Source organism: Lactuca saligna, chromosome 3, assembly GCF_052625555.1.
Source record: "Lactuca saligna cultivar CGN05327 chromosome 3, ASM5262555v1, whole genome shotgun sequence".
NCBI classification, from domain to species: domain Eukaryota; kingdom Viridiplantae; phylum Streptophyta; class Magnoliopsida; order Asterales; family Asteraceae; genus Lactuca; species Lactuca saligna.
This window is the reverse complement of record NC_136419.1, coordinates 113,443,789-113,515,877: the sequence shown is the minus strand read 5'-3', so window position 1 is coordinate 113,515,877 and position 72,089 is coordinate 113,443,789. Positions and strand designations below refer to the sequence as shown.

At 38.3% G+C, this 72,089-nt stretch overlaps 1 protein-coding gene across 1 annotated transcript; it reads right to left on the bottom strand.

Moving 5' to 3' along the window:
• Nucleotides 1-51,406: 51,406 nt before the first annotated feature.
• LOC145037142 (uncharacterized) lies at nucleotides 51,407-53,156 on the bottom strand. The gene has a single exon (XM_078985728.1). It carries the CDS (start codon nucleotides 52,872-52,874, stop codon nucleotides 51,477-51,479), a length of 1,398 nt encoding a protein of 465 aa, XP_078841854.1. The 5' UTR covers nucleotides 52,875-53,156; the 3' UTR covers nucleotides 51,407-51,476.
• Between the last annotated feature and the right edge of the window lie 18,933 nt (nucleotides 53,157-72,089).

Here is a 72,089-nt window from a genome sequence, read left to right as displayed (position 1 = left end):
AAAAGCCATTAAGGACCCCTTAAATATGAAATTGAGTCTTAGAAGGCCCAATAACATTTATATTTATATCTTGGGCCCAAAAATCATGTTAATGGGTCACAAAGACCCAATAAGCATGTTTGGAACTTTCAAGCCCAAAGGATTTAATGTTTATTTGTTTTAGCTATAGTATAGATGTCGGAAATGTTTAATTGAACAATTGTTAAATTTGTATCGATACAAGATTGGACGGTCGTTTATAACGATATTTGGAAATTTATATTTATTCATTTTGTCATTTTTCATAAGTTGTGGTTTGGTAATTTTGACCCAAATATTTTAATAATAAAATAGTTGACTCAAAATATTGGTTTGACCTTTTCAGCCCGTCTTTAATAAAACGACAATTTTAGTCTCTTATATATATATATATATATATATATATATATATATATATATATATATATATATATATATATATATATATATAAGACACTTTATGCCCTAAAAATCATTTTCTTGTCATTTTTGACCCATAAACTTTGTTTAAGTGATGGTTTCAGCTCAAAATTTACTTTTATCATATTCAGCCCTTCTAGAAAAGTGTTTTTTCGGTTTAAGCCCAAACTTTTTGCAATTTTTACAATTTTGGTCCAAAATCCAAAAAGTTTACATTTTTTATCCTTGTTTGGAAAATACATCATTTTGACCCCTGAATTAGTTTCATTTACCCTTTTTACCCCTTGTTTGATAATTTTATCATTTCACCCCCTTCAAAATTGGGATTTTCATAAATTAGGGCTTAATGGGCCGAAAAGCCCAAAATTTAGCCCATTAAACTACAATTTATACTTCTAGCCCTTAAAAGAGTATGATATCCATAAAAAAAATTATTTTTACTGATTTGACTATTTTAGCCCTTAAGAAAACCGTAAATGGCAATTTTCAACCCAACTTTTGTTTGTTTGACAATTCTAGCCCAAAAATGGGTTTTATGTTGCAATATGTATATTTTAAATCTTAAAGGATAATTTTTCTTGACTTCTTTTAGTGTGATACTTATTAGATCATGTTTATCTTCCACTTAGAGCCATAGATCTAGAATTTCTATTCTTTTTGTTACACTTTTACCACATAAACACATGAAATCACACATAACATACACATACACATAGATCTACACATTTTACTTGTATTCTCCCCCCATAAAACACATGAAAAATTGAAAATAGAGGGTTATGAACTCACCTTGAGTTTGTGGGTTCGGTTAAGAAGAAGAATGGAAGGAGTTTGATGGTATTCTCGGCCTAGCAAGCTTCTTGAAGGATCCATGGCTTAAATGTGCTCTAAGAGGCAAGATCATGCATTTGAATAGATTAAGAGAAGATTTTTGATGAAATGAAGAAATTAGATCATGGATTTAAGCATCAACTTACCAAAGATGATGACTCTTATTGAAAATCCTACTTGAAAAGCTCTTAAATCTTGAAAATTTTGAAGGAGAAGTGAATGAGTTGTAGTGTGTTCTTGAGAGTGTTTAAGTGAAATAATTGTGTGTGTGTGTGATACTCTCGGCCAAGAGTAATAGAATAAGTAGAGAGAGAGAGAAAAGTGAAAAGGATGTTCATGGAAACATGTGAAATTGCTTGGATATCCCATAGGTATTAAGGAGGTGGCTAGTCCTCCTTAATCCTCTAATTCCTCTTTTTTTTTTATTACTTGGGCCGAGAAATAGAGAAGAGAGGAGAGAGTTTGGGCCTTGAGTGCTTAAGTCCAATATATAGTCCCAATACACATCAAAGTATGAGTTTTATGGCCCTTTAGAGCTAATTAAGTTTGTTATGGCCCATTAGGGTATTTTATTTCATTCTAGGCCAATTATGGCCTAAAATGTCAAAGTAAATGAAAGTGGGTCCAATTAGAGCCCATTTAAGAGTTTTAAGCCCAAAATAGTCAAATTGGAAGCTTATTGGCCCATTAGGCCCAATAAGGAAATCCTAGTCCACAATGGACTTAAACCGGAGTTTCTAGGGTTTCCAATTCTTGGTTGACTATTTGAAGTGCTTGCATAGAGGGTTGGATGGAAAATTTGTTGTTATTGAATAAGCATCATCCATGTTTTTACATGTTTTGCTCACAATGTTATCATTGTTGTTGTTACATGTCATAGAATTCCTAGTTGTGACACATTACATATGACAACCAACATTGCTTACATCAAGTACATTGTTTACTTTACATAATCCAAATCATAAATGGTTTGATGACTGACATCTCATAAAAGAAATTTTGAAAACATACTTGATGATTCTTCATTCTAACGATTACCTGAGAATACAAGTTATTTTGAAACCGGTCAACATATATAATGTTGGTGAGTCATAAGCATGTTTTATATAAACATAGTTTGTATTGTTTGTAAAACCCAGAAAATCCGATATTTTCTGTAACAAAAACTGTTTACCAAAAAGATGTGATGATCCCATATGTGTATATGTATGTGTGGTATCAAACATGTATAAATGAATGACTTTCATAAGTTCTCCTTAAATGCTATTTGATGTATAAAAAAAATGAATAATGTTGTTCCCCAGAAAATCCGATATTTTCCGATCTAAAAGAGTATGATTGTTTTTGTATCATCACATGAATCACTTTGTATTCCCACTAGGTATGAATTTGAATTCCCATGAATGATGATATGGTAATGGATCTCCATGTGAGTCGTTATAACCATGCATAATAATGACTATTTCGCCTGTCTTAGCATTTTTACAAATGCCGGTTTCGATAAAGATTCTGTTACCCTAGACTGGTCAATTTTAACTGTAGTGAACAACTTAGGTGTGGGGGATTCACCCCCGTATAGATCTATACACAAACTCTCTCCCTCCCTCCAGGAGAATCTGGTTATAATTACAGGCTACGACCGACACTTATTGGTGCCGACCGATAATTCTCACTAAATCCCTATTATTACCTCATGAATTTGAATAACATTGATTACATCCCGTTTGATGTTTACATGAATATGAATAAAGCGTAACAAACAAGAAAAAGGACAACTGTGACCCACTAATCATGTATGTTATTACAGACTGTCGAGTATGCGACGAACACGTTAGCACATCAAGCATATGATAATTGATTTGGACCATATTGGCAATGCAAATGGGCCAAGAAGGCCCAATATCATATAAAAGCTAATGAGGGTCCATTATGCATGTAATTGGGTCACCGGAAGCCTAATAAACATGCGTTGATTATATTGGGCCAAATAATCGTGTAACTGGGTCATCGGAAGCCCAATAAGCACGAATAGGAAACATTGGGCCCAACCATCGTATTATTTATGGGTTTATTGATAAAAGTTGTAGTATGGGATTTGGTTTACACTTAGTGTTTACTTTCGATGTTAAAATACTAAATGCTGGTTTATAACGATATTCTTAGCTTTTATAAAAATACCATTTTTAAACCTTCATGTTGTAAAAATTTATATCTTTGGTCAAATTGTTTAGAAACTTAAATGCTTGGCCCAAAATGTTTATTAGACCATTTTGGTCCCATTTTCATACAAAGTTGACGTTTTCACCCCTTAATGGTGCAAAATGACACTTTTAGTCCCTTTTGATGAAAAATGACATTTTAGTCCATTAGATTATTTAACTTGGCAATTTCGGTCCAAATAAAATCTTAAATTATAATTCCAGCCCAAAATACAACTTTTGACATTTTCAGCCCCTATTTGGTAAAAGTTTTCATTTTTGGATCGATCTTTGTAAAATTTCACATTTTCTGGTTTTTGACTTTTTCGACTCAGTTGTTGGAAAATCTGTAGAAAAATCGTCGTAAGTCGAAATTTCGATCCGTAAACTCTTGATGTTTGGAAATTTTGTCTACTTTGTTCAAAAAATTTCTCATAATTTTTAATTGCCTCAAACAAGTGTGAAATTTCTCACCTTCACAGGCTGATCCGAAATTATTTCAAATCTGATAGGTAGTTTTATAATATTCGCCAAAAAATGCAGAAAAATCGTATGAAAATGTGAGAGTAGTCATTTTAAAGGTATAACCCTAAATTTTTGCATGTAAAACAGTTTTGAAAAATATTATCAATAAGGTGATCAAAATAGTCCAAGATTGGACCAAAACATTTCTGTCAAGGGCTAATTTGTGAGTTAGTTTATAGATCTTTGAATCGCATACTCATTTTTTTTTTTGCTATTTTAGGTGTATAAATCCCAGATCTACAAGTTTTCATGTATTATATGTTACAACACATACTTTTCTCAAGGTTTTCTTGTAGATCCAAGTGATAAACTTCATGTTCTTAACATATTTTTAGACTTATGAAGAAAACAACACATAATCACAAAATCAACTAAGAAATCACACCAGACATGCATATAACACATAGATCTACATATTTTATTTGTATTCTCCCGCAAAATCATGTAAAAACCGAAAAAAGGGGTATGAACTCACCTTTGGGGTTTGGTTTTGATTAAGAGATTGAAGGAGATCTCAACTTTAGCAAGCCTCTTGAAGAGGTTTTCGAACTTGGATGGTTCTAAGAATGATGATCCATGAAAATATGGTGTAAGAGGAGTGATTTGATTTTAAAGATGTAGCAAATCAACTTAGTTTGTGAGATCTTACCAAGGATGATGATCTTTGATGAAAACTCCTCTTGAAACCACACCAAAACTCGAAAATTTAGAGGGAAAATGTTGGAGAGTTCTTAAGAGACTTCTTGTGAGAGTTTGAGAAAGTAAAAAAATAGTGAGGAGGCCTTATGGCCGTGAGTTTTGAAGATGGGAGAGGCAGAGATAACATTTTCCTAGATACATGAGATCTTACCTTGTTGTATGTGGGGTTTTGATGCATGGGTGACCACCATGCAATATTGAGGTGGCACTTGCACATAATTTCTCATTTCTTTCTTTTTTTTTTTTGTCTAATAAACACCTTAGGTCGAGAATTTGGGCTAGGAGAAAGGAGTTGAAGTGATTTGGGCTCAATCTTGTCTTTGCTCAAGTTTTATGAAGTTTAAGACTATTTTTCGGCCCATTGGGCCCCTTGTTAAGTTTCTCGGCTCAATGAAGCCCAATTAAAGAGTTTACGGTCCATTAGGGCAAATGAAATCTTTTGTGGTCCAACAAGGCCCATTAGAGATAAGATGGATTATTTTAGGCCTACATGGCCCAAAATGCTAAAGTTTTATGATTGTGGTCTCTTTAGAGCCCAATTAGGGTTCCTAGGCCCAAAGTGATCAAGTTGAAAGTTTATTGGTCAATTAGGCCCAATAAGAGAATCCTAGTTCATAATAAACTTGAACCGGGATTTCTATGGTTTTCAACCCATAGTTGAACATATGAGGTGTTGTGTATTAGGTCTTGAACCTCTTGAGTGAGTTTAATTTCAAATGGATGATGTTTACATGAGAGTAGAATTTCCTAGTAAAGTGCTAGTTGTGACAATAGTCTTTTTAGTTTGGACAGAGATCAAAACTACAAGTAAACTAGCGTAAAAGGACCACCAAAAAATCGAGGTTTGGACTAAACCTCTGAAAAAATGCATATTACAATGACCATTTTTTGCAATTTTATCAAAAAAATATAACTCCAACATAATATTTTTGTGATAAAATTTTTGGTACTTTATATTATTTTCATTGCATTTTTCTCATTTGGATTTCATGTACTAGAAGTTCATTTTTCTATGTTTTTTTAGTTTTTAAAACTTTAAACGAAATTTAATAGTTAAAATTGTTTGGTATTAATCGATGTAACTTCTATGTAGACCAAAAAAATTATTAAAATTTTCTTCCAAATTCAAAGAATATTAGATTATTTGTATACAAAATACATTTTAATATATATCTTATTATGATGTAAGCCTATTCATTTAAATCCTGACACCACTCGTGTGGAAGATTGAGCTATGAGGGGATGTTGGCAAGAAAGCTTGGCCAATTGAACATTGCTAAATTTTGCAAAAAAATCCTAATATGTTTATCTCCCTCGATGAACTACAACAAATTTCTCTCTCTCTCTCTCTCTCTCTCTATATATATATATATATATATATATATATATATATATATATATATATATATATATAATACATGAATTAATTACTATTTCATAGCAATTCTCATCTACTCCTATCTTATCACGCGGTATTGTTATTACTTCGTTCGATTCCCAGGCCTAAGAGATTTTGATGACTAAGGATTATAGAACATGTGTCTTCTTAATCCGTTAATCATGAGTCATGCATGGTTCCTTAGCAACCTAATTTTTCATTAAGAGGCTTCACTGATTTGGAAACGGATAGAACTCGACACCATTCCCCCAGAAACCCCCTTTGGGAGATAACAACATCATCCTTAGTAACCCAATTTCCCCTTAAGGGGCTTCACTATTTTAGACACGGATAAAACTTGACACCATTTACAGAAACCTCTGAGAGGGGGAAACTGGAGTGTGCCTCTGTGTAGTTGAATCGGACTTCATTGGCGCTCACTTTTTAATTAGTAGTTACCAATGATTTTTAAGAGAAGACAAAATTGCAAAAATGGTCCCTGTGGTTATAAAAATTCTGTGACTTTAGTCCAAAAAAGTTTGGTGGTGCATCGGTGGTCCAATTTTGAATACCTTGTGTGATTTCGGTCCATATGGTTCATATTTTTTGTGGTTTTGGTCCATACCCTACCTGAAATGATGAATATTCCTTTAAATTATTCTTTTTAATTTCTTTTAACTATTTTATTATTATTCTACTTAAAAATAAATAAAACATAAAAATCCCACCCACCCACCCCTCTTATCTCTTCCCCTATACCTTTATCTAATGTAAAAAAACCACTGTGCATTCCAAGAGCCAATAATAGTTCGAAAACCACAAATCGTCCCCCTCAAGATCCACCACCGTCTAACCCACTTTTTGGACACCACCACCGTCATTGTTAGACCACCACCGTTCCCTTTGCTTTCTCCAACGGTTGTACCAACAAAACAATGAGATATAGAGGCAAATAAAACCTTAGGATTTCCTTTCTTCGATGAAGATATCTTCTTTTTGGAATCTAGATGTAGGGTGTACCCTTCTTGATCCAGATTGTAAATTCTTGGAGTTCAGATGTAGGTAGTGGTGGCGGCTGAAAACCCTAATCGCTGAAAGGAGGCCTAATAACGACAACATATGGTGAATAAGGAAGCCTGATGAGGTGTTGCACTGTGGTGGTTTTCGACTGAGGCGATACTTGACGGTTCAAGGGTGCTTTTGGTGGGATGGTGAAGGTTTATGCTCATGCGTAAGGCTGTAAAAGATGGAGATGGAGGTTGTGGAGGTGATAAAGGTCATTGAATAACAATGAAGGTGATTTGGGTAGCTTACAATGCCGATCAATGGTAATGACGACTTCGCAGGTTTTCTATGATGGTTCCCCAACAATAATGGTGACATTGATGGTGGTTGTTAGTGGTTTCTACTGAGATATGGTAGAGAGGACGTTGGAAGTGGGGTTTAATTTCTAGGTTTATGTAACGTCCCGCAATTTCAAGGTAAAATTTCATTTTAATTCAACTATAAAACACCATTTAGTATTATCAATCATTAATAATTATATTAATATAAAAACAATTATTAGAGTACAATCCTAAAATCATCATAATGCGAAAACATAGGTAGATGTGCTGCGATCAAACCATGCCATTCCCTTCCGAACTGAAAGTACCTAAAAACATAACCATAAAACCGTAAGCACAAAGCATAGTTAGTTCTCTAAAATATCATATATCATACATGCCATTAGGCCTAGCTCTCACATTGGGCCCAACCCACATATTGGGCCCATCCCACCATAATAGGCCTAGCCCTATCAAACCAATAGGGCCTAGCCTAACATACAAATGCAAGAGTCACAAAGACATCTAGCATACTTAATGACATACAATTGTCCAAGACCTTCGTGATCTATGGGCCTAGCCCAACATACTAATGGGCCTAGCATAACATACAAATAAGCCTAGCCCGTCATACCATGCAAGTGTCACAAAGACAACGAGCATAATATATCCTAGTGGGCCAACATTGGTGTCTTCGACCCATGGATACAGTGAGGAGGCTTACCTCGAGCTGCTGAATCTCTCAGATAAAATCTCGATCTACTGATCCGGAAAATCCATGCGCTAGCAACATCAAATAATATCCTATGAACAATTGGATCTCGACCCATAATCAAGAATCTAAATGTGACATCCCTAAATTCATGTTCATTTTAAAAAATTTATTTATGCTTATTTGAAAATCAGAGTATCCATTTTAAAGAATAGTATTGCAGAATTTGTTCCCAGAAAACATGATAAATATATTATCAAAGCTTTTGCGAAGAAATGTATTTTTTTTTATATTAAAACTTTGGTATGTCATTGTCAAAAAATATACATAATCATAAACAGACCTTACATTCATTTATACTAATGATTTATATCTCTCTTTAATCTCTCAATGTAATGTGTCTTTGTATCGATACCTGTGATAAAAATAAACTCAGTGAGTCAGGTTAGGAAACCTAGTTAGTACATAGGGTTTTCAACCCACAATAATAAATTTATTATGTTTCATCATCAAAAAATTATCCCAATTACTCATCCCCTTTATCTTCTTTATTCTTAAGTATCTTCCCTTAGAACCATTTACTCCTCAATATTTATTCCTAAGGATTGTCCTAATGAATAGGCACGAAGTCCATTGCTGCCAGGGTTTATATAACGGGCACTAAGTCCATAGATTCCGATGTTATCTATTAGGCACTAAGTCCATATCTGTCAGGGTTTTTAGAGTACATCTGGTGAACACATAGTTCAAAAACACCTACAGGTTGCGAGCCTGCTAGCGTTCCACTGGACTGTCTAGAATAGTTCAAGGTTGTCGTCTATACTCTGCTAGATGACTAGGTCATCGCTTTGGTCAAGGATTCTCATCATTTTCACCTCTCATCATCTATATCTTTCATCTACCCATCTTTACCCATCATATTTATAGGTATAACAATATGTATACAATTTAAATCAAATAAAACATGTATATTTTGTTCATCCAGTATAGATATCAAGAACACAGATAATATGCACACATAATGCATAATTTGTATTAAATACTTCATATCTATGTGTAAGATGAAAGTAACTATGTACTCACTTGTTAAAGTGATGACTTCAAACTTGGACAACGCTTTGTTTCTAACAATCTTATTTTCCTTCGACGATACCTAGTATCATTATCACTAGATCTTAGTCTAATTATTCAGTGCGACTAATTATTAGTCTAGGTAATATTGTTTTTCTAGTATTATATAAGTGTTAAACAATACTTTTCAACGACTATGTATAGAAAGGGCCATACATGAAACACCGGAGGGCACGACCATTTTGGCATTTAAGTTGTTCCGAAATCCAACAACCCTATGCGACCCTTCAAACTAGATTCCCCGTACCGAGAGCAGTTAAAAGGTATTATAATAACACTTTGTATATTTTATAATTATATATATATATATATATATATATATATATAATTTATAGGTTCATAATAACAATAATGAATTAAACATAAGCTATACTTAAAGCAGAGTAAACATAACTCACTTACAAGGGGGTTTAGCAAAGAACTAGACTCTGCACGGGCAGAACTTCTGAGCCGGAAGCTCTTTTTCTTGGATCCTTCTAGTACTCGGGGACTCAAATCTAACACTTAGGAAGTGCTAGGGAGTGGGAAGGGTTAAGAAGGATGTTTGAGAGAGAAAGAATGGGAAAGGTGTGAAGAGAATGGAGAAACCTCGCATCTATTTATAGGCAGCCTCCTCGGACTACGCTAGGCGTAACCTCGGTGTACACTGCATACTCAGTATGCTGCGAGTGTGAGGCTCTACGCAACGCGTGTGAGGGCCAGGTGTCACCATCTGAATCGAATCCGTGGAGGGAAAGCAAGGGTTCAGATCTAGCCACATGTCAGTCTCACATCAATCATAATTTAACAAACTTCTAAATCACGTAACTTTCGCATAAGAGCTCCATTTTCGACGTTATTTATATCCACGCTTAGGTAGCGACATGATCTATAACTTTTTTTAGACTCGGTCGGCTAGTTTTGATTTATTTTTGAAAGTTATATTTTAACAGGCTTAGATAGATAAAGTCCGTTAAAAATTCATAACGTTGTCATCCGACGTCCGTTTTCGTCTGTCTTAATATCGTTGAGTCCCTATTAATGAGATTTTCAAATTCTCATTTAGGTTGTGTCAGCTACAAATTGATCGATCTAAAATTCGATTTCCGTGTTGTGCACTGCCATACAAAAACCTTAGAAAAATCATAACATCCTGATACGAAATTAGATTCCGACGTTCTTTGTATGCACGATTTTGGTTTAAACGTCTACTACGACTTTCTTTTAGATCGCTAAAGCTAAAAAGCAATTTATCAAAAATTCACTTTTTATGTTAAGTGGTACCGTGCCAGTTTAGCCGTAAAGTTCAACGGGTCATAACTTCTTCATTATATATCGGATTTTAGAGTTCTTTATATATCTACGGAACCAAAGTGACATATACTATAACTTGGTTAAATAATCTTCCATCAAAAAGTTGTTTTTGACTCTTATAGTCGCTACATTGACTAGCCCGAATCTACAGGCATTACAATTATCTCCCCCTTAGGATGATTACATCCCGGAATCATCAACAAAGTATGGCTTGTATAATGACTCCATATATTATATTTTCATCCTAGGTAATAACCGTAACTCTTGTGTCCTTTCAAATGAGTTCTTGACTGTTGGTGGTGCTCAATTTCACACCTGCTCTTCGTACTATGATGGACTTTTAATTATAACCTTCGAGTTACAAACGTGATCCTTATTGGAGACTCCTGCTCCTTTTTAAACGGACTTAACTTAAGATGAGCTCTTTACTTTGATTATCATAACAAACCAACGGATCATGTTATAATACCTCTCATTGTATGATGCAATGCTTACACTCAGGTCTTATAGATCCAAATTCTATAATGGAATATACCTTCCTTCATGTTAGTCGGACTCGATTTGATATGACCACTAGGGTCGGAATAACAATCATCTTCTTAGTCATTACCGAAACGATGGTAACGACAGACATGAATCAAACAAAATCAATTACTAGTACCTTGATAACCTTGTAACTTTTCTTGATCCAAGTGTGAGTCTTATGCTTCTGGTAGTATAGACCTCTACTACCTTTCACACATACTCGTACTCGTGCCAAGTTTTGTCTCCCAGTTCTCCAAGTCACCATAAAAGAATTTCACATAGTCATTTAACACATCGGATAACATAACTAAGGTTTATAGTACTTCTTGAAACGATTACATAGATGTTCAGGTTCACCCTACACTAGACCTCTTATAATAGGCTACACCACATATTACTATCTATATGGCTACTTCATATCCCGATCCTTGGATATATATATATATATATATATATATATATATATATATATATATATATATATATATATATATATATATATATCCTCACTCATGATCCCTTGCATTGTCACCTGCTTCGTCAAGGATCGTCTGTGATGCTCTTGCCTTTGGCTTTGGAGGCGCATTCGCTCTTGCTGCTTCATTTTTCTTGGGGCATTCCCTAGAAATATGCCCTTCTACATTACACCTGTAACACACCCTCTTCTTAAATGTACATTGATTGGCGTAATGCCCAGTCTTCCTACACTTTAAACAAGTCACCTTCCTGACACATTTTCCAAAGTGTTTCGTTTTGCACTTCTCACACCATTTTTCTTAATCTCCTCCTCCCCCTCCAGAATTTGAGAACATGTTATTCTTGTTGGACCTTGAAGATTACTCAAATTTCCTCTTCTTTCCAACTTCAACCTTGTTGGCGGTTCTGGCTTTGATCATTTCTTCAACAAACTTAGCAACCTAGATGGTTATGTCTAGAGTATGTGCCTAGCGTACTGGCAAAGTAAGTTCATCCCTATTGAGCAACATTTGCCTCATTTCCTCCCTTTCTTCAGCTATTATAGCCCGAATCATTGCTAGGACTCCTTCCATCATGATTGAATCAAGTGCAAATATTACTTTTGGTGCACACTCAATTACTTGTGGCTCAAGCTACGGGTTACCACTTTCCAATCTGCTTCGAGTTCTCACCATGTCGATCTATAAACCAAATCATATGTTTGGTGGGTAGTGATGAGAATTTAGATAGGGAAAGCTTTATTTACAATAGACGTATAAATCCCCTTATCACTCTAAAATGTTACATGCCAGTTCTAATACCGTAATTAAACGTTTAGAAATCTAAACACATAAAATTTCCAAATCTGGTCGGCAATAGACCATAGATCCGATCAAATAATAGAATATAAGGCATATTTATAGCTATAACATAAATCATTTAGCACATAAAAGCAATTTAGGCATCTTTCCTAAAATAAGCTAGTGCTCGTGTCTAAAATATAGTAGAAACTCATCTTACAATCATCTCTTAGCATTCTAAGTTTAAGTCTAGAAATCCTACAAATTCCTAGTTCGCTTAAACTAATGCTTTGATATCAATTGTGCGACATACCCAAATTTAGGGTAATTTTTGAAATTTTATTTATGCTTATTTGAAAATCAGAATATCTATTTTAAAGAATAATATTGTGGAATTTGTTCCTAGAAAACATGATAAATATATTATCCAAAAATTTTCGATGAAATGTATTTTGTTTATATTAAAGCTTTGGGATGTCATTGTTAATACAGAAACATAAGCATAAACAGACCTTACATTCATTTGCACTAATGATTTACATCTCTTTTAATCTCTCAGTGTAATGTGTCTTCGTATCGATACCTGTGACACAAATAAACTGAGTGGGTCAGGTTAGGAAACCTGGTGAGTACATAGGGTTTTCAACCCACAATAATAAAGTTATTATGTTTCATCATCTAACAATTATCCCAATTACTCATCTCCATTATCTAATTTATTCTTAAGTATCTTCCCTAATAATCATCTACTCCTCAATATTTATTCCTAAGGAATAGGCACGAAGTCCATTACTGCCAGGGTTTATATAACAGACACTAAGTCTATAGTTTCCAATGTTATCTATTAGGCACTAAGTCCCTACTTGCCAATATTCATTTGTGAGGCACTAAATCCATAACTGCCAGGGTTTTTAGAGTACATCTAGTCAATGCATAGTTCAAAACACCTATAAGTTGTGAGTCTGCTAGCGTTTCACTGGACTGTCAAGAATAGTCTATGGTTGTCATCTATACTTTGCTAGATGACTGGGCCATTGCTTGGGTCAAGGCTTATCATCAATTTTCATGTCTCATCATCTATATTGTATTTCATCTCTCATCATTCATCTAATCTTTCATCTCTCATATCATATTTCATCTACCGATCTTTACCCATCATAATTATAGGTGTAAAAATACGTATCTAGTTTATATCAAATATAACATGTATATTTTATTCATCCAACGTAGATATAAAGAACACAAATAATATGCACACATAGCACGTAATTTATATTAAATACTTCATATCTATGTGTAAGATGAAAGTAACTATGCACTCTCTTGTTAAAGTGATGACTTCAAACTCAAACAACGTTTCGCTTCTAACAATCTTATTTTCCTTCGACGAAACCTAGTATCATTATCACTAGATCTTAGTCTAATTATTTATTACGACGAACTATTAGTCTAAGTAATATTGTTTTTCTTGTATAATATAAGTGTTAAACAATACTTTTCAACCACTATGTACACACAGGGGCCATACATGAAACACAGGAGGGCATGACCATTTTGGCATTTAAGCTGTTCTGAAATCCAACAACCCTATGTGGCCCTTTAAACTAGATTCCCCATACTGCGAGCAGTTAAAAGGTATTATAATAACACTTTGTATAATTTATAATACATACATATATTTTTTATAGGTTCATAATAATGATAATGAACTTAAACATAAGCTATACTTAAAGTAGGGTAAGCATAACTCACTTACAAAGGGGTTTAGCGAAGAACCGAACCCTGCATGGCCAGACCTTCTGAGCTGAAAGATATTCTTCTCGGACCCTTCTGGTGCTCCAGGACTCTCCTCTAACACCTAGGAAGGCTTGTGAATGGGAAGGGTTAAGAAGGATATTTGAGAGAGAAAGAATGGGAAAGGTGTGCAGAGAATGGAGAAACCTTGCATCTATTTATAGGCAGCCTCCTCGGACTACGCTCGGTGTAACCTCGGAGTACACTGAACATACTCAATATGTTGCTCATACAAGTCTCTTTATTTCCGTATGAGGGCCAGGTGTCACCATCCGAAGCGAAGCCGTGGAGGGAAAGCGAATGTTCAGATCTAGCCACGTACTAGCCTCACATTGACCATAATCTAACAAACTTCTAAATTCTGTAAGTTTCACATACAAGCTCCATTTTTGACGTTCTTTATATCCAAATGTAGGTAGCGACATGATCTATAACTTTCATTTAGACTCTGTTGGCTAGTTTTGACTCTATTTTTAAAGTTATATTTTAACAGGCTTAGACAAATAAAGTTCGTAAAAAATTCATAACTTTGTCATCCGACATCCATTTTCTTCTGTCGATATATCATTGAGTCCCTATTAATGATATCTTCAATTCTCATTTAGATTGTGTTGGCTAGAAGTTGATCGATCTAAAATTCAATTTTTGGGTTGTGCATTGCAATGCTAAATCTTAAAAAAAAATCATACCCCTCATACGAAGTCAGATTTGGATGTTCTCTATATGCACGATTTCAGTTTAACGTCTACTACAACTTTTGTTTAGATCGCTAAAGCTAAGAATAATTTATCAAAAAATCACTTTTTACGTTACAAGGTTGTACTACTTCTTATTGTAGCCAAAAAAACCCTGGAGTATGCCATATATGAGTTGAGGGCCAGGAACGGCATGCCAAACTCATACTGAGGACTCATGAGCATTCCAGATATGAGGTGAGGGTCGGGAAGGGCATGCCAGACTCGTATTGAGGGCTTAGAGGTATTCAGTCCAAGGACTGACCAGGCTGAGAGCAAGCCAGACATAAGCTGTGAGCTGAGGGCAAGACAGACTTATGTTGTAAGCTCATGGGTAATCCAATCTATTAAGCTATGCACCCATTACATGTTGTTATTGTATTTTGCTATTTGTTATGTATCTGTATTTTGGGGGAACTCACTAAGCTTTGGGCTTACAATTTTGGATTATGTTTCAGGTACCTCAGAGGATCACAGGAAGGCGAAGGCGTGATCGTGCACCTCCTCATGTTTTACTTTTATGATTTTGGGATTTCTCTGATGGGAAACTTATTTTGAAAACAATTTGTAAACAATGATGGTTTTGGGTTTGTTTAAAATGTTTAAAATGTTTAAAACTTTCAAGAATTTTATGAATGTTACAAGGTGGTATCACAACCTTGGTTTGAGTGAATTAGAGGAACACTTATGTGAATCCAGTCTCAAACTATGGAAAAACATTTTCAAAATGATTTTCAAATGGTTTTCAAAATACTCAAGGAGGATATGATGTGTAGGATCAGCCGAAGCCAATAAGTAGACCCCAAAATACCATACTGTTATTTGATATTGTGATATGTTAGAACAACATGCTAGTGATAATCTAGGGATCTTTAGGAATTGCATGAGAAGAATTGTATGATTATATGATGCCTTATAGCCTAGGCCCTTTCTTTTATGGAATTGACATCATTACTGCAGTTGCTTAGTGAATACATCATGGTTATATATAACTAAGATCTTATAGCCTGAGAATATTTGGTTTAACCTTATTTCATATTCTTGTTTGATGAAGCGCTTAGGGTAGGATCAGATATTTGAATGTTTATAGGGTCCCGTGTTATGTGTGGCTAGCATACAAGAGTGCTGCAAGGTTGGTGGAAGTTTCATGGATGAGTTGTGTGGGGTTGGTTGGCCAGTTGTGAGAAGTTAGATTTTCCTCTAGGGAGTGAGGATTGAGTGTATGGTCATGCTTATGAGTATTTTTAGGGTGTTGTGATGATCCTTGAGATAAATACAGGTAAGTGTAGAAGGTAGTATGAGCTCGTACTACTGAAAGCACAGGACCCGTATGCGTAGCAAGGAAGTCACAACCCCTAGGGATTCATTGGGAGTTGGTTCCCTGTTATGATATGCATATTATCTGATATCTTCCTGGTGTATTTTTAGTATGGTGACTATGAGACGAGTTGAGATCGGATCCGGATCGAGATTAGGGACTAACAGGCAGATTGGATTAGATGAGTTGGATGTCAGGATTAGGAGGATTCTATGTGAGGAGGTTGTGCCTATTATCCGGGATCAGATACCAGAGATATTTGGGTCTATTAAGACCGTGATGATGGACTACTTTGATGACAAATATGCATTCGTTGCTGAGACGATTGTTGTTGCAGCCTCCGCAAAAATGACAACTGCAGGTGCTGGATCAGGTTGGGGTTTTCAGTATCGGGACTTCGAAAATAGGAATCCCCCCGACCTTCGACGGGGTTCAAGATCTGATCATTTCCATGAGGTGGCTATCTGACGTGGATGGATGTTTCTTCACTTGTTTGTGCCCTGCTGACCAGGAGCTCAGGTGTGTCCAGAACCTTCTGAGGACCGGAGCTAAGGATTGGTGGAGGCTTGCTACCAGTTTCTATTCTGCTAGGCAGAGAGCTATTGTGACTTGGGAGCAGTTCTCTGAGATGTTACGCTCCTGTTATGTGTCGCAGGTGGAGTAAGATAGATTGGATCAAGATTACCTGGACTTAAGGCAAGGTTACTGAAACGGTGACGGAGATCACCAAGATGTTTACAGAGAGGATGATGTTTTGTCCTGAGTTTCTGTGTTTGAGCAGGCTCAGATGATCCGTTACTTGAGCATGCCCAAGACAGAGATCAGGCAGTTTGTTTCTAATTAGCATTATGGTACATTTTTGGAGATGCAGGAGGCCTCCAAGCAGCGTGAGATTGAGATTGATCTGTAGACGAGAAAGCAGAGACCGGTCCCGGTGTAGTTGTAGCCTGCGCCAAAGCGGTTTAAGACCGATGATGTCAGATATGGTGGCCGTAAGGGACGCACTAGTGGCAAGTGCGGCAAGATGTATGAGGGTGCTTTTCGATTGACAATCATCATCTGGGTGCCACAATTGTGACCCGCAGGGTCACATGGCAAGGGATTTCTGCCAACAGGCTCCGACACTCAGTTCCAGGATTTGTTATCTTTGTGACCAGGTTGGCCATGTGAAGGCCAACTGCCCATCTCTTGCCTCCAGGCCGGCACAGGCTCTAGCGGGCTACTTTGAGGATCCCAAATAGAGTCAGGGCAGAGTGGAGCCCTAGAGGGCTCGAGGTCAGCTTTCCAGCTTACCGTCGAGGAGGCCAGAGCAGCACCAATTGTTGTGACTGGTATGTTTCCAATCCTTATTATATTGATTATGTTTTTATATTGTGCTTATGTTTGTACCTCTGTTAGGTACATTCTTAGTGAACTCCTTGCCTGCTCTTATATTGTTCGACTCAGGTGTGAGTCGGTCCTTTGTATCCGGATCGTTCAGTCAAGAGTTTTTCATGCCTATTAGGGAGTTAGAGTGTCCGTTGTGAGTCTCTATCGCCAACGAACGTGGCGTTTCTGGATCAGTAGTATATCAAGGATGTGTTTTGGAGATATTCGGGGTATCCTTTCTGATCAACTTGATCCCTATTCCCATGGGGGACGTCTGCGTGATTGTAGGAATGGATATGCTAATCCGTTTTGGTACTATGATTGATTGTGAGGGCCGGCGCGTGGTAGTTCAAACCTCAAGTGCAGGAGAATTGATTATCTATGGAATGGGAACCATGTTAGGTTCAAGGTTTTGTTCTGCAGCTAGATCTCGACAGTATATTTAGCATGGGTGTGGGGGTTATTTGACGTATGTGGTGGATACGCGGGTCAGGTATCAGGTTTCAGTTTTAGAGGTCCTGGTGGTTAGGGAGTTTGCCGATGTATTCATGGAGGAGTTACCCGGTGTGCCTCCTGAGAGGCAGGTCGTGTTCAGGATCGACCTCATGCCAGGTGTGGTCCCTATTTCCAAGGCATCGTACCGTTTGGCACCACCTAAGATGTAGGAGCTATCATCTCAGTTGTAGGAGTTGCTAGGCAAGCAGTTCATCCGTCCGAGCAGTTCTCCATGGGAGCACCGATTTTATTCATCAAGAAGAAGGATGGTTCACACCGGATGTGCATCAATTACTGGGAGTTTAACAAGTTAACAGTGAAGAACCGTAATCCCCATCTGTGGATTGATGATCTCTTTGATCAGATGTAGGGAGCATCTTGGTTCTCCAAGATAGATATGAGGTTTGGGTACCATCAGGTCAGAGTGAGAGAGGATGACATGGATAAGATCGTGTTTCGAAATCGTTATCGGCATTACGAGTCCGTGGTGATGTCATTCGGGATCACCAATACGCATGCGGTATTTATGGATTTGATGAATTGGGTATGCAGGCCGATGCTTGACCGCTTGATTATCGTGTTTATTGATGATATCTTTGTGTATTCCAAGACCATGGAGTAGCAATAGGAGCATCTTTGCGAGCTTCTGGTGGTTTTGAGGTGAGAACGACTTTATGCTAAGTTCTCAAAATGCAAGTTTTGGTTGCGAGAGGTTCAGTTCCTAGGACACCTCATTAACCAGGATCTAGATTTTGGTTGATCCGGCTAAAATCGAGGCAGTGATGCAGTGGGAGGTTCCGAAATCTCCCTTAGATATTAGGAGTTTCTTGGGTTTGGCAGGGCACTACCAAATATTTATTAAGGATTTCTCCAAGATTACAGTACCCCTCACTCATCTGACGAGGAAATGGGTGGATTTCCGGTGGGGTCTTGAGCAACAGTCAATATTTGAGACCCTTAGGCAGAGAATTTGCGAGGCTCCAGTTTTGACCCTCCCTGAGGGAATCAAGGATTTTGTAGTTTTCTGTGATGTGTCCATCACCAGGTTGGGGCAGTTCTCATGTAGAGAAGACGAGTGATAGCTTATGCTTCATGGCAGCTAAAGCCGAATGAGGCGAGACATCCCACGCATGATCTTGAGTTGGGGGTGGTAGTTTTTGCCCTCAAGATTTGGAGGCCTTACCTTTATGTGGTCCTTTATACTATCTACATGGATCACAATAGTTTGAGGCATATTATGGATCATCCAAACTTGAACATGAGGCAACACAGGTGGATGGACGTAGTCAAGGATTAAAATTGTGAGATCCTTTACCATCTAGGTAAAGCGAATGTGGTGGCAGAAGGCACAATCGGCTGGATCATCTGTTGAGGGGTCATGTACAAGGATATATGTGGATTCTCCGCTTTTGGGGTTGGTTAGAGAGGTTCATGTCGAGGGAGTGTGGGAAGAAAATTGGAAGATTAAGAGGATCAGGGTTGACATCAACAAGTTTGTTCCGGACAGTCATGGTTTGTTGACCCGTTGCTGTTGGGTATGGGTTCCTATGTCTGGTGGGGTCAGACAGATTATGTTGGAGGAGGCCCATAAGTCTCATTTTTCTATCCATCCAGGGGCCACCAAGATGTATCATAATATACGTTTGAGTTATTAATGGTCGTGCATGAAGAGAGAGATCTCTTGGTACGTTAGAGTTGCTTGACCTGTAGGATGGTCATAGCCGAGCATCAGAGGACGCATGGCAAGCTGAAACCTCTGGAGGTTCCCATGTGGAAATGGTAGCAGATTTTGATGGATTTCATCACCAAGTTGCTGAAGAAGGCAAAAGGTTTTGATTCTATTTAGGTCATCGTGGATTGATTGACCAAGAGTTCCAACTTCCTAGCGATTCGTGAAAGCTCGTCGGCCGAGAAGTTAGCTGATGTGTATATTCGCGAGATCGTTGCTCGCAATGGGGTTCCGATCTCTATTGTTTCAGATTGTGATGTTCAGTTCACCTGCCTCTTTTGGAAGAAGTTGCATGAGGAACTGGGCACGAGACGACACTTCAACACATCTTATCATCCGCAGACCGATGGCTAGAGCGTTCGACCATTCAGATTCTCGAGGATATGTTACGAGCATGCGTCATTGATTATGGTAGGATCTGGAACTCCTACCTACCTCTTGTAGATTTCTCCTACAATAACAATTTCCATTCCAGCATTGGTGCTCCGCCTTTTGAGCTTTTGTATGGTCGGAGATTTCGTACCCCAATTTTTTGGGGCGAGGTCGATCACAAGATCATGGGTCAGACCGATGTGGTTCTTCAAACTACAAAGGTGATTCAGCAGATCAGGCAGAGATTGCAGACTACCTAGAGCCGGAAGAAAAGCTATGCCGACCGGCGCTGATCTGAGTTGGAGTTTTAGATTCGTGGCATGGTGTTGTTGAAGGTCTCACCTTGGAAAGGTGTGATTCGCTTCAGGAAGATGAGAAATTTATGCCTCCAATATATCGGTCCATTCCGGATTATAGGCAGGGTTGGTAAGGTTTCCTATAGACTAGACCTTCCCAAGGAGCTCATTCAGATCCATAGCACTTTCCATGTTTCGCAGCTGCGGAAGTGCATGTTGGATGAGGATGCGGTTGTGTCATTATATGACATTAAGTTTGATGAGCACCTAAACTATGTTGAGGGGGCCGTAGCTATTTTAGAGAGAAAGCGGAAGGTTTTGCAGAGCAAGGAAGTACCTCTAGTAAAGGTACGATGGCAGCTTCGGAAGCGCTCCCAGTGGACCTGGGAGCCAGAGGCTGAGATGCGGGAGCGTTACTCGAATCTGTTTGTTGCAGCAGACTTTGAGGATGAATTCTAGATCAAGTGGGGGAGAGTTGTAACATCCCATACTTTTAGGTATTTTCAAATCCTTCCTTTGGTATTTAAATATGTCATTTTGGTCCTTAAATTGCTTGGAATTAGCCCTAATGGAAAATTGGTAATTTCTTAGGAGCATGAGTAGTACGTTGGGCATAGATGTGGGTATGCTAAGCATACTAGGGCACACCCTAATAATTTGGGCGTACACATATGTACACTGGGCGTACGTGTGTCTGGGTGAAAACCTTAACTTTTAGGGTTTATGGAGTATTTAAGCATCTTTATGGACCCTTTTAGCCCCATCTTTTCAGCCTCCAAGTTCTGGAATCATTTTTGGAAAACCCTAACTTCTCTAGAGTGTATGTTTCTTGTGTAGTTGAAGAAGAAGAAGTTGCATCAAGGTGGTTGGAGATTGAAGCAAGCAAGTAGATCTTAGATCATCACTTCATTAAGAAGCTCGAGAAGGTAAAAATTTACCACCTTTATGCTTGGTTTGTGTAGATCTCATCTTGGTAGCTTTATGGTGTTATTCTTGTCCAAAAATTCCCATTAATATGAATGTTTTGTTTTGGACCTGTTAAGCTGTCCTTTCAGGCCCTAGGATGTGTCCTAAGACATAAAAATGAGGTCCCTTTAGCTAGTTTGGTTCCTTGTTCTTTGTAGTAGGTCTTAATGGATTAAGACCATGTATTAAGAACTTTTTGGATGTCCAAAGTCTTAAAGTTTGAGACTTTATGATGCTAGAGTACTATTGAGTCATGGATCTGAAGTTTGAGCTTATGTGCTTAATCCATTAAGCACTTATAAGGATTTTAAGACCTACGAGGGTACGCCAGGCGTACTGAGTCAACCACCCCGATGGTGGTCAATGCGAGGCGGAGTATGCCCAGCGTACGCCTCTTATTTAGACTTCAAACTTTAGGCTTCGGTTTTTGGGCCACCATTTTGGGCTTGAATGCTTGGGCCCTCTTAGGACTTCTAATATGAGTGTTTTGGGGTTACTGGAAAGTTAGACCTTAGGATAAGGCCCAATAAGGAGTTGGGCCCATTTTGGAAAATTAGGCCAAGTATGGGCCTTGATGTAATCTAGGCCTTTTGGATCAAGATTCGAACTTAGGCCTTGGACCAGTTAGGGAAAGGGTCAAATGGACATTTACCCTAAGTATGGACCCTTAGTCATGAATGGTATTCCAATTGTTAATGGGATGTTTGTTTACTGCGATAGTTTGGGATTTTTCCATGTGCCAGCAGTCGGAGGTTTTAGTTCAATTTGACACTATGAGGTGAGTTTTCCTCACTATACTTTCGGATCGAAGGTACCAAGGTCGGCCCATTGGTTTGATAACCTGATATTGTTGATATGTTGAGTATGTTATATACATGCATGCTAGTCTTGATATGCTTGTATGGTAGATCTGTAGGACTACTTGTGATACTGTCTGTTTATCTGTATATGATATTATTTGTTATATGTTGACATATTGTGTAGATTAGGTTGAGGTTGTACTGCTCCGTGTTGTAGCCAACAAACACTGGAGTATGCCAGATACGAGAAGAGGGCCAGGAATGGCATGTCAGACTCATATTGAGGACCTATGAGCATTCCAGATATGAGTTGAGGCTAGGAAGGGCATGTCAGACTCGTACTGAGGGCTTAGCGATATTCAGTCCAAGGACTAACCAGGCTAGGGAGCAAGCCAGACATAAGTTGTGGGCCAAGGACAAGCCAGACTTATGTTGTGGGCTCAAGGGTAATCCACTTTGTTAAGTTGTGGATCTATTACATGTTGTTGTATTTGTGCTATTTGTTATGTATCGATATTTTGGGGGAACTCACTAAGCTTTAGGCTTACAGTTTTGGATTATGTTTCAGGTACCTTAGAGGATCGTAGGAAGGTGAAGGCGTGATCATGCACCTCCTCATATTTTTCTTTTACGATTTTAGGATTTCTCTGTTGTGAAACTTATTTTGAAAACAATTTGTAAACAATAATGGTTCTGGGTTTGTTTATAAAGTTCACAATTTTCAAGAATTTTATGAATGTTACATACATCCTTTAGACAATTATTTTTTGGCTTTCATCAGGGAAATGATTCCAGAATTCACTCTACGTTTGTCCCTGTACACCATAAATAACTCTTTTCCAGGTGGGTTTTCACTCACCATCTTCTTTCTGCATAGTATCTCGGTATCGTTCGCACTAATCCAATCCATTCCCAGTACGATGTCGAAACCATTCAACTCAATGAGTAACAAATCCTCATGGAATTTATTCCTGTTCAAGTCTCGATGACGATGTTTTTAGTGCAATCGCTAATAGGTATGAATTTACCACACACAACATCTACAACTAGAGCATTATCAAGTTTATCTACAAGCAATGCTATTCACCAAATTTATGCGATATAAAGGAGTAATTTTCTCTAAAGTCAAATAATATATTACTAGGAAATCCATTTACAAGAAAGGTACCTAAAGTGACTTATGCTTCATCCATTGCTACTTCCGGGGTCATCTGGAATGCTCTTGCCTTTGTCCTCGGCGGAACATTAGGCCTTGTTTCCTCTTTCTTCTTTGGGCAGTCCTTTGAAATATGCTCTTCTTCGTTACATCCATAAAACACCCTCTTGCTGGATGTACATGTTCGATTAGTGTCTAAGTCCATAACTATATTTGGTATGTACTTGACCTGAGAGTAGCATGGTCCATTTAGGTTGCATATCACCAGGACAATTTGATAGGATGGACTTTTGAGAAGAAGTTATTTATGATTTGTTAATATATTATAAGTTCTAATATATTAATATGAAGTCATATTATTTAATTAGTATTGATCAAGAATTAGTTTGGAATTAATTTTGTAATCAAAAGAGACTAATTAAATAAATGGGGATTGATTTGGTAAATCATTCATTCTTATAAAGTGGGCTTATGATCCATAGTTGTTTATGTTGGGCTAAATCCATGTGGTGACCCATGGATACTCCATGGAGGTTAAATCCCATGGATCCTAAGCAATGTGGAAAGTCATGCATATTAGGGTTTGCATGGTGTAACCCTAATTAAGCCACATTATATAATAAGCCCCTTAGCTACATTGTATAAGAAGCCCCTATTTTTGATGTGGTAATGATCATGCTTATCCAATTTAAAAGATAATTGTCAAAGTTTCATGTTTTGTATTAGTTTATATAGTTAGGCTAATTACATGAAATTTGTGTGATATGAATTGTCTTGTTCTTATGAGTTTAATTTAGGTCATAGAAAAATTGTTTGATTTTATGAGTTACAATATTTGATCTAAGTCTTTCTTATGAAATCCATAACTTGTCCTCAAGTTATGGAAAGTGAAGAGTCTCATTTTTAAATGTCATCTTAAATGATTTTATGAACTCCATAACATGTCCTAAAGTTATGGATTTTCAAAAATATTTTCATTAAAACCTATATTAAACTCATAAGTTATGGAAACCAAAAGTTTTTGAATAGTTCAAAACTTGCCCTCAAGTTTTGGAATTTGTAAAGTCTCACCTTTGAATACTTTAATTATGAATCAAACCCTAGAATTTTAAAAGTTTAAAATTCAACCCTTATACTATTATAATATTATAGGTTTAATATTAATACGTATATATATATATATATATATATATATATATATATATATATATATATATATATATATATATATAAGAATAAAGTTAGTCTTACCGTTAGCAGGTCTCATTCACGAAGTCGGTCTATAAGGGGGGTATAAGGTTACTGCCTATAAAATGGCAGTTTAATGGGTGTCCACTCTCACCCACCGCTTCCTTGACTGGTGGAGGGTCGTTATCCGAACGGGTAGGATAGGACATTAATTCTAATTATAAGTATAATGATAATTATAAAGTAACTAAACTTTTATTAAATTCCCAATCTTAGTTACTTTAGGGAAAATGTGAATATGGTGCTATTCCATGAAATTGCACTTTGCACCTTGTTAAGTTGTTAGTGGAGCGTGTATGGTTAACTGGCACACTAACCTGGACTGAGAGTGCGTGGAAAAGGGTAGCTTGATGTTAATCATAGATCAATGGAGCGTGTGTGGTTAACCGGAACATTGATTAGGTGTTTGTAACATTGGGTGTACCAAGCTAATTTGTATGGCTATTCACACCTTTTTTGTGATCCTCGACATCCCAGTCACAAACTTGAAGGGCACACTCGAGATTTAAACATGCCATTGAAAGTTTCAGTGAATCTCAAAGGATCAAGGAATTTCAATTCACTTAAAACCTAAAATTATTTTTTTTCGTGGTGGAAATTGATAAATTATCATTTACCTACCTACAAATAGTTTACAATTGGATTACGGCAACCCTCTTTCGAATTGTAAATTATTGTGTTGGGTCCTAGCCTTAATATTTCATGTGGGTGTTATATTAAAGACTAAAATCAACTAACTTGAATTTTCTCCCACATAGATGTCTTGTTCAGACAACTATGGTCTTCCCAAATCTTTTGGAGCAAGCTTCCCTCTTGAAGTTGATGTCTCACGATTGGATCGTGGAAGTGGAAATCATACTTCACTTCTTCCACCTCCTCTAATGATTCTCCCTTACCCACAAGTTCAAAGACTTAAAAAATTCAAGATCACTCAAGCCCTACTTCCAAATTAACACCAAGATGGAAGGCATGTGTGTACTCACGTCTTAGAGATGAAGTCACATTATGATAGGCTAAGAGCATTGGGTGTCTTTGTCTCGAGGAAGTTGGTTGTTGACTGGGTCACACCAAATCACTTTCTGATTCATATAGTGAGTTCATTAAGGACTACTATGTTACAGACCACGACATGAACCTTATTGATCTCACCTACTTTCTTGTTGCTGCTGAATCAACGATGATTTGGCGCACTGGAAAAGAAAATTTGATTGGAAGATCTACTTCTCAAACTTCCATGGGCATTGACAATGGAAACATTGGAACTCTAGAAAAGATTTCTCTTCCCAATGGAAGGGGATTGACCATGGTCAACCCGGTTGACCAAAAGATAATGAGAAAGGCTAAGTCTGAGATAGTCCCGTGTACCATTCCCAAAGAGTCTATATGTTTCTATTTCCAAGAGAAGGGGCATTGGTTGCGAAGCTGCCCTGACTACCTGAAAGACCTGAGAGAAGGTAGAATCAAAAAGTATGACTCTGCTTCAGGTAAGTCCACTATCTAACTCTGTTAAGTTCCTAATTGATGATTCTTAATACATGATGTGACTAGGTTGCATTTTGATGTTTTGTAGGATCATGCAAAAGGAAGAAATCTTAAAAGAAGAGTATGTTGAATCTGGTCGCGAAGATGGATTTCAATCGCATGGTTCGAAGATTAGATTTTTGAGCTGCTGCTTAGGAGTTATGATAGATTGTTAGAAAATATGTAATAACATAGTTTTCATTTGTAATTGCATTGTAAGGAAAAGTTTTCCGCATTTTATAAATAAATAAAATTTTGTTTTATGTTTATTATACCTCCTTACAATGGCATTTGTGAAAATTTGATGTTTGTGTGTTTCCATGTTAGTAATATGAATTTGATTCTTTCGTTAGTGGTAGTGTAGAGAATTTTCCAAATAAGGAAAGATTCTCATCACCCAAGTTTCAGTTGGATAGAAACTTGGAATCTTGCAACTCGTATTGTGTGATGAATGAGAACCTTTGTCTTTAGGAAAATAAGACTAATTTCCTTGTTCACATGAATGTGTGAGTCAAGTAAACGACTGGGAGATTGGGTACACTTGGTTGTGTGCTGGTCGAGGTCCACCATAAAGATCGATAAGCTATTCGTCATGATTTACTAAAGTTTAGTAAATATGGTTATACTTTCAAGATTAAGTATAATTCTGGAACATTGGAAAAGTTTCAATGTATGGTAGAATGAATGAGAATAATCAAATTAGGCAGAAATGTAAAAGGTTTCTCCAATCTGAAAAGATGGGAGAGTACTTTAGTATCGTGTTTTATGATCATCTTAATGATTATGGAAAACCATATCACAATTGACCCTATAAGGACATCTTAGTGCATTCTTATGGCCAAGAAGAGGATTCATGAATTGTTGAAACGGCTAAATCAATAAGATGAGTCATACTTCGTTCCAAAAACAAGTCTTAGAGTCATGCTCCAAGATTTTAATTTGAGTGACATAATCTTAAGAAGGTTTAAAACACTCATCAAATGTAGAGTAAAATATTTTTTCTCTTGTACATATGAAATTGGTAAGTTGTGATGTCTTGGTAAGGGCAAAGACCAACTAAGACCAATTGTGTGAAGTGTTTATCTTGATAAGAATCCGCACTAAATATTGAATATTTGTTTGTCAAGGAATGATTCTTGACAAGAGAAAAAAACATGTCAAAAGGTCAGTGGGAGTCTTAAAGATCTTGAAAATTTTCAAGAACTAATTAAGAATGAAACCTATTGTTTATTACTAGCACACGAATTGAGGTTTGTAACCTACCGTGTTGACATATTCTTATTTATGTGCCCATTCCAGTTGAAGTTGACTATGCATGTGAGTTTTATGAGTTCTTAATTGTTTGCATAACAACTTGGAAGACATGGCAGGCCCTTGTGCTACCAGGTGGCAAGATATTAAGATCGAACAAGTTCAGTCCATGTGAGTTTGGATTTGTCACAAACCTAATCATATGATTATGCTTTGACAAATTCTCATGGATAGGAACACATACACCATAAAATCTAAGTGTCATAAGGTTTCTCTCCGCTTCATGAAAATGATTGTGAGGAAACACTTTCACTAAGTAGATTTTAAGATAGAAATTGTGATATTTGCATTCTCAAATTCAATTATGATTACGACATCCCTTTTCATAATTCGAATTGTGGGAAATGGAAAAAGGTCTAAACATTTGAAACTTATTGTTCTAAGTTCTTCAATTGTTTAGACGCATGTGAGCTATCTAAGGAAATGTGTATGAGTTTGAGAAGCCTAGATAAAGTCTTATCAAAGCATCTCATATAAAAAATATGAACTTTGGTAATGAAAGTCAATAAGTATTGATTTCTAGAAGTCCAGTTGATTTCTGGGTACATATCAAGCTAGTGGGAGCATAAGTGTTATGCTAGTAAGATAATAATTATTATGCTAGTGGGACCATAGTTGATTATGGTAAATGTTGCGAGTTAGCAATGTTAATTATAGAAAACAAAAGTTTCAAATCGCAAGTTGCAGGGTTTGAAAAGTTGTTTTGCTATAATTAAGGGAGAGGAATTCATACTTCATTTCAAATCTAAAAGCTTAGATTGAGATTTTAATCAAGTTTAGTCAAATATATATGAATGTTATGTTGGAATGGCTCAACATAAGGAAATTCTACATATGGAAATGTTAATTGCGTTCTCAAACATGGCAAATAAAACATTATAGCAAAAGACTGGTTAGGTATCATGTCTTTATGAATCGTGTCCAATATGCTTTGGGTATAGGATCGATTACATGTGGTATAATATTTATATTTTATAAATTTTCCAAATGCCTAGGGAATTAAGAGGGAAAAAGGAATATAATCGGATATGACTAAAGTGGTTACAACTGTTAAGGACAATCTACGGTTCACCAAGGATTGGTCGCTTGTAGTTGGAAGTATAGAAAAGGCTGGACCACCTTTGACATATTCTGAAAAGAGGCAACTCTTTTTTAGAAGTGATAGTGAAAGTGGGAATATGGAAATATTTCCATAGGTGGAAATTATTCCTTAAATCTGTGTAAGATTAGAAGACTTAATGCAAGAAGGATGTTCAAATGTATGTACTTTGAATTTGAGACTTCGTTTCCGTGGAATTGCTCTGCATTGGAATACTTTGTAATGCCAGTTGCCAAGTATTTGTGACTTTTGTACATAGTCATTAAAAGAGGATCATTGCATATAAGTTTAAAATCTAACAGATTACAGTAAATGGAAAGAATTTGATATTCTTACATTTACGACAATGATTTTCGAATTGTGAAATGAGCATTATTGAAATATTGTCAATTGATCTATTTCACAAAGTAAGGACCATAGACAAACATAGTGTGCATGCTAGGAGCATGGCATTGCTATTGTTTAGACAAATATAGTGTGCATGCTTGGAGCATGGCATGACTATTGTTTTTAATTCAAGTATTAAGTTGAAAATTCGAAACATTATACAATGAATAATGAGTAATCAATATGTAACACAAAAGTTTTTGGGCCACATAGGATTACTATTATTCTTGTGTTTCACTTTGCATATTTTGACTTCCCGGATAACTAGGTTATTCAAACCATCCACAATCGATCGTACTTTGGAAGTAGGTATTGAGGCAAGACTGTCATGAATGGGTCTATAGTTTGTCTAGGTGTATTAGACATAGTTACAGTGTTCATGAGTACTCCTAGAATAAGATTTGTGTATTGGATTCAACCCACGCTCATTTGAACCACTTCATGGATTTTATCATGAGTGATTGTGAGACGATAATATCTTATACTCTTGAAACCAAGACATGTGAGTTGTAGTTTACAAGTCGGTTGCACATTGACGTATGTAAACTGTAACACCGTAGATTTCAAAGCAATTTTTTTTCAAATTTTATAAAATATAATTCATTTAATATTCAGAAAACAATCACATTTAAATAGTTACTCCAAGTATTACAAAACCCCAAGATCTCAAATGCATAAACTCCATGCGTGTGTACGGATCAAGCCGGCGCCTTCCCGTGGTCGTCACTAGTACCTGAAACAATAACATCAAACACTGTAAGCACAAAGATTAGTGAGTTCCCCAAATACCACATATAACACATATTAGCTACTCGAGGCTATAACTCTGTGGGTTCGTGCACCCAAACTCCATGAACCCTCAGGTTCTAACTCTGTAAACACGCACAACATAAATCACATAGAAATAATGCAGTACAACACATAACATACATAGGATACAAATACTCTATCACATAACTCTGGTTACCTACTCAAGGTAAAGTATAGTGAGAAGACTTACCTCGCGTGTCTCGGTAATTCGTAAATCCTGAAATCACTAGTGCTCGATCTCTCGAGCTATAGTCCTCCTATAGCACAATACATCTCTAATTAACAATTTCCCAACTAAGGTTGACTAACCTTTAACAACTCAACTTAGGTCAACGCTAGTCAACGGTCAATGGTCAACTTTGACCGGACTCGGCGAGTGCACTACAGCGACTCGGCGAGTCTGAGCATATACACTGATTTCCCTGGAATCCTCCCTTGACACATCGAGTATTCTCCTAACTCGACGAGTTCCACCTGGCATGAGTTGTGGGGCCACCACGACTCAACTCGCCGAGTCTCAAGAACAACTCGGCGAGTCCAGCTTGATTCAATCCACCTGTCAACTATGACTCCCCCTGACTCACTGAGTCAACCCTTCCCAACTCGGTAAGACCACTCACTATGTGTTCGGGGCAATATTCATACTACTCGCCGAGTCTGTTCTTCGGACTCGGTGAGTCCGTGCCATGAAATGACTCAAACTTGCTCATAAGGTCAGATCCGGTCCATTAACCCATAGATCCAGTCCTTCCAAGCTTATTTAGCATGTAAAGTCACTATCTTGATGCACATACAATATCTATATGACCATATATGATACTTTTGTCCCAAATACTACAACTCAAGGTCATGATCTCCATTACTAAACATAAAGCTTGATGAGTGAGGCTCTCTGGACCTCTATGGATCCAGATCTAGAGCCTCAACACAAGAAGAGAACTATTTGGCATCAAATCAACCCAATAATGACCATAAGAAACCCTAAATCCAATTATACTTCACAAAACAGAAGATGAACCAAAATCATACCTCTAGTTCGATGATCTAAGCTTCAAATCCACAGTATAGCAACCTCCTTTGCTTCCTCTTGTCTAGAACCTCCTCCTTCTTTGCTAAATAACACACATAAGGTCAAGAAAGGCTTCCTTTCTCTCTCAAAACGTTCAAGCACTCAAAGGTTTCTCTCTATGGGTTGGTGAGCACAAATGACGGCCATAAGGCCCTTTAAATAGGTCTCAAACCCCGAGAATTAGGGTTTCACCACACAGCGTGGACTCGCCGAGTCCACTCTTGGACTTGCCGATTCCGGATGTGAACCCATGCCCAATACCGCGATCCTACTCGGCGAGTTTGGGCTCCAACTCGCCGAGTCCATTCACAACTTCCAAAAATAAACCAATAATAAATACCTGGAAATTACGGGCTGTTACAATTCTCCCCCACTAGAACTAGACTTTTCCCTCGAAGTCTCACTCTTCAAATAACTCCAGATGCTGCTCTCGCATTTCCCCCTCCGGTTCCCACATCATCTCAGACCCCTTCCGGTGCTGCCACTGAACCAAAACCAAAGGTACCTCCTTGTTCCTCAGAACTTTGATCTTCCGATCTCTGATGGCCACAGGTCTCTCAGCATAATTCAGGCTCGCATCCACCTGAATATCATCTAATGGAACCACTGCCGACTCATCGGCTATACACTTCCGCAATTGCGACACATGGAAAGTGTCGTGAATCTGCCCCAAATCTGCTGGAAAATCCAAGCGATAGGCTACCCTGCCTATCCTCGCGACTACCCGAAATGGTCCGATATATCGTGGCCCCAACTTGCCCTTCTTCCTGAATCGGATCACTCCCTTCCAAGGAGAGACCTTCATGAGCACAAAATCACCGACCTGGAACTCAAGTTCGGACCGGCGTCTATCCGCATAACTCTTCTGTCGACTCTGAGCAGTCAGTAACCTCTGTCTGACATGCTGGATCTGCTCTGTCATCCGAAGCACTATCTCAGTGTTGCCCATAACGCACTGCCCGACTTCTCCCCAGCAAATGGGGTCCGACACCTCCTCCCATACAACATCTCAAAGGGTGGCATACCGATGCTCGAATGATGGCTATTGTTGTAAGAAAACTTGGCCAACGGCAAATACGTATCCCAACTTCCCCCAAAATCCAATACACATGCTCGGAGCATGTCCTCGAGGGTCTGAATCGTCCACTCACTCTGTCCGTCTGTCTGGGGGTGATATGCGGTACTAAAATGCAGCCTAGTACCCAACTGCTCCTGGAACTTCTTCCAGAACCTAGAAGTGAAACGCACATCCCGGTCGGAGACAATCGAGATCGGCACCCCATGCCGAGATACCACTTCCCTCACATATATCTCTACTAACTTCTCTGCGGAAGAACTCTCACTGATGGCAAGAAAGTGAGCGCTCTTCATCAACCTGTCCACAATCACCCAAATTGCATCAACTCCCCGAGCAGTCCTTGGCAATTTGGTGATGAAATCCATGGTGATATGTTCCAACTTCCATTCGGGAACCTCCAATGGTTGCAACTTACCATGCAGCCTCTGATGTTCGGCCTTAACCTTACGGCATGTTAAGCACCTCTCAACGAACCACGCCACATCTCTCTTCATACAGGGCCACCAATACTCCCTCCTCAAATCCAAATACATCTTAGTGGCCCCAGGATGGATCGAGAATTTAGACCGATGAGCCTCTTCCATCAAAATGGCATGCGCACCTCCCACGAACGGTACCCAAATACGTCCCTGAAAAGTGATAAGCCCCCGACCATCGGTAACGAACTCCGATACCAATCCAATAACTCACTCTCTCTTTTGGTTTTCCGACCTCACTGCCTCATCCTGTGCTCTTCGAATGGTGTCCATCATCGGAGTCATCACAGTCAAACACAAACATACACCTCGCAACGGGGGGCTCTCCGCCCGACGACTCAGGGCGTCGGCTACCACATTAGCCTTGCCCGGATGGTACAGGATCTCATAATCATAATCCTTAACCACATCCAACCACCTCCTCTGCCGCATATTTAGGTTGGGCTGATCCATCAAATACTTCAGACTCTTATGGTCCGTGTATATCGTACACCGAACCCCATACAAATAATGGCGCCAAATCTTGAGGGCGAACACCACTGCCCCCAACTCTAGGTCATGGGTGGGATACCTCGACTCATGAGGCTTCAACTGCCTCGATGCATACTCTATCACATGCCCTCTCTGCATCAGTACCGCTCCCAACCCCAAAATCGATGCATCGCAGCATACAAAAAAGTCCTCCATTCCCTCCGGGAGGGCTAACACCGGGGCCTCGCATAACCTTTGGCGAAGCATCTCAAAGGAGGCCTGCTGCTCGGGGCCCAATGAAAAAGCAACACCCTTCCAGGTCAACCTAGTGAGTGGCACCGCGATCTTAGAGAAATCCTTGATAAATCTCCGATAATAACCGGCCAACCCTAGAAAACTCCTGATCTCGGAGGGTGACCTCGGCACCTCCCAACTCATCACTGCCTCCACTTTGGCTGGGTCAACCAATATTCCATCCTGGTTAACAAGATGTCCTAGGAACTGGACCTCTCGCAACCAGAAATCACACTTGGAGAATTTGGCATAAAGCCTCTCTGATCTCATAACCCCGAGGATCTCCCTCAAATGCTCCTCATGCTGCTCCTTAGATCTCTAATATACCAAAATGTCATCAATAAATACGATCACCGACCGATCCAACATCGGCCTGCACACCCGGTTCATGAGATCCATGAACACTGCCAGAGCATTGGTGAGCCCGAAAGGCATCACCACAAACTCATAATGCCCATAATGTGTCCTAAATGCTGTCTTCTGGACGTCCTCATCTCGCACCCTCACCTGATGGTATCCATACCTCAAATCGATCTTGGAGAATCAAGATGCTCCCTGAAACTGGTCGAACAAATCGTCGATCCTCGGTAACGGGTAACGGTTCTTGACCGTCAGCTTGTTCAACTCCCGGTAATCAATGCACATCCGGTGTGAACCATCCTTCTTCTTTCCAAACAGAATGGATGCACCCCATGGTGAGCTACTCGGCCGAATAAACCCTTTCCCCAGCAACGCCTGAAGCTGCGAGGATAACTCTTGCATCTCTGGAGGTGCAAGACGATAAGGCACCTTAGCGATAGGTGCGGCCCCCGGGACCAAATCAATACCGAACTCTACTTGCCTCATGGGAGGCACCCCCGACAATTCCTCTGGAAAGACATCCAGGAACTCTCGCACTATAGGAACCTCCTCCACTGACCTAGGCCTCATGGAATCAACCCGCGTATCCGATACGTACGCCACAAAACCCTTACAGCCCTGTTGTATGCACTGTCTCACCCTAGCGGCTGAACAAAATGCTGATCCAGAACGGGTACCCTCACCGTACACTGTAAGAACTCCCCCACTAGGGTCTTGTATGGTCACTAGCTGTCGCTCGCAGTCGATAACCGCACCGAACTTGCTCAACCAGTCCATGCCTACGATGACACAAACATCCCGCATGGCAATATGAACCAAATCAATCGGGAACTCAACACCGAAAATCTCGAGTACGCACCCACGGATCACCTTCGTGGCATATATCGCCTTCTCGTCAGCTATGGAAACTCTCAGAGGCCGATTCAGCGCCTCGCGACTAACACTGATGTGCTGACTAAAAGCCAAAGATACAAAGGACCGACTCGCACCTGAGTCAAATAATACCAAGGCAGGTACAGAATTCACAAGAAAGTACCTACGCATAACATAATATGAGCATAATATTTCAACATTACAATAAATACACGAAAGAATACATACCAGCCACGACATCGGGCGCTGCACAGACCTCCTTCGCGGTCAACTAAAACGCTCTCCCACGTGTCCTCGGCGCCTTGGCCTTCACTAGCCCACTCCTGGTAGCTCTGATAGCGGCAGGGGCAGATCCCTGAGGTGCTCCCTGTGCTGATCCCCGCAACTGCGGACACTCCGCCTTCCGGTGTCCGTTCTGGTTGCAGTGAAAACATACTGCAAACCCCTTGGGGCAGTCCTTGGCCATATGCCCCTCCTTGCCACATTTGTAGCAAGATCTAGCTCTACACACTCCATCATGACCCTTGCCTCACTTTCCACAAGTGCGACCCTTCTGGCTCCCTGATTTGGGATCAGCGGGCTTGGCCCGCTTGGCTGCCAGCTGGAGTTGTGTCGGCCGCCGATCCCTCCCCTGAGACTCAACCTCCTCCCTAGCTTGAGTCTCTAACTCAATCTCCCTCTTCCGGGCATTTGCCTGAAGCTCAGCAAATGTCCGGTATGAGGAGTTCGCCACGAACTCCTGAATGTCTCGCCTCAAGATACTCAAATACCGACTCATACGTGCCTGCTCGGTGGACACATGCTCAGGGCAGAACATCGCCCTCTCGTGAAACATCCTGGTAATCATCGTGACAGACTCAGTGCCCTGCTTGAGGGTCAGAAACTCCTAGGCCAAACGCTCCCTCTCCACCTGGGGAACGTACTCATCTCGGAACATGGTAGTGAACCTCTCCCAGGTCACTGCCGCAAGCTCAGCAGGAGAAAAGTGTGCTGTGACAAACTTCCACCAGTCCTTCGCTCCCAAGCGAAGCTGGTTCAGCGCGAACCGTACTCTCAAATGCTCAGGAGATGAGCAAGTGAAGAAACACACCTCTATGTCAGAAATCCATCTCATAGCCACCACCAGGTCCTGGGTCCCATCAAACTCCGGTGGTTTCATGTTGCTGAACTCCCGGAATAGAAACGCGTCACCACCCTACGGCCTAGCAGCAGCAACAGCTGCGGTGGCTGCCGCAACAGCAGCCTCAGAAAGAGCAACATAATGCTCGTCAAAAGTCTTAATCAGCGTGGTCTTAATAGACTCGAACATCTCTGGTATCTCTGCCCTGATGACCGCAGCCACCTCCTCATGAATGATCTGTCGGATCTCCTCATCACTAGCCCCGACACCCTCCGGTATATGACGTGTCCTCACCATGATCAACCTCTGAAATACAACATACGATAAATTAGAATCCGCTCGAGCATACTCACACTCGACAACTCATCCCTCCTTGATCCTTGGTATTCTGAAGATTCTTACTTGCACCGTGCGCCGCCCCGGTGCTTTCAGTAGTACAGGCCCAATACTACTGTCCACACTATCTCAGTACACACCCCAAATCCTCCTCTTCGGATCCCGAATTCCAAGTACTCTATCACTCTCTAACAGATCTCTCATAAGCTCCTCGCTGCTACCTATTCGCTCTCAAGCATCTCATAGCAGCTCACATCTCCCTAGGCTAAGGCATCACAAATCAGGGCACTCTAGTCCTAATAAGAATACCTAGCCTACTCTAGCAAGAGAATACATCATATCAATTTCCATAAACATATAATATAAGGGTATTTTGGGAAATCACCGTTCGGGCGCTGACTGATCGTACACACGTTTCTTCTTTGAATTTCTCTAAAAATCTTTTACTCTTAGAAAAGTTTAGTTCACTTTTGAAAATATTTTCCAAATCCTCAGTTTGAGTTCAAATACTCCCGAAGGTGTACCCGAATCCCTCAAACCAAGGCTCTGATACCAAATTGTAACACTGTAGATTTCAAAGCAATTTTTTTTCAAATTTTATAAAATATAATTCATTTAATATTCAGAAAACAATCAGATTTAAATAGTTAATCCAAGTATTACAAAACCCTAAGATCTCAAATGCATAAACTCCATGCGTGCGTACGGATCAAGCTGGCGCCTTCCCGCGGTCATCACTAGTACCTGAAACAATAACATCAAACATTGTAAGCACAAAGCTTAGTGAGTTCCCCAAATACCACATATAACACATATTAGCCACTCGAAGCTATAACTCTGTGGGTCCGTGCACCCAAACTCTGTGAACCCTCAGGTTCTAACTCTGTAAACATGCACAGCATAAAGCACATAGAAATAATGCAGTACAACACATAACATACATAGCATACAAATACTCTATCACATAACTCTGGTTACCTACTCAAGGTAAAGTATAGTGAGAAGACTTACCTCGCGTGTCTCGGTAATTCGTAAATCCTGAAATCACTAGTGCTCGATCTCCCGAGCTATAGTCCTCCTATAGCACAGTACATCTCTAATTAACAATTTCCAAACTAAGGTTGACTAACCTTTAACAAGTCAACTTAGGTCAACGGTCAACTTTGACCGGACTCGGCGAGTGCATTATAGCGACTCGGCGAGTCTGAGCGTATACACTGGTTTCCCTGGAATCCTCCCTTGACACATCGAGTATTCTCCTAACTCGACGAGTTCCACCTTGCATGAGTTGTGGGGCCATCACGACTCAACTTGCCGAGTCTCAAGAACAACTCGGCAAGTCCAGCTTGATTCAGTCCACCTGTCCACTCTGACTCCCCCTGACTCACTGAGTCAACCCTTCCCAACTCAGCAAGACCACTCGCTGTCTGGTCGGGGCAATATTCATACTACTCGCCGAGTCTGTTCTTCGGACTCGGCGAGTCAGTGCCATGCAATGACTCAAACTTGCTCATAAGGTCAGATCCGGTCCATTAACCCATAGATCCAGTCCTTCCAAGCTTATTTAGCACGTAAAGTCACTATCTTGATGCACATACAATATCTATATGACCATATATGATGCTTTTGTTGTTGGATTAATGTCTAAGTCCATAACTATAATTGGTAAGACTTGACCCGACCCGGCATGGTCCATTTGGGTTGCATACCATCATGCACTTGGATAGACTATAATGAGAGAAATAAGACACTTATGGTTATTAATATATTATAAGTTCTAGTGTATTAATAATAAGAATAATAAGATTATTTAATTAGTATTGATCAAGAGTTAATCTAGGATTAATTAAGTGATCAAAAGAAGACTAATTAAATATATGGGTTGATTGTGTAAACCATCCATACTTATATAGTGGGCTAATGCTCCATGGATAATCAAGTTGGGCTAAAACCCATAGGATGGTCCATGGATTCTCCATGGTGTATTTGAACCCATGGATCCAAGGAAATGGAAAGCCATGACAATTAAGGATTTACCCTAATTGTAACACTATATAAAGATATTATTCTTGACAAAATCGGCCACTAATGAGAGTAACAAAAGGGCTAGCCAATTTCATGAAGTGTAGAACTCTCTCAAGTTATTCTAAGTGTTTTGATGATTGTGATTCCATTTGAGGCTTCCACACTATTGGGGCTAGGCACTCAAGCTTCATGAAGACTTTCTACATCAAAGAGGTATGTGTTCTATCTTGTTACACTCATTGTTTTGTATGCTAGATTAGGATAATACCTTGGATGTTCTTATTTGCATGTATAATAGAGAAAACATAGATCCAAGGTATTTAGGGTTGCATGTACATTTAGGAGTGTTATAATGCTCAAAACCCAACAGTGGTATCAGAGCCTAGGCTTGTTTTCTTGTTATACTTGCAAATGGAGCTGAAAAATCGAGTTTTTATGCTGTCAGCCCAGCAGACTCGCCGAGTCCATGAAGGGACTCGACGAGTCCAAGGCAAAATGCATCCAACTCGCCGAGTTTTGTTCATGCACTCGACGAGTTGGACCCCAGACAGCATATTTTCGAGGTTTTTGGCTAGAAATGGACTAGGAACATTACCCTAAGTTGTTTTTGAACTTATAAACTTGTTTTTTAATGTGGTAATGTTCATGCTAATCCATTTTCAAAGATAATTGTCAATAGATTCATGTTTTGTATTAGTTTAAGGTTTAGACTAATTACATGAAGAAGTTTGATATGAATTATCTTGTTCTTATGAGTTGCTTAGATTAATAGAAAAGTTAATTGAAATAGTTGTTTTCAATCCATTTTAATCTAAGAGTTGAGTATAAAATGTGTTTGTGTAACTTGTCCTCAAGTTACATGAAGAGTCACATTAAAGACTCATAAAACTCATAAAAATTGGTAATGGTTACAAAATGAAGAGTCTTGTGTCATTGAATTTTTTTTTATGACTCCATAACTTGTCCTCAAGTTATGGAAATTCAAGAGTCACTTCATTAATAAATAAATAAATAAATAAAGTGTAACCTTAATTAATTCCATAAGTTATAAAAATAAAGAAAAGTCAATTCTCTTATTAGTTTAAAGTCTTCCATAAGTTATGGAACTTGAAGAGTTTTTTGGATTAAAACTACTTTAAACACATAAGTTATGGAATTAATTAGTTTTGAATAGTTTCAAAACTTGCCCTCAAGTTTTGGAATTTGAAAAGTTTTCTCTTATGAATACTTTAATTCCAAATTAGCCCTTAGAATTCTAAAGAGTTAAAATTCAACACTTATACTATTTATAACATTAATGGTTAATTATTATATATATGTATAAGAACAAGTCGTTTTACCGTTAGTAGGCCTCATTCACGAAGCCGGTCTATAAGGTGGGTATAAGGTTGTTGCCTATAAAATGGCGACTTAATGGGTGTATACTCTCACCCACCGCTTGCTTGACTGGTGGAGGGTCGTTAGCCGAACGGGTAGGACAATGACTTTAAATTCTCCCTTCATTAAAAGTATTAATGATAAATACTAAAGTAACTAAAATGTTAATAATTCCCAATCTTAGTTACTTTAGGAAAAATGTGAATTTAGTGCTAGCCCATGGAATTCACACTTTGTACCTTACCAAGTCGTTGGTGGAGCGTGTGTGGTTAACCGACACACTAACTTGGACTAGTAAGGACCACGAAGGGTGACTTAATGTTTTTCATAGATCAGTGGAGCGTGTGTGGTTAACCGGCACATTGATTAGGTGATAATATTAAGGGTACCAAGTGAATTGGTATGGTTATTCACACCTTGTTTTGTGATCCTCGGCATCCCAGTCACAAAATTTGAGAGGGCACACTCGAGATTGAAACATGCCATTGAAAAGTTCAATGAATCTCAAAAGATCTAGGAATTTCAAATCCAATTAAAACCTAATAAATTATTTCGTTTTTCATGGTGGAAATTGGTGAATCGTCATTCGCCTACCTTCAAATATTTTATAGCTTGGATTACGACATCCCTCTTCTAAGTTATAAAATAGTTTGTTGGGTCCTAGCCTTAATATTTCATATTGGGTGTCATATTAAGGACTTTAAATCAACTATCTTGAATATCTCCCAAAACATGTCTGGTTTAGACATTTATGATCTTCCCAAATCTCTTGAAGATGATGTTCCTCAACATCATGCTTCACTTCCTCTATCTCCTCCAATTATTCTCCCTCACCTACAAGTTCTTGAAAAGTTTAAGGTCACTCGAGCCCTATTGGCAAGTAAAGGTCTTGGTGTGGTCACATCTTGGAGATGTAGTCACATATTGACAAGCCGGGAGAGTTGGGTGTCAAAGTCTTGAGAAAGTTGGTGGTTCAATCACTTTCAAAGTCACATAGTGAGTTCTTTTGGAACACCTATGAAACAGACTATGACAAGACCCTTAATGATCTTATCTATTTGTTAAGATCAACTTCCTCAAAACTTGATGGACATTGACAATAGTGATACAGGAAATCCAGAAAAGCATTCTCTTCCCAATGGAAAGGGACCGGCCATAGTCAAATCGGTTGACCAAATGGTAAAGAGAAAAACTAAGTCTGTGATAGTCCCGTGTACCATTATTAAAGGGTCCATATGTTTATATTGCCAAAGAAAGGGGCATTGGTTGCAAAGCTGCCATAATTTACCTAAGGATGTTAAAGTCGATAAGATTGACTCTACTTCAGGTAAAGTCCACTGTCTAACTCTATTAAGTTTCTATTATGAGATTCTTGATACATGATGTGACTGGGTCACATGGTGATGTTTTAAGAATCAAAGAAAAGGTAAAGAAACTTAAAGAAAGAATATGCTGAATCTGATCGCGTAGATGGATTTCTATCGCGTAGTTTGAAGATCGGATTCTTGAGCTACTTCTTAGGAGTTATAATATATTGCTTGTGAATAGATAACAACAAGTTTTTCATGTGGATTGTAAGGATAAGTTTTTCCGCAAAGTTTTAAAATAAAAGAAAAAAAAGGGGTTTTAATTTTATTTATTTTAAAAATATCCTTACAATGGCATCTATGGAAAATTGTTGCTTATATGTTTCCAGTAATAGCAATATTGGAAAGTGAATTTGATTCTTCATTTGTGGTAGTGTCTGAATTTACCAAATGAAGAAAGTTTTTCATCACCCAAGTTTCAATTGGACAGAAACTTGGAATCATACAAGTTGTATTGTATGATGAATGAGAATTTTCATCTTTGAAAAATTAAGACTAATTCTTTAATCACATGTATATGTGAGTCATTTGAAGGACTAAGGAATTAGGTACACTGGATGTGCGCTGGTCAAGGTCCACCACAAAGATTGATTTGTCATGATTTACTAAAGATTAGTAAATATGATTATACTTATAAGGTTAAGTATAATTCAGTAACATTCGAAAGGTTCCAATGTATGGCAGAGCGAATAAGAAGAATCAAATTAGACAAAAGGATAAAAGTTTCTCAAATATGAAAAGATGGGAGAGTACTTTAGTATCAGTTTTATGATCATCTTAATGATTTAGAAACCATATCACAAATTCATACTCTAAGGAAGTCTTAGTGCATTGTTATGGCTAAGAAGAGAGGTCATGAATTGTTGGATTGGTTAAGATCAAGGAGATGAGTCATACTTCGTTCCAAAACAATTCTTAGAGTCTTACTCCAAGATTGTAACCTTGAGTGACATAAAGGAAGATTTAAAACACTTATCAAATGTAGTGTGAAATGTTTCTACTCTTGTACATTTGAGATTGGTAAGTTGTGATGTCTTGGATGAGACAAAGACCAACTAAGATCAATTGTGTGAAGTGTTAGTCTTGATAAGAATCCTCACTATCCCTTGAATATTTGTTTAGTCAAGGAATGGTTCTTGACTAGGAAAACTTATATGTCAAGGGGACAGTGGGGGCCTTAAAGATCCTAAAAGAGGTTCAAGATTTAAACAAGAGTAAAACCTGTAATTTATCACTAGCACACGACTTAAGGTTTGCAACCTATCATGTTGACATAATTCTTATTTCTATACCTACTTCAGATAAGTTGGATTTGCATGTGAGTTATCAGAGTTCAACTTGGAAGCATTGGTGGGCCTTGTGCTACCAAGGTGACAAGAAAGTAAGATTGAATAAGTTTAATCCATGTAAGGCTGAATTTGTCACTAACCTTATCTTGTGGTTATGGTTTTGACAAATTCGCATGGATAGGAACTCATACACTATAAAATCTAAGTGTCATAGTGTTTCTCTCCGATTCATGAAAATGATGGTGAGGAAACGCTTTCACTAAGTAGATTTTACGTAGATAGCAATTGTGTTATTTGCATTTTCAAAAGTCGTTAGTGGAGCGCGTGTGGTTAACCGGCACGCTAACATGGACTTGTGAGAAATGGAAAATGCCTAAGCAATTGAGACTATGATTACGGCATCCCTTTTCCTGGTTCTGAAAATTATTTAGACACACATGTGAGCTATCTAAGAAAGGGTGTATGAATCTAAATTTCAGAAGTCCAGCAGATTTCTGGAAATATGTCAGAGCTAGTGGGAGCATAAGTGTTATGCTGATAATCATCATGTTAGTGGGAGCATGATTATTATGATTAGTATTGCAAGCTAGCAATGTTAATTATAGAAAACAAAGTTTCAATCCGTGAAGTTGCAGGGGTTGAAAAGTTGTTTTGCTATAATTAAGGGAGAGGACATTATACTTCATTTCAATTCTAAAGCATAGATTGAGATTTTAATCATCTTTAGTCAAGAATATATATAAGAATTTTATGTCTGAATGGTTCGACTTAAGAAAATTCTATATATATTGTGTTTTCAAAATTCGATTATGATTACGGCATCCCTCTTCATAGTTAAATTTTGAAAACATGGCAAATAAAAATTATTGTAGCAAAAGACTGGTCTAGTATCATGTCTTTATGTGAGACATCATGAATCGTGTCCCATATGCTTCGGATATAGGATCGATTTCACGTGCTATAATATTCATCCTTTCTAAATTTTCCAAATGCTTAAGGCATTTAGAAGGGAAAAGTCTAGAACTGGATATGACTAAAGTGATTAAGCAATTGTCGAGGACAATCTGAGGTTTGCCAAAGATTGGTTGCACAGGGACATTTGGAAGTATAGTGTTAATTTTGGCAGGACCGTATTAACATATTCTGAAAAAAAAAAGTAACTCTTGTTCGGAAGTGATAGTCAAAATGGGACTATGGAAATGTTTCCATAAGTGGAAGTTATTCAATCTATGTAAGATTAGAAAACCTTAATTCAAGAAGGATGTTCAAAGCAATGTACTTTGAATATGAGACTTCCGTTCCATAGAAGTTGAGCTCCTTTGGAATGCTCTGTAATGGTTGTTGTCAAGTCTTTCTGACTTCGTGCATAATCATTACAAGAGGATCAATGCATATAAGTTTAGAATCTAACAGATTTCAGTAAATGACATGAATTTGGAATTCTTGCATTTGCAGTAAGGATTTGGGAGTGTGAAAAGAGCATCATTGAAGTTGTGTTCAATGGATCTAGTTTACAAAGAAAAAGATCATAGACAAACATAGTATTCATACTTGGTGTATGGCATAACTATTGTTTAGAAAAACAAAGTGTACATGCTAGGAGCATGGGACGACTGTTGTTTTTATTCAAGTCTTAAGTTGATTATTTGAAACATTGAATAATGTGTAATCAATATGGTGATAAATAAAAAGTGGTTTTATTTATGTTCAAAAGGGTTCTGAGACCATATTAGATTCGATTATTATTGTGTTTCACTTTGCATGTTTTGACTTCCAAAATAGCTAGGTTATTCTTTCTGAATGACTAAGTTATTTAAACACTCCACAGTCGTTCATATGTTGGAAGTAGGTATGAATCAAGACTGTCATGAATCGGGTTTGTAGATGGCTAATAGGTTTAGTCATAGCAATGGTTGCTACAACATTCATGAGTGCTCATAAGTTATGAGTATTGGAATAAACCCACGCTCACTTGTATCACTTCATGGAATTTATCTCGAGTGATCGTGAGACGGTAATATCATATAAATCTTCAAACGTAGAGATATGAGTTGTTACCTATGAGTTGGTTGTGCATTGATTGCACGTAAACGCATCAGTAACTTGATGTTATAAAACGTGCCTTTGTGTACAATTCAACAAGTAGTAGAACAAGTATATGAGTCGAAGTTTATCTGTTCCTTCTAGAAATAGAAGCGATATCTGGGCCCCTCGATGATTTTGTTGTGACCTATGTACCGGCCGGTCAGGACTGAATTGATGTGTTCGATTAAGTTCTTTGTCAAACAAATCGAAAATCGGGAAACAAACTACTGGACAATAAGTACGATGTTGTTCCATGTATTTGTCCGACTGATATCATGAGAACAGAGGATTATATGATCCCTTATCAAATGGACAAGTCATTGACAAGATCAGAGTTCATCTACAAGGTCAGAGTTCGACAGAAGCTTTTGAGAGCTACGATTGCCAGTTGGTTCCTGAAGTCATACGCAATAATAGTTTTAGACTTATCCAAGTGGGAGACTGTTGGATTAATGTCTAAGTCCATAACTATAATTGGTAAGACTTGACCCGACCCGGCATGGTCCATTTGGGTTGCATACCATCATGCACTTGGATAGACTATAATGAGAGAAATAAGACACTTATGGTTATTAATATATTATAAGTTCTAGTGTATTAATAATAAGAATAATAAGATTATTTAATTAGTATTGATCAAGAGTTAATCTAGGATTAATTAAGTGATCAAAAGAAGACTAATTAAATATATGGGTTGATTGTGTAAATCATCCATACTTATATAGTGGGCTAATGCTCCATGGATAATCAAGTTGGGCTAAAACCCATAGGATGGTCCATGGATTCTCCATGGTGTATTTGAACCCATGGATCCAAGGAAATGGAAAGCCATGACAATTAAGGATTTACCCTAATTGTAACACTATATAAAGATATTATTCTTGACAAAATCGGCCACTAGTGAGAGTAACAAAAGGGCTAGCCGATTTCATGAAGTGTAGAACTCTCTCAAGTTATTCTAAGTGTTTTGATGATTGTGATTCCATTTGAGGCTTCCACACTATTGGGGCTAGGCACTCAAGCTTCATGAAGACTTTCTACATCAAAGAGGTATGTGTTCTATCTTGTTACACTCATTGTTTTGTATGCTAGATTAGGATAATACCTTGGATGTTCTTATTTGCATGTATAATAGAGAAAACATAGATCCAAGGTATTTAGGGTTGCATGTACACTTAGGAGTGTTAGAATGCTCAAAACCCAACATTTGTCCCAAATACTACAACTCAAGGTCATAATCTCCATTGCTAAACATAAAGCTTGATGAGTGAGACTCTCTGGACCTCTATGGATCCAGATCCAGAGCCTCAACACAAGAAGGGAACTATTTGGCATCAAATCAACCCAATAATGACCATAAGAAACCCTAAATCCAATTATACTTCACAAAACAGAAGATGAGCCGAAATCATACCTCTAGTTCGATGATCTAAGCTTCAAATCCACAGTACAGCAACCTCCTTTGCTTCCTCTTGTCTAGAACCTCCTCTTTCTTTGCTAAATAACACACACAAGGTCAAGAAATGCTTCCTTTCTCTCTCAAAACGTTCAAGCACTCAAGGTTTTCTCTCTATGGGTTGGTGAGCACAAATGACGGCCATAAGGCCCTTTAAATAGATCTCAAACCTCGGGAATTAGGGTTTCACCACACAGCGTGGACTCGCCGAGTCCACTCTTGGACTCGCCAAGTCCGGACGCAAACCCGTGCCCAATACCGCGATCTTACTCGGCGAGTTTGGGCTCCAACTCACCAAGTCCATTCACAACTTCCAAAAATAAACCAATAATAAATACCTGGAAATTCCGGGTTGTTACATAAACACACCAGTAACTTGGTGTTATAAAACATATTGTTGTGTGTGATTTGATAAGTAACTACAAGCGAGTATTTTAGTCGATCTTTATCCATTCCTTTTACCCTTAAAGGGATAGAAGCGATATATGTGGGCCCCTCGATGATTTAGTGATGACACCCTAAGTGCTTGGCCAAGCCTGGATTGATTTGATTTGTTTAATTAGCCAGTCGTCATAAATCGGAAATCAGGAAACAACAGATGGACAGAGAGAATGATTATAATCCATGTCTTAGTCCATATGATATCTATAATGGAGGAATATATGATCCCTTATCTAATGGACGCATCATTGACTAGGTCGGAGTTCGACAACGACTTTTAAGAGTTACAATTGCTAGTCGGGTAGTGGAGTCGTACTTGCAATAATAGTTATTAGACTTATCCAAGTAGGAGACTGTTGGATTAGTGTCTAAGTCCATAACTATATTTGGTATGTACTTGACCCGAGAGTACCATGGTCTATTTGGGTTGCATATCACCATGACAGTTTGATAGGATAGACTTTTGAGAAAAGGTTATTTATGATTTGTAAATATATTATAAGTTCTAATATATTAATATGAAATCATATTATTTAATTAGTATTGATCAAGAATTAGTTTGGAATTAAAATTTTGTGATCAAAAGAGACTAGTTAAATAAATAGGGATTGATTTGGTAAATCATTCATTCTTGTAAAGTGGGCTTATGATCCATAGTTGTTTATGTTGGGCTAAATCCATGTGGTGACCCATGGATACTACATGGAAGTTAAAGCCCATGGAGCCTAAGGAATGTGGAAAGTGATGCAAATTAGGGTTTGCATGGTGTAAACCTAATAAAGCCCCACTATATAAGGAGCCCTTAGGCTCCAAAATTGTGCATTAGTTCTTGAAAGATCATTGAGCCGATTTTGGTGTGTGGATATTCTCTCAAAAGTCATCCTTTGTCCAAAGGTGTGTAGTGACTCCATTTGAGGCATTCACACTATTGGTGCTAAGTTCTTAAAGGCCAAAACTACAAGCTACAACAAAGAGGTAATTCTACAACTCATTTCTATGATGTTTATGCTAGTTGTAGGCTTAAAGCTTTGGAAACAATATTGCATGTATAATTAGAGAAAACATAGATCCAAAGCTTTTAGGGTTGCATGTACACCATAGGAGTGTTAGAATGCTCAAAACCCTTCAGTAGACTCATTGGTGTAATGCCCAGTCTTCCCACACTTGTAACAAGTCACTTCCCTGTCACATTTTCCAAAGTACTTCTTTTTTCACTTCTCACACCATCTTGCTTCACATCCTCCTCCTCAAAATTTTTTAGAACTAGACTTCTCACACCATCTTGCTTCACATCCTCCTCCTCAAAAAAAATTTAGAACTAGACTTAGAGAACTTGATCTTCTTATTGGACCTTGAAGATCCTTCAAACTTCCTTTTCTCTCCTACCTCAACTCTCTCCAGACCCTTCTCCCTTAATTGGCTCTCGACATTCTAGGCGCTCTAACGGTTGTCTTCAAAATGCTTGCCATTTTTACTGTTGGGCCAAAGTATGATGGCAATTCGTTAGCAAACTTCTCTATCTTGGAGAGTTCAATAGGCACCAAGTAGGGGAATAACCTCATTCTCTCGGTGAATACAGTGGCATAGTCATCAACACTCATCTTCCCTTTCTTCAGGTTTTGAAACTCGTTGTTTAGGTCTATCATATCTACTTCTGAGCAGTAATGCATTTTCAACTGCTCCATGAATGCTTCCCAAGACATCCTCAGGGATTCTCCTCATGACATTGTATTTGCCAATAACTTCCACTAGCTTAAAACTCCTATCTTTAGTTGTCTGACTGTAATGACGGTTTTCTGCTTGTTACTGTAGTTGCAGCTTTCAAATACCATTTCCATCTCGAAGATCCAGTCCATAATCTCCACTGGCTTTGGGCTTCCAAAAAGACTTGGTGGTTTGGCACCCAAGAAGTTCTTATACATACGTACATCCCTATCAATCCCTTTCTCTGGGTCGTTCCTCCTTACCACTTGGGGTTCCACTTGACTCACAGTACGGTGTAATTTCCTTCCTCATACTGTTCAATGTTCAGCTCAGGTTGTACAATGGGTACAGTAGGTTTATCCCTATCATGCAACATTTGTCTCATCTCCTCTCTTTGTCCGACCATCATAGCCCGAATCATTGCTTGGACTCCTGCCATCGTGATAGGCTCGAGTGCAACTGCTACTTCCAGTGCACGCTCAATCACTGGTTGCTGATTACCATTAGCATTTCCGAATCCGATTCAGGTTCTCTCCATGTCGATCTGTACACCAAAACAGGCGAATTTAGATATCTATTTACGATAGACGTTTAAATCCTCCTCGTTTCTTGGAAAATTTACATGCCATTTCCAATATTGTAGTCAAATGTTTAGAAATCCGAGCACATAAAGTTTCCATATCTGGTCGACAATAGATTATAGATCCGATCAAATAATAACACAAATCATTTAGCACATAAAAGCGATTTAGGCATCATTCCTAAAATAAGCTAGTGCTCATGTCTATATATTTCCCAAATATAGCAGACACTCATCTCACAATCATCACTTAGCATTCTAAGTTTAAGCCTAGAAATCTTACAAATTCCTAGTTCTCTTAAACTAATGCTCTGATACCAACTATGACATCCCCAATTTCACGGTCATAAAAATTGATTTGTTTATGCTTTATTTAAAAATCAGAGTATTCTTTTGAAGAATAATATTGTGGAATTTGTTCCCAAAAATATGATAAATATATTATGAAATAGTTTCCGAAGAAATGTATTTTTCATTATATTAAAAAACATTAGGATGCTATCGTTAATACAGTACATAAGCATAAACATAAACAGTACATGCCTTACAGACATTTATTATTCTAAAGGCCTATAATCCATAGATCTCTCATCAGATCATCACTCATGTACTCTTTTGCCACCACATGTATACAAGAAACTGAGTGGATCGGGCTTGGGAGCCTAGTGAACACTTAGGGTTTTCAACCCACAATAATTAAGTTCTTTAATTTCATCAAATCATTCAACCCGGTTACCTGTTCCTGTTATCCTCACTTTCTGTCCCTATAGCATCTAATTTAAGGGACCTATCCTAAGGATTATCATCAGGATGGACTACACTGCTTAGGGAATTCCTCAGCAATATATATCAATAAGGAAACCATGAGGGTGGCGGAGTACACCTGGTGAACACGTAGTTCAAAAGCACCTAAAGGTTGTGAGACTGCTAGCGTTCCACTAGACCGTCTACAATAGTTTGTGGTCGTCATCTATACTATGCTAAATGACTAAATCAACTTAAACATCAAGGCCTCTCATCATTTATTTCATCATCTATATCATGTACCCATCTTTACCCATCATAATTATAGGTATAAAATACATATACAGTTTAAATCGAATAAAACATGTAGATTTTGTTCATCCAGCATAGATATCAAGAACACAAATAATATCAACACATAGAACGTAATTTATATTAAATACTTTATATCTATGTGTAAGATGAAAGTAATTATGGACTCACTTGTTAAAGTGATGACTCGAAATTCAGACAACGCTTTGCTTCTAACAATTTTCTTTTCTTTCGACGAAACCTAATATTATTATCACTAAGTTTAGTCTAATATTTATTGCGACTAAACATTAGTCTAGATTCATCATTAACTCAAAGTCAACTTTCATGATCTATCAAGTAAGGAACAACCATGTAGGATCATATCGGAGGTAGGGTCTGTTTGGTATACAAAGTATACTGTTTGGAAAGCCTACTTTAAACACCTCACTAAATCACAACCTAGACATCATCCCTATAAGTAGATCAATCAATATAATGACTTTGAATCACTGATATATCTTCTTTAATCGTTCATAATAACATAATGAACTTAAACATAAGTTATACTTAAAGTAGGGTAAGCATAACTCACTTACAATGGGGGGTTTAGCGACGAACCAGGCTCTGCTCGGGTATAAATTCTGAACCCAAAGCTCTTTTTATCGGGGCCTTCTAGCGCTCCAGAACTCGCCTCAAACACTTAGGAAGTGCTGCGGGTGGGGGGTTGCGAGTAATTGGGAGAAGAGAATTGGAAAGGTGTGAAGAAAATGTGAGATTTGCGCCTCTATTTACTATAATTCTTCACTTGTAACCCTGTACTTTATAAAATAACATTTTCCATCCCATTATTTTTTAAAATATTATTTTGACCGTCTCCACTTTGAACTTTATAAAATATCACATTTATCCATTTATTTTCTAAACTTTCGTATTTACCATCGCACGTATCCTTCTTCTACTTTCGCTAAAAGTTCATTTCATAATGCACATTGTACATGCGTATAATACATATTTCATATTACCTTTTATACTTCAATCCTTTAATTTAGTATAATTCTTTATATGCAATCATTCTATTTTGTAAAATGATACTTTTTATCCCATTATTTTTTAAAAGATCACTTTAACTTCTCAACTTTGAACTTTATAAAATATAATATATATTCCTTTATTTTATAAGTTGCATGTTTGCCCCGTCCATGTAGAGTACATTTTCCAATCATTCCTCTCACACATTGTCGTCGTCGCATCGTGCAGCCGGGTAAACATCTAATTTATGTTAACAATAAGTAAAAAAGACATCTTCATTAATATATATCTCAAATATCTAATGTATTTATCAAGTCATTTAATTAAAAATGAAGTCAACCAATCATGGTACCAAGATCAATTTCAACTTTTGATAATCATGTTTCGTATTGATTTTTAAACTTATTTTTCTCGCAATTCCCATTTCCCAACCTGGCACATACAACCCGAATATGATAAGACGTACAATTCACATTAAAATTGAAAACTTTGACACTATAACTACTAAATGGTTGTGCTATAATTACCCCTCGTTCACTCACATACAATTTCACAAAAAAAAGGTGTTACACTCATATAAGAGGGTACACAACATTGGGGTTATAAAAATTGCCCTACTTAAAACCGAGAACTCTCGACCATTTTTACATGTACTAAAAACTATGTGCTATGTCATGGGTGCTATTGACTATAAACTTAAATATAGACCTTTAAACATTGATCTTAAAAAATATATTCTCTGTAATATAAAAATAACCTCCAAATATATTTCTAATAAAAAATCAGATAAAAAACATATTCTGCATGCAAGTTATCTTATCCATTTATAAATTGTACCAAAGCGAAAGGATAAGGACATAAAAATGACTTGGAAACAACTACCTTTAGCTTAGTTGCCAATCTGGCAAAATATTTGTTCTCTTTGTTTTCTTTTTTTTTTCTTGCTTCCATTCTTTTGCTTCAAGTGATGTCAACACTCACAACCAATTATTACAAGGTTAATCTGTTCTATATTTTTAACAATCAATTTAACAAGAACAAGCCTTTTTTTTTTCTTTTCAAATCCAAAACCATGTTGTTTTAAGCATAACATTTTCAAATTAAGACCCATAAAGATTGTTTTATGAAATGATTCCATTGTTTTCTATTTTTTTTGGGTTTCACCCCCATGCACTCTAATTGCAAACTACAACTTCACTATTCCATTGCCAACTTGTATACAATTGACCAAAAAGATTCAAAATACAAGATTTATTCTTTAGAAACACAATATGAAACAATCAAAACTTTTTATTAGTACCTACATTGTCCTTGTGACACCTCCTTTAGATTGATATCAACAAGTCTATGAATATCAGGAATAAAATCACTCTCCATCACTTTGCTTTCGGTTTTGTTATGGACCCTTTCATGTTTAGCCAAACCTTGAATTGACACATATCCTTTGAAGCAAATCGGGCATTTATAGTCCTTTGATCTTCTTTTTAACTCGATGGATATCTCAGAATCAGTAAAATCTTGACCAATTGACTTGGACTTCACTAGAGTTGACCCGAATCGACCCGTATTAACTTGACCCGACCTGCCCCCCAAAACCAAATCTTTTCTCAAACCCAATTCGGAATTGCTCTTGAATTTACAAAACTCCATTGACCCATCGTCCAAAAAGTCAACTCCAACAGTCTTTTCAAGAGTTCTTGAATAGCCATGTGAAATTACGGATTTAACCCTATCCAAACTTCTAACTCCCCTAGAAAGCATCATCAAGTTCAACGCCGCTTCTACAACTTCGTCATCATTGGAAAAGCTCAAACTAGTGGAAATGTGATTAGGCTTAGGAGACTTGTACCTTGTGCATGATCTCTTTTTTCTTACAGGGTTTGCTACTCCGTCGTCATCATCTTGTTCATGTTCGTGTTCATCTGATGACGAAAATGCAGATGATTCATCCAACGGCTGAGATCTTTTGATGGAATGACATCGCATGTGACCATACAAAGCCTTCACTGAATCAAAACCTTTACCACATTTTTCACACACAGTGTTCTTGATCGATTCTTTTCTAGAATGACATCTTTTGTGTGAAGCAAAAGCTTTTGATGAATTTGGATTTGAATTTGAACTCGAAACCCTCCATGATCTTTTAGGGTTCTCTCTTAGAACGTACACGTTAGCGCCATAATCTTGGTCAAAATCAGTTGTTTGTTGACTTCTATTTTCGTCGTTATCATCATCAAAATCAAGACACTTGTCGCCATTAACGACTTCATGATCAGGTTCTTGAATCCCATGTTTTCTGCCATTAGAATCATAAGCTTCGTAAATACCCAATCGCTGTTGACTCATTTTGATTAATTCGCTATCTTCTTCATCAAGACGCTTTCCGACATTGATAACTTCTCGATCATGTTCTTGAATACCCTGTTTTCTGCCATTAGGATGATAATCTTGATCAAAACATTTACTTTTCTTGATTACGTGATCATCATCATCATCAGCATCATCATCAAAAATATGAACACCCTTTTCGCGATTAATAGCTTCTTGATCATTTTCTCGAGTACCCTTTTTTCTGCTAGCTGAAATTAACGCTAAATGACCCCTCATATGACCTCCCAGCTTCTTCCCATTCGAAAAACTTTGTTCACAATATCTGCACACATGAATCTTCTGTTCATGATCTTGTTTCATGATTCAAGATCCAGAATACCCAGATTGAAATTCAGCAGAAAAAACGAAGAAAACAGAGGAAACTAGCAAAAACGAAAACCCCTAAATTTTAGGAAACGATAAACCCTAAATCGAATTTGTTAAGATCATGGAGAACAAAAGGCTAATCTGATCACATGAATGGAATCCATTTGGTAAAGACTGGATCTTGGGGAAGCCCAAGATCGATTTTACTCTCTCTCTCTCTCTCTCTCTCTAAAGCGTATTCTCACTCACGCACACATACGCTTGGTAGTTATGACTTATGATCTGTGACTTTAAAATATACAACGAAAAAAAAATATTTTATGAAGTATGGGAATTACCTTTACTATGAAAATATATAAAAACAGATCATATAAGTTTTTAAATTTGCAACATTTATTATTATATAAAAGTTGTAACGTTGGTTGTGTAGTATTACTAGTATTTTCGTATAAATTATCAATAAGAATAATGAATTCAAAGCCTTCCAACTATTAAAATTACAAAAATCTCACATAAATTTGAACATATAATAGTAACACTACCAAGTTATCAATTTAGTTTTATTAGCCCCAAGTTTCATGTGATATGATTATTATAGTATTTGCTTTTTTTTTCTTTTTAATAAATTACAGAAATGGTCCTTATTGTTATTTCAGTTGAAAATTTAGGCTGTGTTTGGCGCGCTACAACCAGCTGAAAAATTAGTTTATTTTTTGAGTTTTTTTAGGTTGTCGTATTGGCAAGCCAAAAGTTAGTTTATAAGCTAGTTTTTTGTCAATGACTTCCAGCCTAGCTGGGAAGAGACATGGGTTTTATACCCATATGAGGTGGAAGGTTGGGAGTTCGACTCTCGCAAGCTCTCTATAAAAAATAGATAAAGTGTTTATCTCCTTATGTGGAGAATTTCTCCCTGGAATCTCTATAGTGTCGTCTCTGCCCTATTGAATGATTCGATCTCGGGGTCTTCGTTGAAAAATACTTTCAACACGAAGGGGCTCCCATTGAGACATATCGTCGTTCCAAAAAAAAAATAGTTTTGTAGAAAGCTACTTAGACTAGTTTTTTAGAAACTTTTTTTTTAAAATTTTCAAATATACCCCTTAATTAATTATAAAAACATATTCTTTTAAATGTCATTTTATGTCATTTCATATTTTTCAGCTAGATTTTTAGCTAGTGTTACAAAACGTCATTTTTTATCAGCTAGTTTTTCAACTATTAGTTAACTTTTTATTTAACAGCTAATACGTCAAACATAGTCTTTATAGATTACATCGTTATGTTCAAAACATTACAACGTCAATCCATGTAAAAATACGATTTTACTTTTTTCAAAAAACCTTTTACTTTCTTATTTCCCATAATAATAATAATAATAATAATAATAATAATAATAATAATAATAACAATAATAATAAACTATTTCATCCTACTCACCAAAGAGCTTCTAGTCTAGTGATATCATGTGTTTCTTTCTCTCCTTGAAGTCGAAGATTCAAGTCTCATTGGGAACATATATGGATTTAGAAGAAATGTAGGAGTAGGTTAAATTTGTCGTAAAAAAAAAAAAAAAAAAAAAAAAAAAAAAAAAAAATCTCATTCCACCCTCAACCCTAATCTTATAAATTTATCTCTTACTACCAAGAGGTTCCAAAAACCCCATATCTTTGTTCCACCTTACACTTGTTGGAGAAGCTTTCATTAATGGGAAACTGGTTGAATATGTTTAGGGTAAACATTACTCAAGCCCAACCAACTTATGTGTTTTGATTTAAAAAGTCCCTTTTGTTATTTTTTTGCATTCTAAGGGCACGTATTCATGTTTTTAGGGTTTAAAGGGTCCTTTTGAGAAAAATGAAGGGGTCATCCGGTGAACCCCTTCTTAATCAACAGGTTAATTATGCCATATAGTACCACATCATCAATTAATCTCACTCTCACTCTCTCTCTCTCTGTCTCTCTCTCTCTCTCACACACACACACACACACTATCTCTCTCTTCTTCATCCATCATCTTTGTTCATCACATATTCTCTCTAGAATACCTGCAACTCAAAAGCATACATACATCACACATATACTTCTGTGATTTCGATTCCAAGACCTAATTAACCATGTTTTGATTTTCCCTAAATCCATATAGACTCATCGATTCTGATAACTATAGAAACACGTAGACACACACAAAGCTTCCATTTTTGCGACCCAAAATGTCGACGGAGATGGCAAACAACGATCCTGAAGGAATCGTCGATGGTTGTATAGCCACACACAAAAGTCGAAGTCAGCAAGTGGGTCATCCCTTTCAGAGTGGTGGCGGGGCCTCCCGGGATGAAGATGCAGCCAAGAGAACTTATCAATCAAAGCAAATCATAACCCACCACTAAGTTTGAATCTGAGATAATCCTCTATTTTTTTTCACCTTGTTCATGGATTTTAAGAGTATAATACTCTTTAAATGAACTTGGTATATATGTAGATGAAGAAATCTGAGAAAGACCGACGACAGAAGGCGGGTCCGACGAACTCATTAGCTGTTGCAATCAAGGCAAGACGATGACATCCATCATTAAACATCTCTATGCCACCATCCAATTTGGTAGCGACCACAAAAGTCAACGATGTTTTGGACGAAGAAGATGAGAATGTTTCCTTACTTTTTTCAGATCACTCAATTAATTTCATATCACACATTCAATCGGAATATCATAGGTTAAAGGATGCCCAACAATCTATTTTTTGAAGAGGAGGATCATGTTCCTCTTCTTTTCTTTGTACCGACATACCGAAAAAATTAAGAAAAAAGTAACATGAATTTGTTTTGAATTTTTAACTTTTAAAAAATATATTGAAAAGCCAGATATACTAATTGTAACCGGTAAACCGGAAACAAATATGGTGGTTCCCCTTTTGAACAGGTCAAATGAAAGTTTAAATACTTAGACTACCAAAAAAACATGAAGGACCTTTTAAACCAAAACACGTAAGTTAGTTGGGCTACGATGACATTTACCCATATGTTTACATGACTCATCTTGAAGGTTTTGAACATGCCAAATTCCCTATAAAGGTGTGCAAGCTTGAGAAGTCCATTTATGGACTTAAACAAACATCTAACAGTCGAAATCTTTGCTTCCATGAAAAAGTCAAAGAGTTTAGATTTTCTAGAAGTGAGAATGATTATTTCGTGTATGTCGAAGCTAGTGGGAGTGTATTGACCTTTCTAGTTTTCTATGTTGATGACACACTCTTTATATGAAACAATGTTCCAACTTTGCAAGAAGTGGTAAAGGAGATAAATTATATGATTCGATTCCCATATGCTTTTACTATATGATTGATCATGCATACTATGACATGCAGTTGACCATATGTGGCTTATACTTTAAGAATGGTTAAAAGATATTATGGAAACCTTGGCGCAACTAATTGGAGAGTAGTGAAAAATACACTTTAGTATTTGCAAAAAACAAAATATATGATCTTAGTTTTTATTGGAAAAGATAAAATTAAAGTGGTTATAGTGATGCCAGTTTCAAACATATCATGATAATAGTCATTCATAATCTGGCTGGGTGTTTCTATTGAATAGTGGACCAATGACTTGGAGTTTGTGAAGGAACTCGGCGAGTTGGCACCAAGACTCGCCGAGTAGGGACGCGGATGTTCATTCTATTTCATGACCGGAATCGGCGAGTCCACACTGTTTAGTGAAGCCCTAATTTCCAGGGTTTGGAACCTATTTAAAGGCCCTTATGGCCGTCCATTGTGGCTACTACCCCCCCCCCCCCCAGAGAGAGTCTCAGATCGTTTGAGAAGCAAGGAGTGATCATTGTTGATTTTTGTGGTGTCATTTAGTAAGAAGAAGGAGGTTCTAGCCAAGGGAAAGCAAAGAAGGTTGCTATTCTAAGGACTAAAAGCTAAAGATCATTCATTTGAGGTAATATTTCGACTCTTCTTCTGTTTTGGGGAGGATATGTAGTTGTAGGGTTTCTTGTACCCTTGACTAAGTTGATTTGAGGTCCAAATAGTCCTTTCTAGAGATAAGGCTTTGTACCTGGACCCATAGAGGTCCAGAGAGCCTTATTCTTCAAGCTTTATGAAGAACAATGGAGGTCATGACCGTGGGTTAAGGTGTTTGGGACAAAATCATCATTTGATGCTTATTGGTTGAGTTATAAGCATCAAGATTCATACTTTACGTGACATTTATGCTTGGGAAGGCCAGATCTATGGATTAGGGGCACAGATCTGACCACAGGAGATCTATAGAGTTTGTGCATGGCATGAACTCGCTGAGTTGTTCTTGGGACTCGGCGAGTAGGGTTAAGGCCCACACAGATTACTCAGTGAGCAGACTTATCGAGTTGGGAGATAACTCAGTGAGTCGGAAGGGGATTAAAAGACTGGAGTTCAAGGCGGTACTCGTCGAGTTGTTCTTGAGACTCGGCGAGTTGAGTCGGGGTAGCCCCGCGATTATGCCAGGTGTGACTCGTTGAGCATGGGGTAGGACTCGACGTACCAAGCGGGACAGAGGGTTAGTGGACATGTGTGTACTCGCTGAGTCACCGGAGTGCACTCGGCGAGTTGGGTTAACGTTGACCGTTGACTTTTGTTGAGTTTTAGGGTTTGCTCAACAATGGGGTCTTTGAGTCATGGGGGGGGGGGGGGGGGGGATAAAATTGCCTTTTTCCCTTCTGAGGGTGACAATAGAGGGTCGAGTCTAGCCTCGAGTGTTGTGTTTATGAGGGTATTTACTTTGTGTGAATAGGCGGAGGCTAGGCAATACTTCTACCAAGTCAGAGATTTACGAGACGTCTGAGGTCTTACCCGATGCGGTAATTGTATGTGACCGAAGGGTCTTATGTGTTTGATGTATATGCGATATAAGTTATATGTGATATGTTATGTGTTATGAGCATGATGTGGGCCGGAAGGTCAAGATGATACGGACCGGAAGGTCAACCGAGTTTGGGATGGAAATCCCCTGAGACACTTGGATCGGAAGGTCCTATAACCTGGAAAGGCGTATGTGATATATGTGGTATTTTGGGGAACTCACTAAACATTTATGCTTACAGTGTTATATGTTATGTGTTTCAGGTACTAGCGATGATCGCGGGAAGGTGCCGGCATGACTCGTACACACGCACACTGGAGTTTAAATATTTTGATCTTGGGGTTTTGTACTGATACAATGTTTTTATTTATGAATGCAAACTATATTTCATGGTTTTTCAAAAGTGAAAAATTGTTCAAATTTTTACGATGTTACACCACAACAACGAAGGTGAGGTTGATTTGACCAAATAACCAAATGTTCATTGGAGATCAAGGCATATTGAAAGAAAATACCATTATATCTAGAGTAAATTACACAAATCGTTCCTGTGGTTTAGGGTAATTTGTGTATTGGATTCCTAACTTTTTTTTTTTAACTCGGAAGGTCCCTATTGTTTGCTTTTGTTACGTGTTTGGTTTCTGTCTTATCTAAAAAGACTATTTTGCCTTTGATTTTTCTAACTTATTTAAATAAACACACCCCAACCTCACCGTCTCACCTTACCTTACATACCCCATCATTTCTTCCTATTTAAATAATAGTCTTTTTAGCTAAGACGGGGACCAAGTGCATAACAAAAGCAAACAGTAGGGACCTTCCAAGTTAAAAAAAATAAGTTAGGGACCAAACGTGAAAATTACCCTAAAACATAAGGACCATTCGTGTAATTTACTCTTATATCTGACATCAATTTGAAGAAGGAAAACTCGTGGTAAATTGTATATCATTAGAGCAGAATCATGTTGATCCTCTCACAAAGGATTTAAGCAAGATCAAGCATTTTGAGCATGCTAAGAGCATTAGGCTAAGAGATTATATTATATTATATATTTTAGTATTTAGTTGATATTTTTTGAAATAATGTAACAACAATAAATTGTAATTGAATGGTGATTAAGTAATAGAGATTTATTTATGTTGAAAGAGTACGATACCATAGTTAATTAATTTATTCTTGTGTCACTTTTTATGTTTTACTTCCAAAATATTAATTTATTCGAAATGCCATTGTCAGTCATACTTTAAGGAGTAGGTATTGATTTAACATTGTCATGGAATATTTGTAGATTGTTCATGGTGACTGGAAATTTCATAGGGATTGCTGCAATATTCATGAGTACTTAGAAAATAGGGATTTTGAATATTGGTTAACCCACTCTTATAGGTTACTTCATGGATTCAACCACGAATAATTCTAAGATAATAATTTCTTCTATTCTTAAAAATAGACATATAAGTCATAGTTTGCAAATATGTTCTGCATTGGTTTTCCATCATTGCATCTGTAACTGAAGTCATAAAATGTAATTCCATGTATGATATGGTGAGTAAAAGGTATGATTATATAGTCAAAGTTTATTCATTTTTTTTCCAATCAACAAAAAATGATATCTTTAGGCCCTCGATGATTTCATGTTGAAATTATAGTGTTACGCCTAACCGGGACTAAATTTATGTGTTCACTTAGTAGTTTAATGATGTCATCATAAATCGGGAAATCGAGAAATAAAATCTTATACCATGATATTGATTTATATCCATGTCTGTGTCCATACGATATCTTAAAGAACGAAGGAATAATTGATCATTTATCTTAGGTATGACATCTGATTTGATCAGAGTTTGGCAGTGGCTTTGAAAAGAACACTTTATTGGTTATTCAAAGAATATACTTGCAATTGTAGTTGACAACTTATCCAAGTTGGAGACCGTTGGATTAAGTGTCTAAGGTCTTAACTAAATTGGTATAATCTTAGTAAATAAAAGTAAAGCCTTTTTTGGGTTACTCTTATAACCAATAAATAGCTTAGATTGATATTAAGACAAAGAGATAAATGATTTATTAATATGTTATGTGATTAATAAATTAATTAGAAATATTTAAGAATTAGTTGAAATTAATTTGGGTTAATTAAAATTAACTGCAAGGTGCAAGGGGTGAATTGTAATTATTCAACGATGAGCAAGGAAGGTAATTCTAGAACCTACCTTGCTATTGACAGTTTCAAGGAGGTCCAGAAAGATTCTGGAAACCTTCTGAATCAGATAAGGAAACTATATTTGAATCAGGTTAAAATACTATTATTTTAATATTCAAATCTTGGGTTTAAGGGTTATCTAGTAACTATATAAAGGGTCATAACCCTTGTAAAAACCGATCCTTACCCTCTCATAAGAAGAAATTGGATTTTCCACTTCTCCTCTCTCCTAAATATTGATCCTAGGGTTTTAGATGTGATGTATTAAAGGATACCACATTAGTGGAGCTAGCTTTCCAAGGAGATCTACAACATAGTTACTAGTATCAATTGCTTGTTACTAAATGTATGTATTCTTGTCTTATTAACTTTGAATTTTTAGTTTCATAAATTATGTTGTTATAATATCGAAAATGTCATAATGTTATAGGTTGCATGTGCCCATAAGTGTTTATTATTAAAATTACATTGTGCAAATCCTTTTATTGTAACCTAGAAAACCTATCAAGATTGCGGAATGGAAATGATACTAGGGTGAACTGATTTTGTTATTTTCACACTGGTATAGAGTTGGGGGTATTACTAAACCCTAAGTATAAAAATGACAACGATTTAATACCAGAATTGGCCCTTAACAAAATAAAATGGAATGTGAAAAGAAAAGTCTTTTGATTATGTTATGTCTAATGAAAGCATTTTATATTGAATGGGATATGTGAAAAATCTCTATACGAAATATGTTTTTTACAATGAAATGTCTTTTTATGAAAATATGATAAATATTTTGGATCGCAAACCCACGTATCGCAACCAACATTATTCTCATAGTATCTTTATTCAATTACATGTATCACATGTTGTACTAAAGGAGTAAAGATGATAGATTGAAGTTAGAAGTTAAGAGATAAAGAATGGAGTGGAGCTTGTCAAATTCTTTGATATAACTTGTATTTACTTGCTGTGGTTGTGTTGATGTTTAATGGTAATACCCAATGTTTTAAATGTAACTATTTTTTTTTGTGAGACTAAGTTTTTATTAAATACAGGTTAATTCCTGAAAAGATTTTATAATCATGGCTTTGAAAAGATTTGAAATTTTTAAGATGTTACAATCGTGATTTTTTTCCAAGATTACATACATTTTTTTTTAATCAGCAGTTTGAAAGATTTAGAAGACCTAAACCATGTCTTATTGTAGAAGAGTATGTGGATATGTTTTGACGTCTTTGGTGTTCTAAAAAAAATAGTATGCATAAAAACATTTGAGTATCTTAGACAAAAATGCCTAAAAAACATCTTCCATAAATAAATAAATAAAAACAAGAGTAAACTACATGAAAGGTCCCTATGATTTGGGGTAATATGTATGTTTTGTTCTTAATTTTCGTTTTAACTTTGATGGTCCCTAAACATGTTTTTGTTGTGCCTTTGGTCTATACCTTACATAAAAAAACTATTTTACCCTTGGTAATTATTTTTTAATTCATTTATAATTTATGTTGTATTAAATTAGAATATGCCCATAATATTTCTTCTCCTTTCCTCACCTATCTTCCCTATGCCTTTCTCCCAACTCCGACAACCTCATCCTCTCCTTTATAAAACCTTTGGCAACCCCATTGCATCTTCAAGAATATGGGGGAACTATAAAAATCACAGCAAATCACACAAGGCATATATTATATACACTAATGACTAAACTGAGTTGTTGCTTTCGTATATAAATTCATTAAGATGGAATTTCCAAAAACTTAGAAACCTAGATCAATCCAATTTACTCCAAAACATTTGCTACATCAGAAGAAAAAATATACGGTAACCATATCCATAGCCATAAATCATCACCACCACCATCACCTTCTAGGAATCACAATCCCATGGATGAAACCAAAATTCATAAAATTAAATGATTTCAATCCATGGAATTAACCAAAAAAAAAAATAAAACCCGATTTCTAACAAAAATTGCATCAAATCCAATATATATATATATATATATATATATATATATATATATATATATATATGATTTTTTTAATTCAACCACAAAAAATAAAACCTGATTTTAATCTAAGAACAATGGTTGGAAAAAAAAAAAACCTGATTTTCTGGACCAAAAACTTGATTTTAGAAAAAAAAAAAAAAATGAATCTACTTCTGCATTCTAGAAAAAATCGAGTACATATCTTGCACCATCGAACCTGAGCTCTATGCCTCTGTTTGTATTTTTCGGTGAGAGGGTTATAGATCCAAGAACGATGGTTGGAACAAATCCTTAGATGCGATTGGAAGAATAAATACAAACAATATGAGCTATTTCCAAGTGGTAGACGACGACTACATTCATCAACATTGAGAGGGGGAGAAGAGAAAATGGGTGAACTTAGGGAGGGAACAGTGATGATCAAATTACATGCAATAACTTTTCCATTAAATGAGAAGTGAATATTTAAATAATGAAAATAATTAAAAATAAGCAAGGATAAAATAGTCTTTTTTGTGTAAGTTAGGGTCTAAAGACACAATAAAAAGATGTTCTAGGGACCATTCAAGGTTTTTTTTAATAGGTAGAGACTAAACGCATAGATTACCCCAAACCCACAGACCTAATTTACTAAAAAACAAATTGGACAGTAGTTTCTTAAAATGCGTTGATAGGGTTTTTTTTTTTATGGGAGAATTTCATATATGCTCCTCTTAAACTTCAAAATATCATATTTGTCCAGCTTAATTTCTTAATATCATATTTATCCTTCATAAACCTTCAAAATATCATATTTGCCAAAATCATTTTTTATAATGTTTTTAATATTTTATAATCATTTTTATACCTTAGAATTATTATAATAATTAAGAAATTTAACCATATTATCCGTACGTCTATTATAATGGAATGAGAACTTCTAAATTATTGGAATGTCGACCTCTTGATAGATAAAAAGATTCATCTTCAACCCTTTCTATGGAATGTATATTTTGATTCTTTCATTTTTGATTTTGTTGATTATTATTATGTTCTAGATGGAGGATATTTTAAATATTACCATTGATATTTTGATGTTTAAAAAGTGATATACAATATATTAATATTTAAGAAGGGCATATATGATATTTTGATGTTTAAAAAGAACATATATGATATTTAGAAATTTTATGAAGGGTAAATATGATATTTAGAAATTTTATCAAGGTTAAATATGATATTTAAAAATTAAATTGGGTAAATATGATATTTTGATATTTAAGAAGGGCATATATGAAATTTTTCCTTTTTTTTATTATATGTAGGGTCGACTCTAAGCACATGCATGTTGTGACTGCATAGGGCCCGTGCCGTTTAGGGACCCAGTTTTTTCCAATAGTTTACATATACTATTTATATCCTATATATTATACGTTTTGATAACTAAAACGATAAGTAATTTATTTGTGATATGGTTATAGTGCTTGTCAATTAACCTTTCCGGCGTAGGTTCTAAACTTGTTAGGCTTGCAGGGTGTTTCTTATTATTGCCCAGAATTACAATATGAGTTTGAAAAAGCAGGAACCCATGCTTTTGTTTCTAAGCGTCATATGTAATTCTATGTATTTTTTGTAATCCTTATTATTATTATTATTATTATTATTATTATTATTATTATTATTTTCTAATCCAAAATGTTACTGGCATTGTTCCTTCTAAATTCTGAATTTTGATTTAGTCAAATAGATTTTATAGAATTATACTTTCATAATTTCAGTTTTCATCAATTGTTTAAGTGATTATTATTATTTTATTTTCAGAAATTATGTCTCGTAAGTATCTATTCTGGTAGTCGAAAACATAAAAAATAAAAAAAAAAAAAAAAAAAAAAAAGAGAAAGAGTTAAAGAATTAACAAAATCTAAAAGCGGGTTTCTAGATAAGTTTTCCCCCCAAAAAACCACAAGTTTCTTCTCAAATAAAAAAATGATGATATTTTTTTATGATGTGTGTATTGATGTTGAGGGTGATCAAATTGATGATGTTAATGTTGATAATGCCAATGTCGATAGTGTAACACCCATTTTTCAGGATGGATCAATTGATGACTCAGAGGGATCAAATGTAATATTTTTGGAAAAAATATAGTGCCACAACGTGGTGAATGGAGCACCACAACGTGACATACCAAAGGTATGAAACACACATCTGATGGCCACCATGAAGTGGCAAAGGGAATGTCATTACATGGCAGCAACTGCAACCCAAACCCATGATCTTTTAGGTTTTCTTCCATATTTAAACACCTAATATCAAGGATTAGGGCATCCTCTTCAGCCTCCAACCATTCAACAACAAAACCCTATCCTACATGGATGTTTAGGAGGTTGTTTGCTTGATTAAAGACCTTGTTCTTGGATTTTGGTGGAGCTTGAGGAAGGTGAAACATCATTTTTGTGCAAAGGAGCAATAGACTAGCTTAGAATCATCATCTCCTTCAGATTTTTGAGTTTTTGGAGGTAAAAAGCTCTTATCTTGACCTTTGTTGTTTTTGATGCAAGTTTAAGCTCATTTTGCATGGTTTTGATCCCTTCCTTGGATGCTCTTCGAGTTTCAAGAACTCCGGAGCTTGTGATGGCTTACTAAGGTCCTTAGGTTTTTGATGAATAAGAAAAAGGGTCATGGTTGGAGTACCTTGTATCCATGCTCAATTTATAGCCTCGTTGTAGACTTAATGGACTTAGGGTTTTAGATCTTTCCTTTAGGGTGAGGTCCTAATGGATAAAGTTGGAAACTTTATCTGTTAAGTCATTGAAAAGGACTGGATCTAAAGTTAGGGGTTTAGATCTGTAAAGATTAAAAACTTAACGAAGAATATGACATTCTGCCAGGATCCACAATGTAGCAAAGGGATTGCCACAATGTGGCAAGGTCCTACATTTCGACTGTTTTTTTCGGACATGCCCACGACATAGCCAATAGGTCTCCATGTCTAAAAGGCTTATGGGCCCAAAACAAGTCCAAGTCCATCAGGGGTGCGTACGACATGCGTACCACCATGGTACGCGCAACGTACCGGACTTCTACACATTACACACAACGTTCTTTAAGCTACGCCCATCATAGGAACAAATTAAGCACTTTTTCAATTAAATGCTTATTTCTCGATAGATCTACGTCCCAAAGTCAGATCTGAGCACATCTTAACGTCCTAGGTCATTAATTTGGCAACTTTTTGACCTTGCATGCTTTGAAGGACCTCAAAACCTCATTTCTCACTCAAGACCTTAAATAAGAGCTCTCAAATCATGCATGGAGTCTTAGCACCCACCAAGCTCGTAACTTTATGCATTTAGCTTGCATACAAAGCTCAGATCTGGACATCTTAGTCCATGGAGTTGCTTACATCCAAGAGAAGGTCAAGATTCAACAAAAGGGGACAAAGTGGAAACCCTAACTAGATCTAAAGAACAAGATGGAAAGGTCACGACTTTATACCTCCAGAAGCCTCCCAAGGTGAACTAAGTGCAGAATCTTGAAGCTCCAAGCCACTCCAAGCTTGCTTAGGATCTCCTTATTCTTGAATGAACTTCACAAAGACCATACAACCCACTCCTTAGGCTCAAACTCTTTCTCACAAGGATTTTCAGGTGATGAGGGACGAAAATGAGGCTCTAGGGGCGAATAATGTCGGGTCCAAAAACTTAGAGGCGTTTAAATAAAGGATAAGTCCGCACATTAGGGTTTTGCATCCCCGGCACGAACGCCCAACGTAAATCAAGGTACGACCCGCGTACCCTGATTCCTCCGCGACCACAATCATGCAGTGTAACATCCGGATTTTACCAGGTATAATGTAAGTTTAATTGTGTTATATTGTGAGAGGGACTCGGCGAGTTGGGGCTCAGACTCGCCGAGTAGGGACGCAGGATTGATCGAGGGTGCGCACTTGGACTCGGCGAGTCCAGGGTATGGACTCGGCGAGTCTGCGCTGTGTTATGAAACCCTAAATCTCCGGGTTTGTGGCCTATTTAAGGGGCCTTATGGTCGTCATTTGCGCTCACCCAACCCCCAGAGAGTGTCCCTAGAGTTCTTGAGCGTTTGTGAAGGAAAGAGAGCCAATCTTGATCTTGTGTGTGTTGTTTAGCAAGAAGAAGGAGGCCCTAGGCAAGAGGAAGCAAAGGAGGTTGCTATTTCGTGGATTTGGAGCTTGGATCATCACTCTAGAGGTATTATTTTCGGACCATTTTCTGTTTGGTGAAACTTGATGCAAGTTAGGGTTTAATATGATCATTTATGGGGTGATTTGGTGCCCCTTTGGTTCCCTCTTTGAGTTGAGACCATGGATCTGGATCCATAGAGGTCCAGAGGGCCTCACTCATCAAGCTTTATGGGTGGAAATGGAGTCCTTGGCCTTGTGTTGAAGTAGTAGAGTCAAAAACATCATTTGTGATCATGTAGAGGTTATTTATGCATCAAGATTGTGACTTTACGTGCTAAATAAGCATGGGGGGACTGGATCTATGGATTAGTGGACTGGATCTGGCCTTTAGAGCAAGATTGAGTCAGTGCATGGCACGGACTCGCCGAGTCCGAAGAACAGACTCGGCGAGTAGCTTGAATGTTGCACGACCACTCAGCGAGTGGCCTTGCCGAGTTGGGATGAGTGAACTCAGTGGGTCAAGGGGGAGTCAGGATGGACAGGTGGACCGAGTCAAACCGGACTCGCCGAGTTGTTCTTGAGACTCGGCGAGTTGAGTCGTGGTGGCCCCACAACTCGTGCCAGGTGGAAACTCGTCGAGTTGGGAGGGGATGCTCGACGTGTCAAGAGAGGATTCCAGGGAAATCGGTGAATGCGCTCAGACTCGCCGAGTCGCTATAGTGCACTCGCCGAGTCCGGTCAAGTTGACCGTTAACCTAGATTGTCTTGTTATGGTATGGTCAACCCTAGTTGGGAAAGTGTTAATTAGAGATGTATTGTGCTATAGGGGGACTTCAGCTCGGCAGATCGAGTGTTTAGCGATTTCAGGGTTACGGTTTACCGAGACACGCGAGGTGAGTCTTCTCACTATACTTTACCTTGAGTAGGTAACTAGAGTTATGTGATAGAGTATTTGTATGCTATGTATGTTATGTGTTGTACTGCATTACTTCTATGTGTTTGATGCTGTGCATGTTTACAGAGTTAGAACCGGAAGGTTCACAGAGTTAGAACCTGAGGGTTCACAGAGTTTGGGTGCACGGACCCACAGAGTTATAGCCTCGAGTGGCTAATATGTGTTATATGTAGTATTTTGGGAAACTCACTAAGCCTTGTGCTTACAGTGTTGATGTTATTTGTTTCAGGTACTAGTGACGACCGTGGGAAGGCGCCGGCTTGATCCGTACACACACGTTTGGAGCTTGACATTTTGATCTTGGGATTTTGTACTATTTTGTTGAACAATTAAAAAGGGGTGTTTCTATGAATATTGATGGAATTATGTTTTATAAAAATCGAAAAATTTGTTTGAAAAAAATTTAGTGTTACAAATTGGTATCAGAGCCTTGGTTTGAGGGATTCGGGTACACCTTCGGGGGTATTTGAACTCAAACTGAGGAAATAAAGAGATATTTTCAAAATAAAAACCAAAATTTTCTAAGAGTAAAGGGTTTTCCAGGAAGAAACGTGTGTACGATCAGTCAGCGCCCGAACGGTGAATTCCCAAAATATCTTTTGTTATGTAATAACTATTATTGTGATGTGTGTGCATGCTAGAGTAGGCTAGGTATTGCTGATAGGGCTAGAGTGGCCTGTTTTGTGATGCCTTAGCTTAGGGAATGGTGAGCTGCTATGAGACGCTGAGAGTAATTAGGTAGCAGCTAGGGTTTTGTGTGAGATCTGTTCAGAGAGATTTAAGTATAATAGAGTACTTGGGGACTGGGATCCGAAGAGGACGATTTGGGGTGTGTACCGAGACGGTGCGGACAGTAGTATTGGGCCCGTACTACTAAAAGCACCGGAGCGGTACACAGTTCAAATAAGAATCTGGGGATGCCAAGAATCAAGGAGGGGTGGATTGTTGAATGTAAGAGTGTTCGAGTGAATTCTAATTATCGCATGTTGTATTTCAGAGGTTGATCATGGTGAGGACACGACACATGCCGGAGGATGCCGGATCTAGTGATGAGGACATTCGACAGATCATTCATGAGGAGGTGGCCACAGTCATCAGAGCCGAGATACCAGAGATGTTCGGGTCCATTAAGACCGCTTTGATTGAGACGTTTGACGAGCGCTATGCCGCTCTTTCTGAGGCTGCGGTTGCAGCAGCTACCGCAGCGATTGCTGCGGCAAGACCCCAGGGAGGTGATGCGATGTTGTTAAGGGAGTTCAGCAACACCAAACCACCAGAGTTTGATGGTACGCAGGACCCGGTGGCAGCTATGAGGTGGATATCTGATATGGAGGGATGCTTCTTCACTTGCTCGTCCCCTGAGCATTTGAAGGTTCGGTTCGCGCTGAACCAGCTTCGCTTGGGAGCGAAGGACTGGTGGAAGTTTGTGACTGCGCATTTCACACCGACTGAGCTTTCGGCAGTGACCTGGGAGAGGTTCACTTCCATGTTCCGAGATGAGTATGTTCCTCAGGTGGAGAGGGAACGTCTGGCACAGGAGTTTCTGACCCTCAAGCAGGGTACCGAGTCAGTTACAGCGATTACGAGGATGTTTCAGGAGAGGGCGATGTTTTGCCCTGAGCACGTGTCCACCGAGCAGGCACGTATGAGTGTCCGCTGCAACCAGACTGGACACCGAAGGCGGAGTGTCCGCTGCTGCGCGGGGCATCTCAGGGGTCTGCTCCCGCCGCCATCAGAGCTGCTGCTGCAGAGAGTCGGCCCGTGAAGGCCGAGGCACCAAGGGCTCGGGGGAGAGCCTTCCAGCTGACTGCGGAAGAGGTCCGCGCTGCACCCGACGTTGTGGCTGGTATGTTCCTTTTCATTATTGTTTATGGTGTTGAGATATTATGCTTATATCATGCTATGCTTAGGTACCTTCCTTGTGAATTCTGTACCTGCTTTAGTGTTATTTGACTCGGGTGCGAGTCGATCTTTTGTGTCCTTGGCATTTAGTCAGCGTATCAGTGTTAGTCGTGGAGTACTGAGTCGGCCCCTGCGGGTTTCCATAGCCGCCGACAGAGTGATTTGTGCTACAGAGGTCTTCCGGGGATGTGTATTGGAGATATTCGGGGTCGAGTTTCCAATCGACCTGATTCCGATTGCGATGGGTGATGTCGGTGTTATAGTGGGCATGGATTGGTTGAGCCGATTCGGTGCGGTTATCGATTGCGAGCAACAGCTGGTGACTATACGAGATCCTAGTGGGGGAGTTCTTTCAGTATACGGCGAGGGTACACGTTCTGGATCAGCCTTTTGTTCGGCTGCTAGGGCGAGGCAGTGTTTACAGCAGGGCTGTAAGGGTTATGTAGCGTATGTGATGGATACGCGAGTGATCTCCGAGAGACCGAGCTCTGTGGAGGAAGTTCCGGTGGTGCGGGAGTTTCCAGATGTATTTCCCGAAGAGTTACCAGGTGTGCCTCCCGCGAGGCAAGTGGAGTTTGGCATCGATTTGGTTCCGGGGGCCGCGCCTATTGCTAAGGTGCCGTATCGCCTTGCGCCTCCAGAGATGCAGGAGTTATCCTCGCAACTTCAGGAGTTGCTGGGGAAGGGGTTTATTCGGCCGAGTAGCTCGCCGTGGGGAGCACCCATCTTGTTTGTGAAGAAGAAGGATGGCTCGCATCGCATGTGTATTGATTACCGGGAATTGAATAAGCTGACGGTCAAGAACCATTACCCGCTACCGAGGATCGACGATTTATTCGATCAGCTACAGGGAGCATCTTGGTTCTCCAAAATTGATTTGAGGTCGGGCTATCATCAGGTGAGAGTGCGGGACGAGGACGTCCAGAAGACAGCATTCAGGACGCGTTATGGGCATTATGAGTTTGTGGTGATGCCTTTTGGGCTCACTAATGCCCCGGCTGTGTTCATGGACCTCATGAACAGGGTATGTCGGCCGATGTTGGATCGGTCGGTGATTGTTTTCATTGATGATATTCTGGTATATTCGAGATCTAGTGAGCAGCACGAGGAGCATTTGAGGGAGGTGCTTGGGGTTTTGAGAGCGGAGAAACTTTACGCAAAGTTCTCCAAGTGCGATTTCTGGTTACGGGAGGTCCAGTTTCTGGGACATCTCGTTAACCAGAAGGGGATATTGGTCGATCCGGCCAAGGTTGACGCAGTGATGAGGTGGGAGGTGCCGAGGTCACCTTCTGAGATACGGAGTTTCCTCGGGTTGGCAGGGTATTATCGGAGATTTATTAAGGATTTCTCCAAGATTGCGGTTCCACTCACCAGATTGACCCGGAAGGGTGTGGCATTTGCATGGGGTCCCGAGCAGCAGACCTCCTTTGAGACGCTTCGCCAGAGGTTGTGTGAAGCTCCAGTATTAGCCCTTCCGGAAGGTATGGAAGGTTTTGTGGTATTCTGTGATGCATCGATCCTAGGTTTGGGAGCGGTATTGATGCAGAAGGGTCATGTGATAGCTTATGCATCGAGGCAGTTGAAGCCTCACGAGACGAGGTACCCCACACATGATTTGGAGTTGGGGGCAGTGGTGTTCGCCCTCAAGATTTGGCGGCACTACTTGTATGGAGTTCGTTGTACGATTTACACGGACCATAAGAGTTTGAAGTACTTGATGGATCAGCCTAACCTAAATATGCGGCAGAGGAGATGGTTAGACGTGGTCAAGGATTATGATTGTGAGATCTTGTACCACCCGGGCAAGGCTAATGTGGTAGCCGACGCGTTGAGTCGCAGGGCGGAGAGTACTCCCCTGCGAGATGTATGTTTGAGATTGACCGTGATAGCTCCAGTTCTGGACGCCATTCGTGGGGCTCACGGCCGAGGCCGTGCGTCCGGAGATGCAGAAGAGAGAGCGGGTTGTTGGGATGGTTTCTGAGTTTATATCGGATAGTCGAGGCCTTATGACTTATCAGGGCAGGATTTGGGTACCGTTTGTGGGCGGTACCCGTACCTCATTGTTGGAGGAGGCTCATAGATCGAAATTTTCGATCCACCCCGGGGCCACGAAGATGTATTTGGACCTAAGGAAGGAGTATTGGTGGCCCTGTATGAAGAGGGATGTAGCATGGTTTGTCGAGAGGTGTTTGACCTGTCGAAGGGTAAAGGCCGAACACCAGAGACCGCATGGAAAGTTGCAGCCATTGGAGGTTCCCGAGTGGAAGTGGGAACAGATCACTATGGACTTTATCACCAAATTGCCGAGGACTGCCAGAGGAGTTGATGCAATTTGGGTGTGGATAGATTGACAAAGAGCGCTCACTTTCTTGCCATCAGTGAGAGTTCTTCAGCAGAGAAGTTGGCGGAGGTTTACGTGAGGGAGGTTGTATCTCGGCATGGGGTGCCGATCTCGATTATTTCAGACCGCGATGTGCGTTTCACTTCCCGTTTTTGGAAGAAATTTCATGAGGAGTTGGGTACTAAGTTACATTTTAGTACCGCATACCACCCCCAGACCGACGGTCAGAGTGAGCGGACGATACAGACACTCGAGGACATGCTTCGAGCTTGTGTATTGGATTTTGGGGTAGTTGGGACTCGTATTTGCCTCTAGCGGAGTTTTCCTACAATAACAGCTATCATTCGAGCATTGGTATGCCGCCCTTTGAGCTGTTATATGGTAGGAGGTGTCGGACTCCCATATGTTGGGGAGAGGTTGGGCAAAGGGTAATGGGCAGTACAGAGATCGTGAATCAGACGACAGAGCAGATACAGCTGGTCAGGCAGAGGTTATTGACCGCTCAGAGCCGGCAGAAGAGTTACGCGGATAGACGCCGGTCCGAGTTGGAATTTCAGGTCGGCGACTTTGTTCTCCTGAAGGTCTCTCCTTGGAAAGGAGTGATCCGGTTCAGGAAGAGGGGCAAATTGGGACCCCGGTTTATTGGCCCGTTTCGTGTGATCGCCAGGGTAGGCCGGGTAGCCTATCGGCTGGAGTTACCAGCAGAGTTGGGACAGATTCACAACACTTTTCATGTATCGCAGTTGAGGAAATGTATAGCCGATGAGTCGGCAGTGGTTCCACTTGAGGATATTCAGGTTGATGCGAGCCTGAATTATGCGGAGAGACCAGTGGCTATTAGGGAT

What these genes read in the sequence shown, in the direction of transcription:
- LOC145037142 (XM_078985728.1), bottom strand. Translation starts at nt 52,874, where the DNA reads ATGAAACAAGATCATGAACAGAAGATTCATGTGTGCAGATATTGTGAA.